General features: G+C 39.6%; 6 protein-coding genes across 6 annotated transcripts; all 6 read right to left on the bottom strand.

Moving 5' to 3' along the window:
- Positions 1-20,864: 20,864 nt before the first annotated feature.
- On the bottom strand, positions 20,865-27,895 carry LOC128366977 (dual specificity testis-specific protein kinase 1-like). The gene is made up of 6 exons (XM_053327737.1): positions 27,878-27,895; positions 24,657-24,778; positions 23,484-23,600; positions 22,830-22,920; positions 22,176-22,259; positions 20,865-20,993 (listed from the first exon to the last, which is right to left on the bottom strand). Exons 1-6 carry the CDS (start codon positions 27,893-27,895, stop codon positions 20,865-20,867), a joined length of 561 nt encoding a protein of 186 aa, XP_053183712.1.
- Positions 27,896-30,152: 2,257 nt separating this feature from the next.
- Positions 30,153-36,268, bottom strand: LOC128366976 (dual specificity testis-specific protein kinase 1-like). The gene is made up of 7 exons (XM_053327736.1): positions 36,251-36,268; positions 34,159-34,280; positions 32,970-33,086; positions 32,326-32,416; positions 31,671-31,754; positions 30,402-30,488; positions 30,153-30,263 (listed from the first exon to the last, which is right to left on the bottom strand). The coding sequence occupies exons 1-7, from the start codon at positions 36,266-36,268 to the stop codon at positions 30,153-30,155; spliced, it is 630 nt and encodes a 209-aa protein (XP_053183711.1).
- Positions 36,269-38,805: 2,537 nt separating this feature from the next.
- Positions 38,806-44,941, bottom strand: LOC128366974 (GTPase IMAP family member 4-like). Its single transcript, XM_053327735.1, has 7 exons — positions 44,778-44,941; positions 42,556-42,672; positions 42,203-42,293; positions 41,543-41,626; positions 40,197-40,207; positions 39,961-39,977; positions 38,806-39,800 (listed from the first exon to the last, which is right to left on the bottom strand). The coding sequence occupies exons 1-7, from the start codon at positions 44,939-44,941 to the stop codon at positions 38,806-38,808; spliced, it is 1,479 nt and encodes a 492-aa protein (XP_053183710.1).
- Positions 44,942-49,273: 4,332 nt separating this feature from the next.
- On the bottom strand, positions 49,274-52,863 carry LOC128366973 (GTPase IMAP family member 9-like). Its single transcript, XM_053327734.1, has 2 exons — positions 52,842-52,863; positions 49,274-50,268 (listed from the first exon to the last, which is right to left on the bottom strand). The coding sequence occupies exons 1-2, from the start codon at positions 52,861-52,863 to the stop codon at positions 49,274-49,276; spliced, it is 1,017 nt and encodes a 338-aa protein (XP_053183709.1).
- Positions 52,864-52,996: 133 nt separating this feature from the next.
- LOC128366972 (GTPase IMAP family member 4-like) lies at positions 52,997-57,279 on the bottom strand. Its single transcript, XM_053327733.1, has 7 exons — positions 57,226-57,279; positions 57,028-57,110; positions 56,374-56,464; positions 55,714-55,797; positions 54,384-54,394; positions 54,150-54,166; positions 52,997-53,988 (listed from the first exon to the last, which is right to left on the bottom strand). The coding sequence occupies exons 1-7, from the start codon at positions 57,277-57,279 to the stop codon at positions 52,997-52,999; spliced, it is 1,332 nt and encodes a 443-aa protein (XP_053183708.1).
- Positions 57,280-60,349: 3,070 nt separating this feature from the next.
- LOC128366971 (GTPase IMAP family member 9-like) lies at positions 60,350-62,225 on the bottom strand. The gene is made up of 2 exons (XM_053327732.1): positions 62,201-62,225; positions 60,350-61,341 (listed from the first exon to the last, which is right to left on the bottom strand). The coding sequence occupies exons 1-2, from the start codon at positions 62,223-62,225 to the stop codon at positions 60,350-60,352; spliced, it is 1,017 nt and encodes a 338-aa protein (XP_053183707.1).
- Between the last annotated feature and the right edge of the window lie 9,864 nt (positions 62,226-72,089).

Genomic DNA, 72,089 nt, shown 5'->3' with positions numbered 1-72,089 from the left:
CAAGCGTTTTTGTCCCTTCTACTCCCCCGTAGACGGCTCCTCTAGCTGTAGCGCTATGCTTTGAAGTGGCCTCCTGCAGTAAACCTACCGCGCTGATGTAAAGTAAGAGTTTTGAAGGGCTTGTTTAACTTTAAAACACTTCCAGACGCTTCAGTTGACAAGTCAAAAGTAAAATGCAACCTGTGTCAAACGGAGTTTAACTACCACTGGAGTACGTGGAGTTTGAGTTAGCACCTCCACGCTAAACACCCAGGTGCAGCCAAGCCAGCCTCAGCTCCACCAAAGGACCATTTTGGAGTGTGGGAGTCGCAGCAGAGCCGTGATTGATTCCCAGTTAAGACACTCTGGTAAGAAATGCTTTACATTATGGGCTTAAAACTGCCTTCAAATAGAAAATAACAGGATTTTAAACATGCAATTCAAAACGCCATTAATCGTGATTAAAAAAATTAATCGTTTGGCAGCCCTAAAAATAATCAATGTAAATTTAGCCAAAGTATGAAGACAAATATATAACTTGTGTTTACCTTCAACAGTGATGTTAAGATGGAGAGTGTCTGTATGTTCAGGATATAGACAATCACAGTCGTAGTTCCCACTGTCCTCTGGTGTTAAACTGGTCAGGTTAAGAAATATAGTCTGTTTCTCTTTCATGAGTCTGAACCTGGAGTCACATCTATGATTAAAGCCGTGTTCAATGTGATATATCAGGTAACACCCTGGTCCTCTGATCCTCTCTGTGTTGATTGTACATGCTACAAGTATGATGATATTCATTGTTTCATTGGTGCATATTGGAGTGACATATGGTTCTCTCCCAGTGGTTTTCACATCAGTCACTGCAAACAAACAATCATAAAAGTCATTATGAAATATAGAAAATATCTTTAAACCAAAGATGATTAGAAAACAACGTCAGTCTTCAATGATAAATAATAAAAACTAGTTCCTGTACAGTACCTTGGCTGTTGTTATATGCAGGAAGCAGCAGAAGCAGAACGAACCACAGTTCACAAACACTCATGATGGTCAAGAGGTCTGATCAGAAAAAAAAAGAAAGCAACTTGTTGTCGTGTTGCACGTATGAGCAACAATCACACAGGAAGCAGGACGACAGTAACACAACAGGAGATAAGATAAGGTGGCTTTTATTGTCATGTAGAGTCACCTTTACAACCAAACTGGGAGCGCCACAACTGAAGGTGCATTAGTATAAAACACAGAGACAAGAATAAAAGCAAGGTAGCTTTATTTATACAGAGTATTTAATACATAAAACGAATATTTAATGGTAAGAATGGTGTGGTGTAGTAGCAGTAGAAAGAAAGAAACATCAGGCTCTGTGTAACTTCCACATTTTCCTTTCTTTACTTCGCGCACTTTTTTTAACAACAACATTACGACACCACAGGGCTTTATAGCTCTTACTCTCTAACCAGAATAACTATGCCACCTGGTGGCCTGGAGTAGCAATAGCTCTGAGAACACAACATTTCCCCCTTTCTTAAAATGTTTTTTCCATATCAAAGCAAATACTGTAACCCAAAAAAAGTTTTCAAAAACATCTTGTAACTGTAGTGATAATCCTTATATCACTTCACTTAGTAATCATTAGCATTTTTTTTTCTTAAGAACATTACTGCATTACTGCAACAGCATATATTGGTCACGTATTTTATACTTTGAACACTTTTGTTAGAACAGAATATAAGTCCTTCTTGCTATCTCAAGTAACATAGTCTTTTTCGCTGGCTCCTGCTTGGTACAGTGTCACTTGGAGCTGGCTTCTCCAACCTTTGTTCTGTGGCTGGAAGAGTGAAACTCTCAGGCAACACTGACAGGCGTGAAGCATCCCAAACTTTCCCATCAGTGAGGGTGTAGCTGTGAGGCCCTTTCTGCTGGATCACTTTGTGAGGCTCACTAAACTTGGATCTCCCCTTCTTGACATGTACAGGGTGTCTCACACGCACCAGGCTTCCTGGGTGTAGCCTGGGAGCCTTAGCATGTCTCTTGGCATCTGTGTATGTTTTCATGTGTAGTTGTTTCTGTTTGACTCTGTCTCTCAGTTCGTTGTCTCGAACAGCTGTGACGTCAGGTTGAACAGAGAGTTTAATTCTCATCTTTCTGCCATACATGAGGTGGAAGGGTGATATCCCTGTGGTTGCGTGTGGTGTAGCTCTGTAAACTTGAAGGAACTCAGTGATGTGAGCTTTCCATGGAGCTTTCTCTCTCTCTGCAGTAAGGATACTTTCCTTTAGCACCCTATTCAGTCTTTCTACTGCCCCTGCTCCTTGCGGGTGGTAGATTGTGGTTCTTATAGATATGGAGCAAAACAGACTTCTGGCCACTTTGAGTAATAGTCCACCATGGTAATAGCGAACTTACAGTCTGCAGGACCTGTCTCAAACGGGCCAACAATATCCAGTGCTAGCTTTTGCTAGACAGCGAGCACCTGAAACATGGACACTACGTCTGACAGCTTTATCCGCTAGCTCGGCGGCTAGCTCAGCTGCTAACTCGGCGGCTAGCTCGGGGGCTAGCTCGGCGGCTAACTTGGCAGCTAACTCAGTGGCTAACTCAGCTAACTGGCTAACTGTAGACTGGTTTATGCTAATCACTACTAAATCCTGAACACAGAAATGTTGAAACACAGTTTGTGAAGCCTAGCTCCACAATTCAAATCTAAATGGTTGAAATGCTTTTTACACCTTTTTTAGAAATACATTTATGACCTATTTAATGTGTTTAGAAGAAAATGTCTGAATTCACTTTACATGGTCTTTAAGACTTTGGGATATTGTTGATCACAATTATACAGTCCTGACTATTATGGTCATATTCCAATAAATTATGATCAGTATTGTACAAGTTGTGACCCTAAGATCAAAAGTCTTCTCTCTGTATAGTTTCTACTACAGTATTTAGCACAAACTAAGAGAATCAGGAAATGACCTCAGATTTTGTGATGTTTTCCAGAAAGGATCTGAGATTCATGACTCATAACAAAGAAGGAGTTATGTGTTACATACTTTATTGTATTTGTTGATTTTGTGGTTCATTACAACAGTTTGACACAGAGCATTTCTAAACAAACTGGTCAAACTCAGTCATGAGTAGCAAGAAAGAAGAAGTGGAGAAGTGGAGGTTATATGTTGTTAGCCTTTAGAAAATATCAATCATATGTGACTTTGAGCTATGAGCCAAATATAACAGCATGTAAGCACAAATCACAATGCCAGTAACTGCACTAAGACCCTGAGCTGTATTAGACTCAGACCACCACCCATTAAACACGCATGTCATCCTCCTGGGTCAAATTGACCCTGTCTTATTCTTCTTTCCTCCCTTCCTTCCTTCCATCTGTACATCCTACATCCCCCTTTCTTCCCTCCTTCTTTCCTTCCCTCCTTACTCCCTCCTTCCTTCTTTCTTTTCCTCCCTCTTCCTTCCTTCCTCCCTCCTTTCCTCCCTTCCTTCCACCCTCCTTTCCTTCCTTCTTTCCTTTCCTTTCCTCCCTCCCTCCCTCCCTTCCTTCCTTGACTCGAGGACAACAGGAGGGTTAAACACGCATGTCTTATTACCAAGAAGTGAATCTACACAGGAAGTCGTTTGGTTTCTAGCAGTGTGATGATGATAAAGATAGAGAGGCGAGAGCTTTTCTTTCTCTTTTAAGCCAGAAATAAAAAAGTTATCAAAGTATCAAAAAAAACCCCTCTGATCCTGCAATCTCAATATTCAGACAGACGATATCAGTTACATGTTTATGTTCTCTTGAATTTACTTTTGAGTGTTTTCATAGATTTCTGCGTCATGTTGATGGTGTACTGAGGAGACAGTTTGGTAGACATCATTTGTTGGCTGCTGAAGGCTTGTGTAGAGCTCATCTGGGTCATTGTGCTCCTATAAAAACAGATTATGTTGAACTCTGGTTGAAACACGGAGTCATTAGTGAAACATCTGCTTTTCAAGGTTCAAACACACTAAAACACTCTGATCAGAAAGTACATGACTCACCAACGGCCTGGGAGTTTCACACGCAGGTAATCCAGATGTGTCTGTTCTTGAACTGTTTCTTTAAATAAGATCAAATATCAGAGTTAGTGACACACACACACACACACACACACACACACACACACCAGGCCTTCTGTGCTTTCCAACAAAACCATTTTAAAAGGTTTAAAGCTCTTAAGTCAGATTTTTTTTCACCTCCAATTAAATTTTTCTGAAGATAAATCCAAAAACAATTCCAGTAACAAAGATCAATAAATGCAGTAACACAACAACTTATTCCTGCTGCCAAATAGGTAGAAACCAGGCGGGGAGTTCCTTTCCTCCTCCTTTCCTTTCCTCAACCAGGAAGTAACTTAGAGCTGCATTCTATCAAAAGGCCACCAGGGGGCGACCGTCTCTATACAAGTCAATGGAGAATTCACCAACTTCTCACTTGATTTCTAACCTCAGTAAACGTTTCCAAAATGTGTTTATGGTTTCAATCGCTAGTTTAAAGCCTTCTTCAATGCAGTATGATGTTCATTTGGGACATTTTGGCCTCCCTGATTTTATATGTGACGATAAAGCAGGGTATGCATTAGGGCGTGGCTACGTCCTGATTGACAGGTTGATTCCCCAGTTTTCTCCACATCCAGCCCTCGTAACCATAGCAACCTACCCGCTCCGCCCATGGCCCCGCCTCATGCCTATATAAAAATATAAAATATGACTATTAAAGTCTCTCACCTGTTATTTTTTCTTCTGTGGATACATTTCAGGATAACTCCAGTTATGATGATGAATACAACTCCAATTATGATGATTAATACAATCACACCAATAACAGGACTGATAATTGATGTTTTTGTGGACTCGTGAGCCTCTTCATCCTCTAAAAAACAAAAACTACTTGTCAGATAAATGTCACTGGAATTTTCTCTAATTGCAAAACAAAAAAAGATAAGATGCTTCTGTAATATTTGATTGTTGAAATCTGCAAGTCATTACTAATAAATGACCACGAAATAGACCAAAACCAATGCAGGGTGTTACTGTGAGCACTAATGCTGTTCAAGCACAACGTTTCTGTTATAATTACTGCATGTTGTATAAGCATCATACTGTCATGTTAACAATATAACACAATGCAAAATAATCAATGTAAATTTAACCAAAGTATGAAGACAAATATATAACTTGTGTTTACCTTCCACAGTGATGTTAAGATGGCGAGTCACTGTATATCCAGGATATTTACACTTACAGATGTAGTTCCCACTGTCCTCTGGTGTTAAACTGGTCAGGTTAAGAAATATAGTCCGACTCTCTTTCATGAGTCTGAACCTGGAGTCACATCTATGATTAAAGCCGTGTTCAAAGTGATACGTCAAGTTACACTCTGGTCCTCTGATCCTCTCTGTGTTGATCTTACATATTATAAGTGTGAGAGTCTTGGTTTCATTGGTGCATATTGGAGTGACATATGGTTCTCTCCCAGTGGTTTTCACATCAGTCACTGCAAACAAACAATCATAAAAGTCATTATGAAATATAGAAAATATCTTTAAACCAAAGATGATTAGAAAACAACGTCAGTCTTCAATGATAAATAATAAAAAGTAGTTCCTGTACAGTACCTTGGCTGTTGTTATATGCAGGAAGCAGCAGAAGCAGAACGAACCACAGTTCACAAACACTCATGATGGTCAAGAGGTCTGATCAACAGTCTGAGTGCTGCTGTCAGTGAAGAGTTTAATATACTGAAGAGAGAAACTGATCTTTAAATACCTAAACCTCAAACTCTGTCAGACGTACGAGATGACGTCTCTTCTCTTTTGCTAAAGGAAGTGCAAGACATGGCTGCTTTTATAAATAGGCACTCTAAAAAGGTGAAACAGAGTACATGACCATCACCCATTAAATACGTGTCTTATGACCAAGAATTGAATCTACACAGGAAGTTGTTTGGTTTCTAGCAGTGTGGTGGTGATAAAGATAGAGAGGCGAGAGCTTTTCTTTTTTTAGTAAAAAAGTTTTCAGTGTCAGCATTATTTTATCTTGTACAGCTTCTACTAATCAAGACTTTCCTCCTAAAACCTGAAACAAGAAAACTAAGACTACAAGTACAGAAACACTAAAACTACTTCATCACTTGTTAAACTAAAACTAGTCAGTGCCTTCACAATAAAACTAAACTAAAACTACTTCATCATTTGTTAAACTCAGTGAAACTAAACTGAAAAACTAAATCAAAATAAAATCTAATTGATAGAAAAATTAATTACAAGACTGAGGCTGAAACCAAATTCAAAAGTCAAAGTTACTTTTATTCTTGCAAGAAGGAGCAAATCAACAACACACAGCTGCCAACCATGCACAGAGCAAGCTCAAAGAGGCAGTCTCTTGAGTTGAGTTTTATACCTAACAAGTAACAAATCATCTTCTATCAACAATAGTTATCAGGGTGCCAGGTGGTGGGTTGTTTTCCCTCTGGAGCCATCCCGTGCTGTCTCCGTTGTCGAGTCTCCTCTCTCTCCCACCACTTGCGACCTTCAGCATTAGTCAAAATAGCTCATAACATAGGATGGAAATTTACTGCAACAAAGAGCAAGTGTTAAACCCTTGGCCCTCTAGCACTGTGGCCTCTTACAATCAAAAGCACAATAAATCTACTTCAAACAAGTGTGGAATGCAAAGTCTAATGCATACACTTTTAATCATCACTACAGTCATATAAAAGTCACGCTAACCATTCTAACACATACTAACATCATGTATAAGAATACAATCAACAGTAAACTGAATATAATGTTGCAAACTGATTATGCAGATGTCAAAATGATTATAAGACATTGGTGTTACTGGTTATAGGAACACAAAAGGAATATAAGAGATTTGTATTTTCCCATCACTAATGAACATTTCTGAACTATAATAACCGTTATTATATCTCCTTCAGGTTCCACCTCAGACTGAAGAAGTTTACGTTTTGATGTCATTTTTGCTTTCATGTGAAGAGAATCGAGTCTCGTAATCGACTGTTTCATTTCCCATTTCGACGGATGAGAAACAGGTGATTGGTCAACATGAGGTTAGTTTGGATCAACTGAGCAGAATAAAAAACAGGAAGAGAAAGAAACAGCTGCAATGAAATAAAAACAATAGTGAAAACAGCCAAAGTCTTCCTGTTCTCTCAGGTTTGCGTCTGTGAAGACTATGGTTGCTATAGATACAGGTTGTGCTATGGTTGCTATAGATACAGGTCGTGCAATAGTTTCTATAGATACAGGTTGTGCTATGGTTGCTATAGATACAGCTTGTGTTATGGTTGCTATAGATACAGGTTGTGCTATGGTTTCTATAGATACAGGTTGTGCTATGGTTGCTATAGATACAGGTTGTTCTATGCTTGCTATAGATGCAGGTTGTGCTATGGTTGCTATAGATACAGGTTTTTCTATGGTTGCTATAGATACAGGTTGTGCTATGGTTGCTATAGATACAGGTTGTTCTATGCTTGCTATAGATGCAGATTGTGCTATGGTTGCTATAGATACAGGTTGTGCTATGGTTGCTATAGATACAGGTTGTGCTATGGTTGCCATAGATACAGGTTGTGCCAGAAGAAGTGAATCTACACAGGAAGTCGTTTGGTTTCTAGCAGTGTGATGATGATAAAGATAGAGAGGCGAGAGCTTTTCTTTCTCTTTTAAGTCAGAAATAAAAAAGTTATCACAGTATCAAAAAACCCCTCTGATCCTGCAATCTCAATATTCAGGTAGACGATATCAGTTACATGTTTATGTTCTCTTGAATTTACTTTTGAGTGTTTTCATAGATTTCTGCGTCATGTTGATGGTGTACTGAGGAGACAGTTTGGTAGACATTTGTTGGCTGCTGAAGGCTTGTGTAGAGCTCATCTGGGTCATTGTGCTCCTATAAAAACAGATTATGTTGAACTCTGGTTGAAACACGGAGTCATTAGTGAAACATCTGCTTTTCAAGGTTCAAACACACTAAAACACTCTGATCAGAAAGTACATGACTCACCAACGGCCTGGGAGTTTCACACGCAGGTAATCCAGATGTGTCTGTTCTTGACCTGTTTCTTTAAATAAGATCAAATATCAGAGTTAGAGACACACCAAATACACACACACACACACACACACACACACACACACACACACACCAGGCCTTCTGTGCTTTCCAACAACACCATTTAAAAGGTTTAAAGCTCTTAAGTCAGATTTTTTTTCACCTGCAATGAATTTTTCTGAAGATAAATCCAAAAAAAATTCCAGTAACAAAGATCAATAAATGCAGTAACACAACAACTTATTCCTGCTGCCAAACAGGTAGAAACCAGGTGGGGAGTTCTGGTCCTCTGAAATGAGGCCAACCAGGAAGTAACTTAGAGCTGCATTCTATCAAAAGGCCACCAGGGGGCGACCGTCTCTATACAAGTCAATGGAGAAGTAACTTAGAGCTGCATTCTATCAAAAGGCCACCAGGGGGCGACCGTCTCTATACAAGTCAATGGAGAAGTAACTTAGAGCTGCATTCTAGCAAAAGGCCACCAGGGGGCGACCGTCTCTATACAAGTCAATGGAGAATTCACCAACTTCTCACTTGATTTCTAACCTCAGTAAACGTTTTCAAAATGTGTTTATGGTCTCAATCGCTAGTTTAAAGTCTTCTTCAATGCAGTATGATGTTCATTTGGGACATTTTGGCCTCCCTGATTTTATATGTGACGATAAAGCAGGGTATGCATTAGGGCGTGGCTACGTCCTGATTGACAGGTTGATTGACCAATGTCCTCGAGATCCAGCCTTCGTAACCATAGCAACCTCCCCGCTCCGCCCATGGCCCCGCCTCATGCCCATATAAAAATATAAAATATGACTATTAAAGTCTCTCACCTGTTATTTTTTCTTCTGTGGATACATTTCAGGATAACTCCAGTTATGATGATGAATACAGTCACACCAATAACAGAACTGATAATTGATGTTTTTCTGGACTCATGAGCCTCTTCATCCTCTAAAAAACAAAAACCACTTGTCAGATAAATGTCACTGGAATTTTCTCTAATTGCAAAACAAAAAAAGATAAGATGCTTCTGTAATATTTGATTGTTGAAATCTGCAAGTCATTACTAATAAATGACCACGACATAGACCAAAACCAATGCAGGGTGTTACTGTGAGCACTAATGCTGTTCAAGCACAACGTTTCTGTTATAATTACTGCATGTTGTATAAGCATCATACTGTCATGTTAACAATATAACACAATGCAAAATAATCAATGTTAATTTAGCCAAAGTATGAAGACAAATATATAACTTGTGTTTACCTTCCACAATGATGTTAAGATGGAGAGTTTCTGTATGTCCAGAATATACACACTCACAGTTGTAGTCCCCACTGTCCTCTGGTGTTAAACTGGTCAGGTTAAGAAATATAGTCTGTTTCTCTTTCATGAGTCTGAACCTGGAGTCACATCCATGATTAATGCCGTGTTCAACGTGATACGTCAGGTTACACTCTGGTCCTCTGATTCTCTCTCTGTTGATCTTACATGTTATAAGTGTGAGAGTATTGGTTTCATTGGTGCATATTATAGGGACATATGGTTCTCTCCCAGTGGTTTTCACATCAGTCACTGCAAACAAACAATCATAAAAGTCATTATGAAATATAGAAAATATCTTTAAACCAAAGATGATTAGAAAACAACGTCAGTCTACAATGATAAATACTAAAAAGTAGTTCCTGTACAGTACCTTGGCTGTTGTTATATGCAGGAAGCAGCAGAAGCAGAACGAACCACAGTTCACAAACACTCATGATGGTCAAGAGGTCTGATCAACAGTCTGAGTGCTGCTGTCAGTGAAGAGTTTAATATACTGAAGAGAGAAACTGATCTCTAAATACCTAAACCTCAAACTCTGTCAGACGTACGAGATGACGTCTCTTCTCTTTTGCTAAAGGAAGTGCAAGACATGGCTGCTTTTATGAATAGGCACTCTAAAAAGGTGAAACAGAGTACATGACCACCACCCATTAAATACGTGTGTCTTATGACCAAGAATTGAATCTACACAGGAAGTCGTTTGGTTTCTAGCAGTGTGGTGATGATAAAGATAGAGAGGCGAGAGCTTTTCTTTTTTTAGTAAAAAAGTGTTCAGTGTCAGCATTATTTCATCTTGTACAGCTTCTACTAATCAAGACTTTCCTCCTAAAACCTGAAACAAGAAAACTAAGACTACAAGTATAGGAACACTAAAACTACTTCATCACTTGTTAAACTAAAACTAGTCAATGCTTCAAAATAAAACTAAACTAAAACTACTTCATCATTTGTTAAACTCAGTAAAACTAAACTGAAAAACTAGATAAAAATAAAACCTAGTGAACATTTCTGAACTATAATAACTGTGATTATCTCTCCTTCAGGTTCCACCTCAGACTGAAGAAGTTTACGTCTTGATGTTGATCATTATTTTTGCTTTCATGTGAAGAGAATCGAGTCTCGTGATCCACTGTTTAATTTCCCATTTCGACGGCTGAGAAACAGGTGATTGGTCAACATGCGGTTAGTTTGGATCAACTGAGCAGAATAAAAAACAGGAAGAGAAAGAAACAGCTGCAATAAAATAGAAACAATCGTAAAAACAGCCAAAATCTTCCTGTTTTCTCAGGTTTCAGTCTATGAAGGAGCTCGACTCTGCGATAGATACAGGTTGTGTTATGGTTGCTATAGATACAGGTTGTTCTATGGTTGCTATAGATACAGGTTGTGTTATGGTTGCTATAGATACAGGTTGTATTATGGTTGCTATAGATACAGGTTGTGTCATGGTTGCTATAGATACAGGTTGTGCTATGGTTGCTACAGATACAGGTTGTGTTATGGTTGCTATAGATACAGGTTGTGTTATGGTTGCTATAGATACAGGTTGTGTTATGGTTGCTATAGATACAGGTTGTGCTACGGTTGCTAGAGATACAGGTTGTGTTATGGTTGCTATAGATACAGGTTGTGTCATGGTTGCTATAGATACAGGTTGTGCTATGGTTGCTATAGATACAGGTTGTGTTATGGTTGCTATAGATACAGGTTGTGTTATGGTTGCTATAGATACAGGTTGTGTTATGGTTGCTATAGATAGAGGTTGTGCTATGGTTGCTATAGATACAGGTTGTGTTATGGCTGCTATAGATACAGGTTGTTCTATGGTTGCTATAGATACAGGTTGTGTTCTGGTTGCTATAGATACAGGTAGTGTTATGGTTGCTATAGATACAAGTTGTGTTATGGTTGCTATAGATACAGGTTGTGTTATGGTTGCTATATTACAGGTTGTGTTATGGTTGCTATAGATACAGGTTGTGCTATGGTTGCTATAGATACAAGTTGTGCTATGGTTGCTATAGATACAAGTTGTGTTATGGTTGCTATAGATACAGGTTGTGCTATGATTGCTATAGATAGAGGTTGTGTTATGGTTGCTATAGAAACAAGTTGTATTATGGTTGCTATAGATACAGGTTGTGTTATGGTTTCTATAGATACAGGTTGTGCTATGGTTGCTATAGATACAGGTTGTGTTATGGTTGCTATAGATACAGGTTCCATGGTTGCTATAGATACAGGCTGTTCTATGGTTGCTATAGATACAGGTTGTGTTATGGTTGCTATAGATACAGGTTGTTCTATGGTTGCTATAGATACAGGTTTTGCTATGGTTGCTATAGATACAGGTTGTGCTATGGTTGCTATAGCTACAGGTTGTGCTATGGTTGCTATAGATACAGGTTGTGTTATGGTTGCTATAGATACAGGTTGTTCTATGGTTGCTATAGATACAGGTTGTGTTATGGTTGCTATAGATACAGGTTGTGTCATGGTTGCTATAGATACATGTTGTGCTACAGTTGCTATAGATACAGGTTGTGTTATGGTTGCTATAGAGACAGGTTGTGTTATGGTTGCTATAGATACAGGTTGTGCTATGTTTGCTACGGATACAGGTTGTGCTATGGTTGCTATAGATACAGGTTTTGTTATGGTTGCTATAGATACAGGTTGTGCTATGGTTGCTATAGATACAGGTTTTGTTATGGTTGCTATAGATACAGGTTGTTCTATGGTTGCTATAGATACAGGTTGTACTATGGTTGCTATAGATACAGATTTTGCTATGGTTGCTATTGATACAGGTTCTGCTATGGTTGCTATAGATACAGGTTGTTCTATGGTTACTATAGATACAGGTTGTGTTATGGTTGCTATAGATACAGGTTGTTCTATGGTTACTATAGATACAGGTTGTGTTATGGTTGCTATAGATACAGGTTTTGTTATGGTTGCTATAGATACAGGTTGTTCTATGGTTGCTATAGATACATGTTGTGCTACAGTTGCTATAGATACAGGTTGTGTTATGGTTGCTATAGAGACAGGTTGTGTTATGGTTGCTATAGATACAGGTTGTGCTATGGTTGCTATAGATACAGGTTTTGTTATGGTTGCTATAGATACAGGTTGTTCTATGGTTGCTATAGATACAGGTTGTACTATGGTTGCTATAGATACAGATTTTGCTATGGTTGCTATTGATACAGGTTGTGCTATGGTTGCTATAGATACAGTTTGTTCTATGGTTGCTATAGATACATGTTGTGCTACAGTTGCTATAGATACAGGTTGTGTTATGGTTGCTATAGATACAGGTTTTGCTATGGTTGTTTTTGATACAGGTTGTGCTATGGTTGCTATAGATACAAGTTGTGTCATGGTTGCTATAGATACAGGTTGTGCTATGGTTGCTATAGATACAGTGAGGTGATGTGTGTATTAATCCATCTTTAGTCTCATTAATGATATTTATCTTAATGTCTCTGTTTATGTTTTATATTTACTATAATGTGCCTTCATCTCTGTGTTCACCATCTCCTCCTTTAACCCTGACACACTGTCTGACCCTAAATTGACCCTTTTATTACATTTAAGAACTGTAGAAACACCCACTACTCATTTCCTCTATGTGATCCTGAATATTCAAACATTGGGGATAAAACACATCATTTTTTAAACTTTTACACTTTTCATGTATTAAAATTTCCAAATTTTACTTGTTTTTGATACAAATTTCAAAAATCAGCTTTCACACACGTTGCTGTATTCTTTATATTCTATAAAATAGTGAGTTTAAATGTCTCTTTTCCCCATAAATAAATAGAATATACTCTTTATTAATGACTGATGGGGTATTTATGAATGTGAATTGGTGCAGACTGATTATGAGTCAGTATATGAACAGTATGTAAAGGGTTAAACTGCTTTATTTAACACTTTTAAGTCATGTTTAAATTTCTTTTTTTATTTTGTGATGTGTAGCTTTTTATATCTTGTTTTGATGAATTTTATGTTTTATATAAAGATTCAAAATAATATCAAGAATAATAAGAATGATGGAGTTAATTTTAATGGATGAAATCGACATAAAACTGGACATTTTTCCCTTTAATATGAATCTCATGTGAAGTTTTGCAGCAGTAAACAAACTTTTTTTTTTATAACATTTTATTGACAATAATAATTCAGTACAAAAGCAGTTATAAATGTACATTACAAAGCAATGAACAGCAGCCAGGGGGGTTATTCAAATAAATCCAGTAAATAAAGACATACATTATATGTTTTGACAGCTTTCTTAAGGATGTATTGTTCAGTTTCCCTTTGAAATTCCAAAAAACAGCTTTGAGTGACTAAATTTAGCTTTGTGTATATGATATTTTCCTAGTATTATTATTAGATTCATGACATACACTTCTTTCTGTTTTTTACTTTTGACATCATGGACACCAAAATGTACTTTTTGATGTCCATTGAATAAATCTTCAATGTGACATGACATACTACTTCTCTCCAGAAGGTGGCAGTGGAGTGACAGTAACAGAACAGGTGCATCACAGTTTCAGGCTCAGACTCACACAGAGAACAGTTCACACATAAATCTTTGCAGGGTAGTATCTATCAATCAGTTTATAAGACACTTCTCTCACTTTGTCTGTAATTAAGTATCTGTATGTTAGGTTCCATACATGGATCCAGTTCAAACCATCAACCATATTAGACCAGTACTGAACAACAGATGGGGTAGTGGTGATATCTGATGAGATGAAGCATATATGACCCACTGGTGTTAATGTGGGGTCTAAAGAGAGACAAACTAGCGTTCCAGCACCTCTTAATAGAGTTAGGATACCAGAGGGAACGGCATCCTAATTGCAAATTCATTTGGGGTAACAGGAACACCGTATGTTTGAAGGAATTATAAGATAGTAATTTAGCAGATTTCCCACTCTCACTTCAGTCTACTTCCCGCCATTGAAGAGGAAACGTGTCACAGGAAGAGATGAGTGATGTCACAGTTCAGAGCGGGGTTATTATAGTTCACTCAAGCTAAACCCCACTAATCATTTTTTGTCAAATTTGTCAATATACCTTGGCAGGTAACAGGTACTATCCCTGATGGAGACGCAGAGAACACACTGAGTAGAGTCGAGTCAAGTCGAGCTTGAACTGTGTCGTGGAAAAGCGCCAAATGTGTGACGATGAATGAACCAGAGTCTGAGCTTCTGAGTTTGAGATGAATGGCCAGAGGTGGAAGAAGGAAGTCTGGATTTAATATGATGATCAAAGGACAGAGTGGAGTCAAACAGGATGCTAATGCGAGGGTGAGGGAAAGGTTGCCGATGTGCAGAGTGGATAGTTTAGGAAGGGAGGATTTGGAACCAATGAACACTACTTCAGTTTTAGAGGAGTTAAGTTATTGTGCATCCACGTTTACACAATAAGTCCTGTTGCCTGATTTTGTGGTCCATTACAACAGTTTGACACAGAGCATTTCTAAACAAACTGGTCAAACTCAGTCATGAGTAGCAAGAAAGAAGAAGTGGAGAAGTGGAGGTTAGATGTTGTTAGCTTTTAGAAAATATCAATCATATGTGACTTTGAGCTATGAGCCAAATATAACAGCATGTAAGCACAAATCACAATGCCAGTAACTGCACTAAGACCCTGAGCTGTATTAGACTCAGACCACCACCCATTAAACACACGTGTCTTATGACCAAGAAGTGAGTCTACACAGGAAGTAGTTTGGTTTCTAGCAGTGTGATGATGATAAAGATAGAGAGGCGAGAGCTTTTCTTTCTCTTTTAAGTCAGAAATAAAAAAGTTATCACAGTATCAAAAAACCCTCTGATCCTGCAATCTCAATATTCAGGTAGACGATATCAGTTACATGTTTATGTTCTCTTGAATTTACTTTTGAGTGTTTTCATAGATTTCTGCGTCATGTTGATGGTGTACTGAGGAGACAGTTTGGTAGACATCATTTGTTGGCTGCTGAAGGCTTGTGTAGAGCTCATCTGGGTCATTGTGCTCCTATAAAAACAGATTATGTTGAACTCTGGTTGAAACACGGAGTCATTAGTGAAACATCTGCTTTTCAAGGTTCAAACACACTAAAACACTCTGATCAGAAAGTACATGACTCACCAACGGCCTGGGAGTTTCACACGCAGGTAATCCAGATGTATCTGTTCTTGAACTGTTTCTTTAAATAAGATCAAATATCAGAGTTAGTGACACACACCAAATACACACACATACACACACACACATACACACACACACACACAGGTAGAAACCAGGCGGGGAGCTCTGGTCCTCTGAAATGAGGCCAACCAGGAAGTAACTTAGAGCTGCATTCTATCAAAAGGCCACCAGGGGGCGACCGTCTCTATACAAGTCAATGGAGAAGTAACTTAGAACTGCATTCTATCAAAAGGCCACCAGGAGGCGACCGTCTCTATACAAGTCAATGGAGAAGTAACTTAGAGCTGCATTCTATCAAAAGGCCACCAGGGGGCGACCGTCTCTATACAAGTCAATGGAGAATTCACCAACTTCTCACTTGATTTCTAACCTCAGTAAACGTTTTCAAAATGTGTTTATGGTCTCAATCACTAGTTTAAAGCCTTCTTCAATGCAGTCTGATGTTCATTTGGGACATTTTGGCCTCTCTGATTTTATATGTGACGATAAAGCAGGGTATGCATTAGGGCGTGGCTACGTCCAAAACAGTCACAAACGTTTTCATTTCAAAAAATTGCAACTTTCATTGTTACATTTCCACCCTTCCATTATTTTCATTTCCAACTTGAAAAATCTCTTGAAATGATTTCCTCATTTCAGGTTGATTTATTTGTGTAGATGCTCCATGCAGCAATCAGTCTGCTGATGATCAAACATGAGCTTATGCATCCTCCGCTCCTTCATATCTAGGATGCTCCACATTTACTCCTGACTGCAACCACTGCTCACCCCTCCCTCCACCATTTACAAGAAAAGGCAGCATTTCTTTCCAACTGCATGATGAACTACACTACACATGTGTTCCCCCTATGGACAGAAAATAGAACTGCATTTGTTCTGTTACTAAAATGTTCTCTGTCACTATAAACAGAATTGTGTCCAGACTGAGAGCTTATGAGTGTGACCCGTCTGATGTTGTGTGATGATGAGGTTTCATAAATGAGCTCTTAACCAGAGTGGGGTTCACTTTCACTGCAGTCAGATCCATTTTAAAGGGAGACAGTCTATGGCTCTGTAAATCTACTTCCCAACAGGTTTTATGTCAAACACTAATCAGACTGGCCACACCTCATTTGGGTGCAAGTGCATTTGTTACATAAACAATGTGGGGGGCGGATGTATATCATAGACTATACCGTCAACTTCTGGCAAAACTACTTTCTGTGACCTAGTTTATTTACTCCAAACCAGTTGTTTGGAGTAAATTGTCTGAGTGTATGTTGGGCAGTGACACACACTACTGTCTGTATCAGTAATTAGTAATTATTGCTTCCTTGTCATTGGCAGATGTTACATAAACAATGTGCCAGCAGCTGTGCCATGTCAAATGTCATGATTCATACAGGAATAGATTGTTGATAAAGTATACACATATATAACTGGCATGAGATCCTTTACAGAAAAACACTAATCAGCCTGGCTACACCTCATTTGGGTGCAACTGCATTTGCTATTTAAACAAAGTGTATCATAGACTACACTGCCTTCTGATCATTTCTGGTAAAAATACTAGACTAGACTAAATTGATGGACATTCTTTTCATTTCAAAAGTTTGATTTAAATGTACTTGGCATTAGATGGAGACACAGCCAGTGTGTTAGAACTACTTGAAAGCAGACCAAACTTTGTCATTTTCTGGTCATGACACTCTGCACCAGCTACATTTTAAATCATAAAATATGTGTAACCTTGATATGTGTGTCACAAGTTTTTTTTGACAACATTAAACACAAATACATGGAAAAGCATACTCTGGGAGGCAGTGTGACTATGATATGAGTGACTCAACCTTGCTGAGCTGTACTGCTTTAGGTTAGTAAAACTAATCTAATAGGAGAGCATGTGCAGAAAGTACTTATAATACAGTATGAGCAAGATTAAGTATTAAACAGACTTTCCCTTTGTTCAATAGTATCAGTCATAATATACTAAATATGCCCAGTCTGGTCTTATTGAATGGTTGACGTGTTAATGTTAATATTAAGGAAAATACATGTGAACTCAACTCATTAGACATACATGCATACAGTAGAAAACACAAACTGTAATTAAACTTAATCACATGACTCTTTCAGACTACAATAAGTGAAGAACTAAAAGATTTCTGAAATATCTCTACACAGTGCATTCAGGGAAATACATTTATATAGTAACTGACTGATCATGTTTTAGAATAAAGTGAATGTAATGAGCTTAATGAACACACAGTAGCAGATTTATTAGTCAATATGTCATTATTAGACAGTGGACAAGAAGGTTTTGAATATGCCAACAATATATTATGAAACTAATAATAAATTAGATATTATGATTGAAGTTTAAATTGATCTACTGATGTAATGAACAATGGAAAATGATTTCACTGAACTGATTATTGGATTATAAAAGAAAATGGATCATATGTTTCAGCATGAGGTCTAGATGACTTTTCATAGCTTCCCTTCAACCTTTGTCTTTCCTCTACAACTTCTCTGTCAAGCTTCTCTGTTAGTGAATCAAAGAAAAGTTATAATACAAACAAGTAAAGCAGAGTGACCATACAGAAGTAATCAATACATACTGATGGAAATATTAATGTACCCAATTTACTCACTAGGTGGCACCACATCAAAGTTAATCACCCATTAGAAGTGAGTGAGTTTAAAGCATTATTACCATGAATGACTCTTAACATTTTCAAAAATACATGTTAAGAGGAAAAGAAGACATGAGAACTGTGATATGATGATTTAGTTTTACTAATTTACAGTAGAGTTCTACCTCAACAAATACAATGAGCTAAATCATTCATTTAGATCAATGAGTGTGTAGGGACTTCTGGAGAGTTCCTCTCTAGATGAACTACCTCAATATAGAAACACTGATTGTTCTTCTTACTTCTTAAACAATCCTAAAGCCCCCTTGCCAATGTTTCCTATTCCTTCACCTACCCCCTTGCCAATGTTTACTATTCCTTCACCTACCCCCTTGCCAATGTTTACTAATCCTTCACCTAGCTGTTTAAAACCTTTTAGGAAAGGATTGATGTCCTCAGCATTCTTTCTGGCCTCCTCTTCATATCTTTGCTGCAACATTTCTCTTTCCTCTTTCAGCTCTCTGTCACGCTGTTCCTTCATGTTTGCTATCTCCCTTTCTCTCTCCTCTCTCTCTCTCTTTCTCTCTGTCTCTCTCTCCTCCCTCTCCCTCTTCTTCTCCTCATTCATCTCCTCCTTATCCCTCTTCCTTTCCTCCTCTCTCTCCTTCCTCTCCCTCTCTCTCTCAGCCTGGAGTCGGGCATGCATTCTCTCCATCTGTTTCTCATATTTTTCCTGTATTTTCCTCTCCAGTTCTTCTTGTTTTCTGCGTATTTCTTCTTCTTTTTCTTTGAGGGTGCGTTGTTTCTCCTCTTCGATTTTCCTCTCAGCGTCTTGGAACATCTGGTTGGTGTAGTGGCTTCCTCCGTTCTTCTGGACTATGTTTCTGATCTTCTGGAGCAGCTCAGTGACCTGAGCTCCATCTTTCAGCTCATTATTGAAGACATGATACTGGCCGTTACATCTGGCTACAAGTTCCTGTATGTCTGAACTTTCACCCAAGAACTCTTCAATAGGGGTACCTTTAAGAAGATCACCACCAGTAAAGAGCACCATGCTGTATCTGTCTGCAGCCTGACCAAAGATTTCTTGAATCTTCTGCACCGTCTTCATTTCTTCTTCAGTGTATCTTCCCAGTCTGATGACCACCAGGAAGACATGGGGTCCAGGAGCAGCATAAGTGATGCACTGGGTCACATCTTTAGTTGTTCTATCCATGCCAAACCTGGTGTCAAACAAGCCTGGGGTGTCAATAACAGCAACCTGTTGTCCAAACACCTCACCTCTGTCCTTAGAACAGTCTACAGTCATAGACTTAGCACTGAACTTTGATTCAAAGCACTTTCTTCCCAGAATGGTGTTTCCAGAGGCACTCTTTCCAATTCCAGTCTTCCCCACCATCACAATCCTCAGCTCCTTATTATTGGTTCTGTCAGATCCTGTGTAGAAGAATGTGTAAAGATGTAAAAATCAGGTTGTATCTATTCTCAGAAGTAATTTGTACTTAATGCAACTTAAACATGAATGTAAGAAAAGAAAAATCTTTTCATCTGCATTGAAAGACAAATAAGGAGCTGGGGGATTGTGAATCAATTAATGTCTTCTACAAACCAACGGTTTTTACAGTGTGGGAAATTGACAACCTTTCTTTTGCAGAACTTTTCCAAGATCCCATAAACCTGTCTGGCTGGCATGATCTAGTCATGACCATTTACAGGAAGAGGCAACAGTTCATTAAACCTGTCGTTTTTGTTGGCCTGAATTTTAGAACTATACTGTCATTTTTTCTAATGAGGACGAGTTTGTTTCTGTAACATCATGTAGCAGCCAATAATGTAATAATATGATAACGTCATAACATACCAATAACATAATAACATTTCTTGACCAATAACGTAACAACTTTTTGCCATTAATGTGATAAGTTATTATGTTATTGGCTAATAACCTTTACTAATGTAATAACTGGAGCTGATAACGTAATAATATACTAATATCAACTTTAAGTTTTATTTATTGGATATGAAGTTTCACACATCCATTGAACATAGTCTTACTATTGTCTGAGACCTGACCAATACATACAAAACGCCCTACACGCTCTCTGTCTCTATGTCTCTCTCTCTCTCGGTCTCTCTCAGTTCAGGCTGTTCTACCAACTATATGTCAATAGTAGTGTTAGTCTGTCTACATACAACTACTGTATATCACATGTTCTGATTCAGCAGTGATCACTGTTATACCAACATATTATACCAACATGTAATAATTGTACTGTGACTTACCAAAGTTGCTAGTCATGTTTGGGTTCAAGAATGCAGAGTTGATGCTGCAGCTGAAGTAGATGAAGTAGTTGAAGACAAAGAGTTCAGAGTGTGTCTACTGCAGCTCCTTAAAAGCTTCTTTATGCACTAAACCACTCCCACAAGCTACTCTAGTGTCACAATGAAAGTGAAATTAAATACAGTACCACCTCTCTCCATTTCTAGAAAGTCCCTCCATTTACTGTAAACCTCAAACCTTGCACTCCATCTCTCTTTCACTTACAAGAAATGGCAAACTGCAGACAATGGGCTTCATTCAGTGCGTACACACAAAAATCTGTACTTAAACCATTCCTACGAATGTTTGACATAATAACAGTCATGAGTTACACTTACATTACAGCAGGTGACAGCGAGGCTTAAGAACGCTGGTGGACAATCACCAACCATGTTCTCAAATGTCTCCACATCCAGACCAAAGTCCTACACACACACACACACACACACACACACACACACACACACACACACACACACACACACACACACACACCAGTAACATCAAGTATAAATAAACATATAGGCTTTAAACAAGTGTTGCACTTTATACAGTTATTCAGTTCATTCTTATGTTACAATAGGACTTCTTTCAAAGCTTTGTTTGATGTTTTAAATTGACACAACAAGGGGGGGCTAGCGAGCAGGCGATGGAGTAGGCAGCACAAGCAACATGCTCTGCTGAATTTCGGCTAAAAGTTCTTTTTTTAGGCACCTTACACCAACAGAAAACTAAGACACATCGTTCTGAGCTAAGTCTTTTTCAGTATATCATTTTTGTTGTGAAGCCGCAGCACGAATGGCCTACAATTTGCGAAAATACGAGTTCACCGGGGGAGCCAATGCGGCTGGGCCCAAAGCCTCATGCCCGAGTGAGTCACCACCCAGGTGCAACACACCTGAGCCTGATGACCAAATGGATGTCGCGGACCTGAAAGCAGAAATCCTCACGGATTTGAAAATGGACATAGCTATGCTGCTCAGGTCGGAACTCAAGACTGCTCTGGCCGAAGACTTTGAAAACATTAAACACGAGCTGCAGGCAGTAAAGCCGGAGCTAGCAAACAACACCGCAGCGATTCGCTCCGACGTGGAGACGATGAAAACAACAGTGGCACACATGGAGCAGGGGCTTTCATCATGCTCAGATGACGTGACTACATTGCAAACAAAAGTGGGTAAACTCGAGACAGAGGTCGGCAATCTACGGGAGAAATGTCTTGATATCGAGAAGCCAAGATGGTAAACCCCGTGTCATCGTAGCGAAAGTCCACTACTACCAAGACTGCGCTGACATCCTCCGCCGCGCCAGGGAGTCCGGACTGCTCCGGTTCAAAGGGACCGACATCTCCATCTTCCCGGACTAGCCCCGAGCGTCGTGCAGGCCAGATCCGCCTTCAGCGAGGTGAGACGACAACTTCGTGGACGCGATGGTGTTAAATACGGTCTTCTCTATCCAGCACGGCTTCGGATCAATACATAAATGATGTAGAATACATCATCTAATTTGAAGATGACGTATGAGTGGCAGATCGTGAGATGGGATTACTGGTTGACAGTTACCCCCCTCCCACACACACACACACACACACACACACACACACCTACCTCTGTCCTGGGTAAGAAATCAGGATCAGCTTCAATCCGGGCAATGATCTCACACAGGATGATGCCGTATGCAAATACATCCACCTGAGCAGAGGACAGGAAGTGATGTCAGTTCTATCCTGGTTGTGTGTGTGTGTGTGTGTGTGTGTGTGTGTGTTACCTCTGACTGAGCACACACAGGTTGGAGCTCCAACATGATTTATTTATGTTACAAGTATAGAACTAAATGTAACACAGCACAGTTTATGTTCTGTGTGGAGAGAATTTAAACACAATTATAAGCTTGGGGGTAAAATACTGTTCAAATACTGTACTGTTGGTCCTCTGCAGTCTGCTGCTTTAATATCTACATTCTTCATCTGACTGGGAGTGAGTGGAATGGAACACACCTTGGAAACTATGAACATCCTGGTGATATTCAAGTGTGTTTACTTTAGTGGTAGAGCAGTTTAAATGTTTATATAATTACAGTATAAGAACAATATGTACTCAGTCAGTTAGACAGCAGTATACATCTTAAGTCTGCATGTACTACTGGTCACACAGGACTGTACTGAAATGGTTAAGGGTGTGTTTAGAGGTGTTATTTCTTCTTTCACAATATTAAAGTGTTGTTTTAATATTGCAGAAGACAATAAAAAGAAACAGTTTTACCTTCTCATCGTACAGCTCTCCTCTCAGAACTTCAGGAGCCATCCAATAGGGAGAGCCCACGATGGCCAGAGGCTGCTTCTCTGCACCATCACTGTGAAGAATGACACCAGTGAGAATTAGCTTTGATATTAATTATAATGTTAGACACACTCCATTATTGACTTATCATACAATCATGTAATTATCAACATCATCATATCTACATATGGACTTCTTGTACGATACTGTATGATATTGTATGATACCGTTTATTGCCATTATTTTTGAGACAATATATCAGCTGATTAAAGCAGTTATAGAGACAGGCCTGCTTCATTAGGTAGAAATAGGACACAATGTACAATCCAATTCATTAGGATCCCCATTAGCTTTGTTAACAACAAACAATACATGAAATCACAGTATCAGTAAAGTAAAAAGGGTAAAACAAGCCGAATAGAAAGATCAGAAAAATGAATGTATAATTATACTGCATGATATTATATATTATATATTTAGGTAGGGGAGGGTAGGGTAAACTTTATTGAGCCTATGGTGACATTCAAAATGGACACAACAGTATTCTTGAATAAGTGATAACAAATAAAATCAAATAAAACAATACTAACTAAAACAATAGTGATGTAGAGTAGAGTGTGGATTCTCCCCACTGACCTGTAATCTGGGATCTTCTCTGCCAGGCCGAAGTCTCCCACCACAGCAGTGAACGCACCGTTGTCACAGTGAACCAGACAGTTCTGCACAGTAAAACAGTCAGTAAGTAGGTTACATCTACAAACACCTTAAAACACATCAAATACAAATAAACACATTTATTTGGTGAGACGTGAGCTGGTTCAATCATTCTGTAACATGAGCAGGAACATTGTCTGAAACAGTGGTGTCAAACATACGGCCCGCAGCCATATCTGGCCCACTGGATAGTAGGAAAAGTCATTTCAGTTTATCAATATAACACACTGCTATTCTCTCTGATTGTTGCTTGCTGTTCATAGTCAAGGCTTCTGATCTTCTCACTGACGTCCAACTCAAGATAATTGGCTTGTTAGTGGCCATGGCTGCAAAGCTTCAGTGTTGTATGTATATCATTTATAGGTTATTATGTAATGGTGATGGTGCAGATCAAGACCACCTCTTGAGGTCTCGATCCAGTCCATTTGGTGCAGACCTGAGTGTGATTGTTGCATTCTGACCGACCCAAACGAACTGAAACAAGGAGTAAAACTAACTACGGTTCAATTAAAGTGCACTAAATGCTGTTGGTGGCATTTAGGCATATTAGGGCATTTTACAACAACAAAGGCTCTTACATTTAACACCATGATATTTTCAGCTTGTTTCCTGTTATTCATTTGCTTCGAGCCTCCTGTTTCCTGATTCGGTTGATAGGAGGCCAGATGTATCTAAGCAACAGTAAAACATACAGACCTTCGTAACTGTAGTACGTAAGAGGGAGCACATAACGCCCATCCTGGCATCCCTCCACTGGCTACCTGAGCACTTTAGAGTCCATTTTAAGATTCTTTTATTTGTTTTTAAATCTTTAAATGGACTGGCCCCGCTCTACCTCTCTGAGCTCCTTCACCCCCACGCTCCTGCTCGGTGCCTCAGGTCAGCTGATCTGCTGCTCCTGGAGGTACCGAGGTCATTAATGTGTTTAGAAGAAAATGTTTGAATTCACTTTACACAGTCTTTAAGAAAAGTGAGAATATCATGCCATAATAGTGAAAATTACTGATCTAATCTCATTCAGTACTATAACAGCTTCAGGCAGCCTTATATGTTTAAAGTGTTTTTTAGATGCACAGTGTATACAAAGTGTCCTACCTGAGAATGTTGGGGTGGCAAAGTCTGTTCATGAGCTGCTCTTCTCGTAGCATGTTAGCTTTGTTGCTGGCCAGCGTGTTCATTTTCAGTGCCATCACCTGACCTGTGATGCGATGCTGCACCTGGAAAACAACCAGGAAGGAGGTGAAAGATGAGAGTTGCATCTACTGATAACTATTAACACAGTCCAGATAAAATGAAGCATGGCAAGTACCAAAGTATCTGATTTATATACATATTATGCACCAACTCTGATTCCATATGAGCAGGCCCACATGGAATATACGCCAGCAGAATTCCGATGACACCTCCACAGATTTTCCGTAGATTTTGTAAACGATTTTTAATCCTGTGTACCTGTGTTAATTGCTTTTTTAAAATCTCTTATTGTATTCCAAATATAAGTAATACAATCAGTATCAGTATTTTTACATAATTATGTCTTTTCCTGTAAAATGTGTACAATATTCAAATGTTTGCTCATAATGTATTCATAGGCATTTAGAAAAATTCAGCCAATCAAACGTGACCACACTGGACATTAAACTGCACGTCACTATTTGTGGGTGGTGGTAGCTAACAGAGCAATATAGAGAGATAGATAGGAAGAGATGTGTGTTTGGATATCAGAACAATGTGACTGAGTTTTAACTCATTGAACAGTTTTGTTATATGATTTTATATGCCAAAAAAAAAAAAAAACATTCTGCAAAATTCAGCAGATTTTCATTCTGGAAAATAAATAAATAATTAAAAAAGATGAACAACAAGATTCCTTCCTGGGAACACCATGCTGTTTTTATTTACTGGTTGCAGTGGGTTAGTAAGCTAGAGCAGCTCTGAGTGCAGCATTAGTGTCACACTACATGAACATGCTTGTGTGTGTCTGGACCGTTCATTGACTGGTCTTTTTTTTTTTGCCTGCAAAGTTCAGCCAGTGTCTGGACCCGTAGGTGATCTGTGTGTTTGTTGGCGTGTGTGTATATACAGTATGTGTGTGTATGTGTGTATATGTGTGTATAATGATAGCATGGTACTAATTGGCTTTCTGGATTTCCCATCACCCCTCCTGATCTGCGCAAATCCATTTGGCCATTACTGAGCAGCAGACAGGAGGCACACACACACACACACACAGACACACACACATACACACGCTCACGCACACGCACACACACACATACACACATACAGAGCACAGAGCATAGCGTTAACAGGCAAACAGACAGCTGAGTTTATCTTTAATAATGAACATAATAATCATTGATTAGTGCCAATTCAGTCAGTGGATCCAACACTGCTCTGTCTCAACACACTAGTTACGATGGTTTGGATGCAACTACATCCAAAGTAGGAGGGAGTTAGAAGCTCCGCCTCTAATTGATACGATACCTGACCTGTCAAGAGTTCATGAGTATCTTTATACATTTAAAAATCAATCCTATATAGGCATCATAGACATAGGCAGCCAATGTGATGATTCTTGTTGTTGAATTCTGTACAAGCTGCAGCCTATCAGTGGTTTTTCTGTAGTCTGAATAAAGTGTTTTATAATAATACAGGCAAGAATATTCAGAAGCATGAGTAGGACTGAGTATCATTTAAAAAATGACAATACCAGCACCAGTACCCACAGTACCCTTAAAGTGATACTGATACCAACTGAGTACTTCATTCAGTATGGAGTTTATTCCCTATCTTAATTCAAGAGCATATTAAATGGATTTGAGAGCAGTATTTATTGATTTCATGCTCAGATTTTGTGATATTTTCTCTCAAAACTCTGCTCTTGCACTCAAATTTGCTCCCTTGCACTCGCTTACAACGCTGCTCGCACAGATTTTCTGCGCTCACACTCGAGTTCTTCCTCTCGCACTCAAGTAGTTTGTGCTCACGGATCTCTGCTCTGCTCTCGGATTTTTTGTGGATCAAAGCTGTCAACCAATAGAAGGCCAGCTAGTATTGACCAATCAGACTGTCCCTGTTTGTTTATGGGTGCGTTCACCGTTCTTGGACCTTTCTAACCTGTTCAAACACAAAACAATCATCTGTGTCATATAACACACTTGTTTATTTTCACATCAGCAGTAAATGATCAACATTATCATTCATTTGGAGTCATGACACCGGTGACTGTACGTCCAATATTCACTCTCTTTTCTCTTTGTTTTTGCTCTCTAACAACTCCTGAGGGAAATATTCAGTTCTGTAGCTGCTAAATTCTCCTCAAACATAATTAACAGCTCAATATTTTGGGGTTTTGTAGAGTGGATTTTTAGAGCTTTCTCTCTTAAAACAGCGGAGCACTGACAGTGAACCAAAAGCATAAACCAAAACACTGACCAACAGTGGTCCAAAACATGAAAGAAACCACATTTATTACAGCACCGGAGGTCAGGAGTGTATAAACCCGGTTGAAAGAGTGCCCACCCGTATGCAACGCTCCTCGAAGAACAGCGAACGCACCCGTAAACAAACAGGGACAGTCTGATTGGTCAATACTAGCCGGCCTTCTATTGGTTGACAGCTTTGATCCACAAAAAATCCGAGAGCAGAGCAGAGATCCGTGAGCACAAACTACTTGAGTGCGAGAGGAAGAACTCGAGTGTGAGCGCAGGAAATCTGTGCGAGCAGCGTTGTAACCGAGTGCAAGGGAGCAAATTTGAGTGCGAGAGCAGAGTTTTGAGAGAAAATATCACAAAATCTGAGCATGAAATCAATAAATACTGCTCTCAAATCCATTTAATATGCTCTTGAATTAAGATAGGGAATAAACTCCATAATTCAGTACCCATTACATATTTTGTGCACTTGTAACAGGCGAGTAGTATAGTCACACTTTTTTGAGTTTAGATGACATCTTGTCACATATCGCATTAAATTGAAGAATGCTTGCGTTGATTAGCTACAAGCAAGTCCACATTCAACCATTTTCTGAGTGTAAAAAGGATCGTTTGGTGGTATCGTTTTGACGTTTTGATACTATTAGAGTCCTGTTCCCATTAAGGAAGTTCCAGGTAAAAAATGCAGGAGGCGGGAACTTTACAGGAACATCCTCTCACTCAGTCCTCTCAGCTGTTGTGTCTCCATTGCAGAGTAGGACCTTGATAGGACCCACTGGACTCTGGTGATGACCTAATCATTCTGCAACAGTTTGAGTACACCCAATCAGCACCTCAAGCCCCACCTAGGAATTTTTCGGGGCCACAATGAGTACATACCCCGAGGCAGAGACTCATTTTGCCCCTTCAAAAGTTCCAGGAGATTGACCTTCAGGGGTGGTTCCTGCTATGGAGACGTGCCAACGGTCACGTCCCCGTAAAATTACCCTGAAGTTCCTGCAGTGGAAACAGCCCTTTGGTATTGGTTGATTTTGGTCGATACCTTATAGGTATCAAGTACTGATAACCAACCCTAAGCATGAGTCATCTTTTTGGCATCGTTCAGTAAGGTAGTGTCTAACTTGAGCAATTTCATTTCTAGAAAGTCCCTCCATTTACTGTAAACCTCAAACCTTGCACTCCATCTCTCTTTCACTTACAAGAAATGGCAGAAGAACTGCAGACAATGGGCTTCATTCAGTGCGTACACACAAAAATCTGTACTTAAACCATGCCTACGAATGTTTGACGCACAAATCTGCGATTCATCAATATGTTCTTACTTAAATTTGTCTATACTCAGCAAACAAATGTCCTCAGACCATAATACGCACAAATGATGGCAGGGCTGTAGTGCTCTATATGCCTTAATGATGGTAAGTTAAAACACCTTATTACAAAATGTACACTGAATACATTTGTGAGATATTTCATTTTCCTAAAATCTTCATTTTTCTGACGCAAATGACACACACACACACACACACACACACACACACACACACACACACACACACACACACACACACACATTAAATCATTAACTTATTTATTTGTGAGGTCATTTGATAACTGTTCGTGTTTCATTAATGTTTTCTATTGCATCATCTGGGCTTACAAATTATATTCTTAGCCTAATTAATTCACTTTTGCAAGCAGCAATGCTATTTTCATTTAAATAAAAGTTTGTTTTGGTTGAATTGCACTCGTTAATTACAAAAGATACAAGAAATTACAGTTGTTGGTGGATATCATCACATTCTCCCTCATTCCTTGAACAATTCCTCTTTATGATAACTGTCCAATAATTGCTGCCAGTCTCTCATCCTGAGCTGTCAGATCTGGTGCTCCTTGTCTTCCTCCTGTTTGCCTATTTTTGTCTGGTTTATGGTTTTACTTGTGCCACTGTCCGACCCTCAGGGGACACAGTATTCACTGCTTCAGTTATTGCAGCATTAACATCGTCATTCTGGAGGACACTCTACAGTAAAGTGTGCCTTTTCTGGCTTCCACCTCTGACTCAATTATTTCAATTTCTGCTGTTGTGAAATTCTTCTGATTGTAACCTTTTGGGTCATCTCTAATAACTCAACTTCTTTCAACTTCTCTGTTCAGCACAGTGCTCTCTTCATGATGCACCAAACCGATGTCCTTACAGTATATAGAGAAATAGAGGCGTGGCAGTATGCTGATTGTAGATAGCAGACACGCGCCTGTCAACGAATGATTCTAATTCACTAACATACGCACGATGCTAAGAACAAAATTGGCCAGTATGCACGTGTCATGAATCCAGCAGTGATTTTTCACAAGCCCTTATTTTGTGCGTGGAGTAAGAACATTTCTGCGTACGTATTTGTGAATGAGGCCGATGGCCTGCTACAATTGCCACTAAATTAATTGGTGCTTGTTATTTATGAGTTTTTTTTCATTATGACACTTTAAATGATAGAAATGTGATCACCTGTCACCTTTGAGGAAGTGTCTCCTGCCTTTCAGCAGTTTTGCCAACTGTCAGCCAATAAGTTCCTATTAGCAGAGTAGTCGAATCATTCTTGGATTCTTACCTGTATTTGTGCTTGATTTTCACTCTTCTTGTATAATTTTGATGTTTCACACAATGTAACTCTGCTGGTGTGGGGGCAGTATTAGATGTAACAAGGATATATGACAATAATTAGGATTTATTTTGCTATTTGTAGATTTTGTGAAAAATTAAATTAGATTCTTGTCAGAATTTTCATCAGAGGGACACTTTTTTCCCCCCGCAGGGACAAATACTTCTGGCCCAGATCATATTTCATGTCCTCTGCTTTATCATCTGTTCGTGAGGCCCTTTTTTAAAAAGGGGCTCTGGGTTATATTTAGTTTCAGGACCTTCACTGTTTCAGTTTTGTTCTCAGTGATGCACACTCCTCAGCTCATGTGTGTGAAATATGAAAAGAGAAAAGTCTGGACAGTGGTTATCAGTGGTTACATCACATCTGTACAGTTACTGTAAAATGACATGCACCCTCTGGATCATCAGAATCAAAGGTATAAAAAGTATCAAATCTACAAGTGACTATACTCAGAAATATGTGCTTTTAATTTAATGAAGTCAATAGAAAATCTTTTATTTGATCTTTTTACCAAGTGCAATGGACTTCTCTTCCTCTTCTCCTCTCTCCATGCTCTCCAGTGTGAAGACAATGTCAGAGAAGGAGGGGCGCCTCTCTGCACTCATCTGAAAAGAACATCATTCTAATTATTCTAATTCAATCATGAAACCTCAGAGAGATCCAACAGTTCATGATGATGTCAAAGAAGAGTGAAACTGTGTGAAACCCTGACTAACATAATAACAGTCATGAGTTACACTTACATTACAGCAGGTGACGGCGAGGCTTAAGAACGCTGGTGGACAATCACCAACCATGTTCTCAAATGTCTCCACATCCAGACCAAAGTCCTACACACACACACACACACACACACACACACACACACACACACACACACACACACACACACACACACACCAGTAACATCAAGTATAAATAAACATATAGGCTTTAAACAAGTGTTGCACTTTATACAGTTATTCAGTTCATTCTTATGTTACAATAGGACTTCTTTCAAAGCTTTGTTTGATGTTTTAAATTGACACAACAAGGGGGGGCTAGCGAGCAGGCGATGGAGTAGGCAGCACAAGCAACATGCTCTGCTGAATTTCGGCTAAAAGTTCTTTTTTTAGGCACCTTACACCAACAGAAAACTAAGACACATCGTTCTGAGCTAAGTCTTTTTCAGTATATCATTTTTGTTGTGAAGCCGCAGCACGAATGGCCTACAATTTGCGAAAATACGAGTTCACCGGGGGAGCCAATGCGGCTGGGCCCAAAGCCTCATGCCCGAGTGAGTCACCACCCAGGTGCAACACACCTGAGCCTGATGACCAAATGGATGTCGCGGACCTGAAAGCAGAAATCCTCACGGATTTGAAAATGGACATAGCTATGCTGCTCAGGTCGGAACTCAAGACTGCTCTGGCCGAAGACTTTGAAAACATTAAACACGAGCTGCAGGCAGTAAAGCCGGAGCTAGCAAACAACACCGCAGCGATTCGCTCCGACGTGGAGACGATGAAAACAACAGTGGCACACATGGAGCAGGGGCTTTCATCATGCTCAGATGACGTGACTACATTGCAAACAAAAGTGGGTAAACTCGAGACAGAGGTCGGCAATCTACGGGAGAAATGTCTTGATATCGAGAAGCCAAGATGGTAAACCCCGTGTCATCGTAGCGAAAGTCCACTACTACCAAGACTGCGCTGACATCCTCCGCCGCGCCAGGGAGTCCGGACTGCTCCGGTTCAAAGGGACCGACATCTCCATCTTCCCGGACTAGCCCCGAGCGTCGTGCAGGCCAGATCCGCCTTCAGCGAGGTGAGACGACAACTTCGTGGACGCGATGGTGTTAAATACGGTCTTCTCTATCCAGCACGGCTTCGGATCAATACATAAATGATGTAGAATACATCATCTAATTTGAAGATGACGTATGAGTGGCAGATCGTGAGATGGGATTACTGGTTGACAGTTACCCCCCTCCCACACACACACACACACACACACACACACACACCTACCTCTGTCCTGGGTAAGAAATCAGGATCAGCTTCAATCCGGGCAATGATCTCACACAGGATGATGCCGTATGCAAATACATCCACCTGAGCAGAGGACAGGAAGTGATGTCAGTTCTATCCTGGTTGTGTGTGTGTGTGTGTGTGTGTGTGTGTGTGTTACCTCTGACTGAGCACACACAGGTTGGAGCTCCAACATGATTTATTTATGTTACAAGTATAGAACTAAATGTAACACAGCACAGTTTATGTTCTGTGTGGAGAGAATTTAAACACAATTATAAGCTTGGGGGTAAAATACTGTTCAAATACTGTACTGTTGGTCCTCTGCAGTCTGCTGCTTTAATATCTACATTCTTCATCTGACTGGGAGTGAGTGGAATGGAACACACCTTGGAAACTATGAACATCCTGGTGATATTCAAGTGTGTTTACTTTAGTGGTAGAGCAGTTTAAATGTTTATATAATTACAGTATAAGAACAATATGTACTCAGTCAGTTAGACAGCAGTATACATCTTAAGTCTGCATGTACTACTGGTCACACAGGACTGTACTGAAATGGTTAAGGGTGTGTTTAGAGGTGTTATTTCTTCTTTCACAATATTAAAGTGTTGTTTTAATATTGCAGAAGACAATAAAAAGAAAACAGTTTTACCTTCTCATCGTACAGCTCTCCTCTCAGAACTTCAGGAGCCATCCAATAGGGAGAGCCCACGATGGCCAGAGGCTGCTTCTCTGCACCATCACTGTGAAGAATGACACCAGTGAGAATTAGCTTTGATATTAATTATAATGTTAGACACACTCCATTATTGACTTATCATACAATCATGTAATTATCAACATCATCATATCTACATATGGACTTCTTGTACGATACTGTATGATACCGTTTATTGCCATTATTTTTGAGACAATATATCAGCTGATTAAAGCAGTTATAGAGACAGGCCTGCTTCATTAGGTAGAAATAGGACACAATGTACAATCCAATTCATTAGGATCCCCATTAGCTTTGTTAACAACAAACAATACATGAAATCACAGTATCAGTAAAGTAAAAAGGGTAAAACAAGCCGAATAGAAAGATCAGAAAAATAAATGTATAATTATACTGCATGATATTATATATTATATATTTAGGTAGGGGAGGGTAGGGTAAACTTTATTAAGCCTACGGTGACATTCAAAATGGACACAACAGTATTCTTGAATAAGTGATAACAAATAAAATCAAATAAAACAATACTAACTAAAACAATAGTGATGTAGAGTAGAGTGTGGATTCTCCCCACTGACCTGTAATCTGGGATCTTCTCTGCCAGGCCGAAGTCTCCCACCACAGCAGTGAACGCACCGTTGTCACAGCGAACCAGACAGTTCTGCACAGTAAAACAGTCAGTAAGTAGGTTACATCTACAAACACCTTAAAACACATCAAATACAAATAAACACATTTATTTGGTGAGACGTGAGCTGGTTCAATCATTCTGTAACATGAGCAGGAACACTGTCTGACACACTGGTGTCAAACATACGGTCCACGGCCATATCTGGCCCACTGGATAGTAGGAAAAGTCATTTCAGTTTATCAATATAACACACTGCTATTCTCTCTGATTGTTGCTTGCTGTTCATAGTCAAGGCTTCTGATCTTCTCACTGACGTCCAACTCAAGATAATTGGCTTGTTAGTGGCCATGGCTGCAAAGCTTCAGTGTTGTATGTATATCATTTATAGGTTATTATGTAATGGTGATGGTGCAGATCAAGACCACCTCTTGAGGTCTCGATCCAGTCCATTTGGTGCAGACCTGAGTGTGATTGTTGCATTCTGACCGACCCAAACGAACTGAAACAAGGAGTAAAACTAACTACGGTTCAATTAAAGTGCACTAAATGCTGTTGGTGGCATTTAGGCATATTAGGGCATTTTCACAACAACAAAGGCTCTTACATTTAACTCTTAACTTTCTAACACCATGATATTTTCAGCTTGTTTCCTGTTATTCATTTGCTTCGAGCCTCCTGTTTCCTGATTCGGTTGCTAGGAGGCCAGATGTATCTAAGCAACAGTAAAACATACAGACCTTCGTAACTGGAGTACGTAAGAGGGAGCACATAACGCCCATCCTGGCCTCCCTCCACTGGCTACCTGAGCACTTTAGAGTCCATTTTAAGATTCTTTTATTTGTTTTTAAATCTTTCAATGGTCTGGCCCCGCTCTACCTCTCTGAGCTCCTTCACCCCCACGCTCCTGCTCGGTGCCTCAGGTCAGCTGATCTGCTGCTCCTGGAGGTACCGAGGTCATTAATGTGTTTAGAAGAAAATGTTTGAATTCACTTTACACAGTCTTTAAGAAAAGTGAGAATATCATGCCATAATAGTGAAAATTACTGATCTAATCTCATTCAGTACTATAACAGCTTCAGGCAGCCTTATATGTTTAAAGTGTTTTTTAGATGCACAATGTATACAAAGTGTCCTACCTGAGAATGTTGGGGTGGCAAAGTCTGTTCATGAGCTGCTCTTCTCGTAGCATGTTAGCTTTGTTGCTGGCCAGCGTGTTCATTTTCAGTGCCATCACCTGACCTGTGATGCGATGCTGCACCTGGAAAACAACCAGGAAGGAGGTGAAAGATGAGAGTTGCATCTACTGATAACTATTAACACAGTCCAGATAAAATGAAGCATGGCAAGTACCAAAGTATCTGATTTATATACATATTATGCACCAACTCTGATTCCATATGAGCAGGCCCACATGGAATATACGCCAGCAGAATTCCGATGACACCTCCACAGATTTTCCGTAGATTTTGTAAACGATTTTTAATCCTGTGTACCTGTGTTAATTGCTTTTTTTTAATCTCTTATTGTATTCCAAATATAAGTAATACAATCAGTATCAGTATTTTTACATAATTATGTCTTTTCCTGTAAAATGTGTACAATATTCAAATGTTTGCTCATAATGTATTCATAGGCATTTAGAAAAATTCAGCCAATCAAACGTGACCACACTGGACATTAAACTGCACGTCACTATTTGTGGGTGGTGGTAGCTAACAGAGCAATATAGAGAGATAGATAGGAAGAGATGTGTGTTTGGATATCAGAACAATGTGACTGAGTTTTAACTCATTGAACAGTTTTGTTATATGATTTTATATGCCAAAAAAAAAAAAAAACATTCTGCAAAATTCAGCAGATTTTCATTCTGGAAAATAAATAAATAATTAAAAAAGATGAACAACAAGATTCCTTCCTGGGAACACCATGCTGTTTTTATTTACTGCTTGCAGTGGGTTAGTAAGCTAGAGCAGCTCTGAGTGCAGCATTAGTGTCACACTACATGAACATGCTTGTGTGTGTCTGGACCGTTCATTGACTGGTCTTTTTTTTTTTGCCTGCAAAGTTCAGCCAGTGTCTGGACCCGTAGGTGATCTGTGTGTTTGTTGGCGTGTGTGTATATACAGTATGTGTGTGTATGTGTGTATATGTGTGTATAATGATAGCATGGTACTAATTGGCTTTCTGGATTTCCCATCACCCCTCCTGATCTGCGCAAATCCATTTGGCCATTACTGAGCAGCAGACAGGAGGCACACACACACACACACACACACACACGCTCACGCACACGCACACGCACACACACAGGGCACAGAGCATAGCGTTAACAGGCAAACAGACAGCTGAGTTTATCTTTAATAATGAACATAATAATCATTGATTAGTGCCAATTCAGTCAGTGGATCCAACACTGCTCTGTCTCAACACACTAGTTACGATGGTTTGGATGCAACTACATCCAAAGTAGGAGGGAGTTAGAAGCTCCGCCTCTAATTGATACGATACCTGACCTGTCAAGAGATCATGAGTATCTTTATACATTTAAAAATCAATCCTATATAGGCATCATAGACATAGGCAGCCAATGTGATGATTCTTGTTGTTGAATTCTGTACAAGCTGCAGCCTATCAGTGGTTTTTCTGTAGTCTGAATAAAGTGTGTTATAATAATACAGGCAAGAATATTCAGAAGCATGAGTAGGACTGAGTATCATTTAAAAAATGACAATACCAGCACCAGTACCCACAGTACCCTTAAAGTGATACTGATACCAACTGAGTACTTCATTCAGTACCCATTACATATTTTGTGCACTTGTAACAGGCGAGTAGTATAGTCACACTTTTTTGAGTTTAGATGACATCTTGTCACATATCGCATTAAATTGAAGAATGCTTGTGTTGATTAGCTACAAGTAAGTCCACATTCAACCATTTTCTGAGTGTAAAAAGGATCGTTTGGTGGTATCGTTTTGACGTTTTGATACTACTAGAGTCCTGTTCCCATTAAGGAAGTTCCAGGTAAAAAATGCAGGAGGCGGGAACTTTACAGGAACGTCCTCTCACTCAGTCCTCTCAGCTGTTGTGTCTCCATTGCAGAGTAGGACCTTGATAGGACCCACTGGACTCTGGTGATGACCTAATCATTCTGCAACAGTTTGAGTACACCCAATCAGCACCTCAAGCCCCACCTAGGAATTTTTCGGGGCCACAATGAGTACATACCCGGAGGCAGAGACTCATTTTGCCCCTCCAAAAGTTCCAGGAGATTGTCCTTCAGGGGTGGTTCCTGCTATGGAGACGTGCCAACGGTCACGTCCCCGTAAAATTACCCTGAAGTTCCTGCAGTGGAAACAGCCCTTTGGTATTGGTTGATTTTGGTCGATACCTTATAGGTATCAAGTACTGATAACCAACCCTAAGCATGAGTCATCTTTTTGGCATCGTTCAGTAAGATAGTGTCTAACTTGAGCAATTTCATTTCTAGAAAGTCCCTCCATTTACTGTAAACCTCAAACCTTGCACTCCATCTCTCTTTCACTTACAAGAAATGGCAGAAGAACTGCAGACAATGGGCTTCATTCAGTGCGTACACACAAAAATCTGTACTTAAACCATGCCTACGAATGTTTGACGCACAAATCTGAGATTCATCAATATGTTCTTACTTAAATTTGTCTATACTCAGCAAACAAATGTCCTCAGACCATAATACTCACAAATGATGGCAGGGCTGTAGTGCTCTATATGCCTTAATGATGGTAAGTTAAAACACCTTATTACAAAATGTACACTGAATACATTTGTGAGATATTTCATTTTTCCTAAAATCTTCATTTTTCTGACGCAAATGACACACACACACACACACACACACACACACACACACACACACACACACATTAAATCATTAACTTATTTTTTTGTGAGGTCATTTGATAACTGTTCGTGTTTCATTAATGTTTTCTATTGCATCATCTGGGCTTACAAATTATATTCTTAGCCTAATTAATTCACTTTTGCAAGCAGCAATGCTATTTTCATTTAAATAAAAGTTTGTTTTGGTTGAATTGCACTCGTTAATTACAAAAGATACAAGAAATTACAGTTGTTGGTGGATATCATCACATTCTCCCTCATTCCTTGAACAATTCCTCTTAAGGATAACTGTCCAATAATTGCTGCCAGTCTCTCATCCTGAGCTGTCAGATCTGGTGCTCCTTGTCTTCCTCCTGTTTGCCTATTTTTGTCTGGTTTATGGTTTTACTTGTGCCACTGTCCGACCCTCAGGGGACACAGTATTCACTGCTTCAGTTATTGCAGCATTAACGTCGTCATTCTGGAGGACACTCTACAGTAAAGTGTGCCTTTTCTGGCTTCCACCTCTGACTCAATTATTTCAATTTCTGCTGTTGTGAAATTCTTCTGATTGTAACCTTTTGGGTCATCTCTAATAACTCAACTTCTTTCAACTTCTCTGTTCAGCACAGTGCTCTCTTCATGATGCACCAAACCGATGTCCTTACAGTATATAGAGAAATAGAGGCGTGGCAGTATGCTGATTGTAGATAGCAGACACGCGCCTGTCAACGAATGATTCTAATTCACTAACATACGCACGATGCTAAGAACAAAATTGGCCAGTATGCACGTGTCATGAATCCAGCAGTGATTTTTCACAAGCCCTTATTTTGTGCGTGGAGTAAGAACATTTCTGCGTACGTATTTGTGAATGAGGCCGATGGCCTGCTGCAATTGCCACTAAATTAATTGGTGCTTGTTATTTATGAGTTTTTATTTCACTATGACACTTTAAATGATAGAAATGTGATCACCTGTCACCTTTGAGGAAGTGTCTCCTGCCTTTCAGCAGTTTTGCCAACTGTCAGCCAATAAGTTCCTATTAGCAGAGTAGTCGAATCATTCTTGGATTCTTACCTGTATTTGTGCTTGATTTTCACTCTTCTTGTATAATTTTGATGTTTCACACAATGTAACTGAGCTCAGACCAACACATTTTGCACTACAAGCCTAAGAGAGCCAGAAATGAGACCACATTAGACTAAGTCCACATGACCAGTTTTCACAAACAGAACATCTATACATGTTTTAATGAGTGTGTGGAGTCCTCTTGTTAATCTGGTGGATATTATTACTTACTTACTTTGTAATCAGCAGCACAGAAGCATGAAAGTGAAGTTATATTTCATAAATATTGTTAATTTAAATATTTTTGTATCAAAGAGCACGTTAAAATATGTTATGTGTCACAGTCTGGCTGTATTATCATATGCAGTGAATGTGTCCTAGATATGACATTAATGAGTTATCTACTGTATAAATACATTCATTTGCAGTGCTTGTTATTTAACTGTATACTTGTTGTGACTGTATAACTAATATAAGACTAACTGTCCATCAGCTATAGAGCAGAGCACCTCCTCAGTGTACCATTAGTGTTTTATTCACATGTATTTATGCATGTAGCTCGTTGCTCAAAAAAGAACGTGTGCCCCTTCTCCAAATTCATACTTTTTACATCTTTTTGAAATATTTCTCTTTTTCTAGTTCATTTTATTCTACTCTTTTTATTCACATGATTATTTCATTCAGACTTTTGCTAACCTGAGAGGCCAACAGTGTTCATGTGGTAAAAGATGAGAGATGCATGTTGGTGCTAAAATGTATGAATAATGATAGGAAGAAATTTGAATTTAAAGATTGTTTATTTCACATCAGTTGAGTAGCACATAAATACAAAGTATAACAGAATAACCAAATCAGAGAATTGTACAATCATTGTTGTCCTGCAGCTGTCTTTGCCTTCTCAGTCTTTCTCTTTCCTCTTCCAGTTCTCTTTCACGTTCTTCCTCTAAATGTCTCTGCATATTTGCAATTTCTCTCTCTCTCTCCTCTCTCTCTCTCTCCCTTGCGGCTTCTCTTTCCTGCCTCTCTCTCTCCCTCTCCCTTTCCCTCTCCTCCCTTTCCCTCCTTCTTTCCTCCTCTCTCTCTCTCATCTCCCTCTCTCTCTCAGCCTGGAGTCGGGCATGCATTCTCTCCATCTGTTTCTCATATTTTTCCTGTATTTTCCTCTCCAGTTCTTCTTGTTTTCTGCGTATTTCTTCTTCTTTTTCGTAGAGGATGCGTTGTTTCTCCTCTTCGACTGCCCTCTCAGCGTCTTGGAACATCTGGTTGGTGTAGTGGTTTCCTCCGTTCTTCTGGACTATGTTTCTGATCTTCTGGAGCAGCTCAGTGACCTGAGCTCCATCTTTCAGCTGATTATTGAAGACATGATACTGGCCGTTACATCTGGCTATAAGTTCCTGTATGTCTGAACTTTCACCCAAGAACTCTTCAATAGGGGTACCTTTAAGAAGATCACCACCAGTAAAGAGCACCATGCTGTATCTGTCTGCAGCCTGACCAAAGATTTCTTGAATCTTCTGCACCGTCTTCATTTCTTCTTCAGTGTATCTTCCCAGTCTGATGACCACCAGGAAGACATGGGGTCCAGGAGCAGCATAAGTGATGCACTGGGTCACATCTTTAGTTGTTCTATCCATGCCAAACCTGGTGTCAAACAAGCCTGGGGTGTCAATAACAGCAACCTGTTGTCCAAACACCTCACCTCTGTCCTTAGAACAGTCTACAGTCATAGACTTAGCACTCAACTTTGATGCAAAGCACTTTCTTCCCAGGATGGTGTTTCCAGAGGCACTCTTTCCAACTCCAGTCTTCCCCACCATCACTATCCTCAGCTCCTCGTGATTTTGTCCTGAATGGAAGAATAAATAACATTTTATTACATGAGATTCTTGTTATCATTTTTATTAATTTCTGTGCATAACAAAGTGATCTCTTGCATATCGAGTCCAACATATTCCTTCATCTGTTTTTAATTTCAAAAGTAAGGGGCAGTTGGGGGGGGGGCTCACCGGTAAGCGCCTTGTCGCTGGGGTAAGAAAACTTGTGTTGTTTTCAATGGGCTAGTTGTTGCACTATAATATGAACAGGGCATTATACATTTTGGAAGAATGCAAGTAGATCGAAGCACAAACTTTTATTTTGAAGCGGGTTAGCGTTTCCGTTATCATGTTTCCTACAGTATGTCACTTGCGTGTTGTTTATATATCCTGGACATTTATATATCCTGGATATATAAACAACATACCAGTTGGAGTTCTACACAAAAAGAATAAAAACAGCAGAGGGAATGATGCACAACCATAATTGTTTATTACCAGATTATTGCACGCAGGTTTCTAGTTGTAGAAGAACAGAAGATGGAAATGAAGGAGAACCATGGTTTAACATCAGAAATGATGGGATAAAAATGATCCTGCAAGAATCCATCACTCTACCTTTTTCCCAAAAAGCACAAACACACACAGTGTGTGGAATGATCTGTACAATAAATATTCATACCTTCTTCACATGCCACTTTTTAAGTTACAACAGTGTAATCAAAATGCACATGTACACACCCACACACCCACACACCCATACACACACACACACACACACACACACACACACACACACACACTGGTCAACTGCTATAAAAATATAAGAAGTAATATATAATATAATATCAAAAATTAGACTTTCAGTCTCACGTCTCTTTTTTGAATGAAGAAAACATCGACCTTGATTTGGCTCCATACCCTCCCCACTGTTATCAAAAACTACTGCACAGATTAAAGGATTATTCCAGTTTGGTCTCATTTTCATAGTTTTAGCTATCATTTCTATCAGTAATGATAACACTGTATGTTGCTGAGATCTGGGAATGCAATGACATCACTACAATACAAAAAAAAAAACAGGCAGAAATAATGAACTGTGATTGATGTTATTAACACTAAGGCTTGGGTCATAATTGAACTCTTTGCTTTTGTTTTCTCTGAATAATAAATGTTTGCAACCTGCTCATGTTTCTGGACCTCAACTCTTATTTTGGTGAATACAACCCAACCAGCATTTCCATGTGCATGGGTTTGAACTAGGAACATTTTGCAGGTCCCACATGGTTTCAGTAACCATGGATTGGAACCAAGGGATTTAAGTGGACTAAGTGGGCATGGGCATAAACAGGGCAAATTGTATGGGCCCCATATTGTTTCAGAAACATGGGCCTCACATATGAAGCACATGTGGGCTGGCTAAATGGGCCCCATTTAATGTCCATTCTGATCCCACTTGAAGCCCATTTGGGCAAACACAGGTGGGGCCACCATGGAAACTGCAGACAAACCCACTTGGGACTCATATTTGCAGCCCAAATGTAACCCTTATGGGGCCCACATGGACATGCTGGCTGGGATCTGATACAAATCAGAGCAAAACTACAAAAATAAGACCTGATTAATAAACTGGAAGTATCCTTTGACTCAATCCGTCCTTCAAAGTGTTAAATCAGCCACACACACTCTTTCCACAGTTACCCCCCTCCCACACACACACACACACACACACACACACATACACACACACACACACACACACACACACACCTACCTCTGTCCTGGGTAAGAAATCAGGATAAGCTTCAATCCGGGCAATGATCTCACACAGGATGATGCCGTATGCAAATACATCCACCTGAGCAGAGGACAGGAAGTGATGTCAGTTCTATCCTGGTTGTGTGTGTGTGTGTGTGTGTGTGTGTGTGTGTGTGTGTTACCTCTGACTGAGCACACACAGGTTGGAGCTCCAACATGATTTATTTATGTTACAAGTATAGAACTAAATGTAACACAGCACAGTTTATGTTCTGTGTGGAGAGAATTTAAACACAATTATAAGCTTGGGGGTAAAATACTGTTCAAATACTGTACTGTTGGTCCTCTGCAGTCTGCTGCTTTAATATCTACATTCTTCATCTGACTGGGAGTGAGTGGAATGGAACACACCTTGGAAACTATGAACATCCTGGTGATATTCAAGTGTGTTTACTTTAGTGGTAGAGCAGTTTAAATGTTTATATAATTACAGTATAAGAACAATATGTACTCAGTCAGTTAGACAGCAGTATACATCTTAAGTCTGCATGTACTACTGGTCACACAGGACTGTACTGAAATGGTTAAGGGTGTGTTTAGAGGTGTTATTTCTTCTTTCACAATATTAAAGTGTTGTTTTAATATTGCAGAAGACAATAAAAAGAAACAGTTTTACCTTCTCATCGTACAGCTCTCCTCTCAGAACTTCAGGAGCCATCCAATAGGGAGAGCCCACGATGGCCAGAGGCTGCTTCTCTGCACCATCACTGTGAAGAATGACACCAGTGAGAATTAGCTGTGATATTAATTATAATGTTAGACACACTCCATTATTGACTTGCACCTGCATGATATTATATATTATATATTTAGGTAGGGGAGGGTAGGGTAAACTTTATTGAGCCTACGGTGACATTCAAAATGGACACAACAGTATTCTTGAATAAGTGATAACAAATAAAATCAAATAAAACAATACTAACTAAAACAATAGTGATGTAGAGTAGAGTGTGGATTCTCCCCACTGACCTGTAATCTGGGATCTTCTCTGCCAGGCCGAAGTCTCCCACCACAGCAGTGAACGCACCGTTGTCACAGCGAACCAGACAGTTCTGCACAGTAAAACAGTCAGTAAGTAGGTTACATCTACAAACACCTTAAAACACATCAAATACAAATAAACACATTTATTTGGTGAGACGTGAGCTGGTTCAATCATTCTGTAACATGAGCAGGAACATTGTCTGAAACAGTGGTGTCAAACATACGGTCCACGGCCATATCTGGCCCACTGGATAGTAGGAAAAGTCAGTTTATCAATATAACACACTGCTATTCTCTCTGATTTTTGCTCGCTGTTCATAGTCAAGGCTTCTGATCTTCTCACTGACGTCCAACTCAAGATAATTGGCTTGTTAGTGGCCATGGCTGCAAAGCTTCAGTGTTGTATATATATCATTTATAGGTTATTATGTAATGGTGATGGTGCAGATCAAGACCACCTCTTGAGGTCTCGATCCAGTCCATTTGGTGCAGACCTGAGTGTGATTGTTGCATTCTGACCGACCCAAACGAACTGAAACACGGAGTAAAACTAACTACGGTTCAATTAAAGTGCACTAAATGCTGTTGGTGGCATTTAGGCATATTAGGGCATTTTCACAACAACAAAGGCTCTTACATTTAACACCATGATATTTTCAGCTTGTTTCCTGTTATTCATTTGCTTCGAGCCTCCTGTTTCCTGATTCGGTTGCTAGGAGGCCAGATGTATCTAAGCAACAGTAAAACATACAGACCTTCGTAACTGGAGTACATAAGAGGGAGCACATAACGCCCATCCTGGCATCCCTCCACTGGCTACCTGAGCACTTTAGAGTCCATTTTAAGATTCTTTTATTTGTTTTTAAATCTTTAAATGGTCTGGCCCCGCTCTACCTCTCTGAGCTCCTTCACCCCCACGCTCCTGCTCGGTGCCTCAGGTCAGCTGGTCTGCTGCTCCTGGAGGTACCGAGGTCATTAATGTGTTTAGAAGAAAATGTTTGAATTCACTTTACACAGTCATAAAACCTTGCACTCCATCTCTCTTTCACTTACAAGAAATGGCAGAAGAACTGCAGACAATGGGCTTCATTCAGTGCGTACACACAAAAATCTGTACTTAAACCATGTTTGACGCACAAATCTGAGATTCATCAATATGTTCTTACTTAAATTTGTCTATACTCAGCAAACAAATGTCCTCAGACCATAATACTCACAAATGATGGCAGGGCTGTAGTGCTCTATATGCCTTAATGATGGTAAGTTAAAACACCTTATTACAAAATGTACACTGAATACATTTGTGAGATATTTCATTTTCCTAAAATCTTCATTTTTCTGAAGCAAATTACACACACACACACACACACACACACACACACACACACACACACACACACACACACACACACACATTAAATCATTAACTTATTTTTTTGTGAGGTCATTTGATAACTGTTCGTGTTTCATTAATGTTTTCTATTGCATCATCTGGGCTTACAAATTATATTCTTAGCCTAATTAATTCACTTTTGCAAGCAGCAATGCTATTTTCATTTAAATAAAAGTTTGTTTTGGTTGAATTGCACTCGTTAATTACAAAAGATACAAGAAATTACAGTTGTTGGTGGATATCATCACATTCTCCCTCATTCCTTGAACAATTCCTCTTTATGATAACTGTCCAATAATTGCTGCCAGTCTCTCATCCTGCTTGTTTCCTGTTATTCATTTGCTTCGAGCCTCCTGTTTCCTGATTCGGTTGCTAGGAGGCCAGATGTATCTAAGCAACAGTAAAACATACAGACCTTCGTAACTGGAGTACGTAAGAGGGAGCACATAACGCCCATCCTGGCATCCCTCCACTGGCTACCTGTGCACTTTAGAGTCCATTTTAAATTTCTTTTATTTGTTTTTAAATCTTTCAATGGTCTGGCCCCGCTCTACCTCTCTGAGCTCCTTCACCCCCACGCTCCTGCTTGGTGCCTCAGGTCAGCTGGTCTGCTGCTCCTGGAGGTACCGAGGTCATTAATGTGTTTAGAAGAAAATGTTTGAATTCACTTTACACAGTCTTTAAGAAAAGTGAGAATATCATGCCATAATAGTGAAAATTACTGATCTAATCTCATTCAGTACTATAACAGCTTCAGGCAGCCTTATATGTTTAAAGTGTTTTTTAGATGCACAATGTATACAAAGTGTCCTACCTGAGAATGTTGGGGTGGCAAAGTCTGTTCATGAGCTGCACTTCTCGTAGCATGTTAGCTTTGTTGCTGGCCAGCGTGTTCATTTTCAGTGCCATCACCTGACCTGTGATGCGATGCTGCACCTGGAAAACAACCAGGAAGGAGGTGAAAGATGAGAGTTGCATCTACTGATAACTATTAACACAGTCCAGATAAAATGAAGCATGGCAAGTACCAAAGTATCTGATTTATATACATATTATGCACCAACTCTGATTCCATATGAGCAGGACCACATGGAATATACGCCAGCAGAATTCCGATGACACCTCCACAGATTTTCCGTAGATTTTGTAAACGATTTTTAATCCTGTGTACCTGTGTTAATTGCTTTTTTAAAATCTCTTATTGTATTCCAAATATAAGTAATAAAATCAGTATCAGTATTTTTACATAATTATGTCTTTTCCTGTAAAATGTGTACAATATTCAAATGTTTGCTCATAATGTATTCATAGGCATTTAGAAAAATTCAGCCAATCAAACGTGACCACACTGGACATTAAACTGCACGTCACTATTTGTGGGTGGTGGTAGCTAACAGAGCAATATAGAGAGATAGATAGGAAGAGATGTGTGTTTGGATATCAGAACAATGTGACTGAGTTTTAACTCATTGAACAGTTTTGTTATATGATTTTATATGCCAAAAAAAAAAAAAAACATTCTGCAAAATTCAGCAGATTTTCATTCTGGAAAATAAATAAATAATTAAAAAAGATGAACAACAAGATTCCTTCCTGGGAACACCATGCTGTTTTTATTTACTGGTTGCAGTGGGTTAGTAAGCTAGAGCAGCTCTGAGTGCAGCATTAGTGTCACACTACATGAACATGCTTGTGTGTGTCTGGACCGTTCATTGACTGGTCTTTTTTTTTTTTTGCCTGCAAAGTTCAGCCAGTGTCTGGACCCGTAGGTGATCTGTGTGGATTTCCCATCACCCCTCCTGATCTGCGCAAATCCATTTGGCCATTACTGAGCAGCAGACAGGAGGCACACACACACACACACACAGACACACACACGCTCACGCACACGCACACACACACACACACAGAGCACAGAGCATAGCGTTAACAGGCAAACAGACAGCTGAGTTTATCTTTAATAATGAACATAATAATCATTGATTAGTGCCAATTCAGTCAGTGGATCCAACACTGCTCTGTCTCAACACACTAGTTACGATGGTTTGGATGCAACTACATCCAAAGTAGGAGGGAGTTAGAAGCTCCGCCTCTAATTGATACGATACCTGACCTGTCAAGAGTTCATGAGTATCTTTATACATTTAAAAATCAATCCTATATAGGCATCATAGACATAGGCAGCCAATGTGATGATTCTTGTTGTTGAATTCTGTACAAGCTGCAGCCTATCAGTGGTTTTTCTGTAGTCTGAATAAAGTGTTTTATAATAATACAGGCAAGAATATTCAGAAGCATGAGTAGGACTGAGTATCATTTAAAAAATGACAATACCAGCACCAGTACCCACAGTACCCTTAAAGTGATACTGATACCAACTGAGTACTTCATTCAATACCCATTACATATTTTGTGCACTTGTAACAGGCGAGTAGTATAGTCACACTTTTTTGAGTTTAGATGACATCTTGTCACATATCGCATTAAATTGAAGAATGCTTGTGTTGATTAGCTACAAGTAAGTCCACATTCAACCATTTTCTGAGTGTAAAAAGGATCGTTTGGTGGTATCGTTTTGACGTTTTGATACTACTAGAGTCCTGTTCCCATTAAGGAAGTTCCAGGTAAAAAATGCAGGAGGCGGGAACTTTACAGGAACGTCCTCTCACTCAGTCCTCTCAGCTGTTGTGTCTCCATTGCAGAGTAGGACCTTGATAGGACCCACTGGACTCTGGTGATGACCTAATCATTCTGCAACAGTTTGAGTACACCCAATCAGCACCTCAAGCCCCACCTAGGAATTTTTCGGGGCCACAATGAGTACATACCCGAGGCAGAGACTCATTTTGCCCCTCCAAAAGTTCCAGGAGATTGTCCTTCAGGGGTGGTTCCTGCTATGGAGACGTGCCAACGGTCACGTCCCCGTAAAATTACCCTGAAGTTCCTGCAGTGGAAACAGCCCTTTGGTATTGGTTGATTTTGGTCGATACCTTATAGGTATCAAGTACTGATAACCAACCCTAAGCATGAGTCATCTTTTTGGCATCGTTCAGTAAGGTAGTGTCTAACTTGAGCAATTTCATTTCTAGAAAGTCCCTCCATTTACTGTGTGTTCGTACACACAAAAATCTGTCCTTAAACCATACCTACGAATGTTTGACGCACAAATCTGAGATTCATCAATATGTTCTTACTTAAATTTGTCTATACTCAGCAAACAAATGTCCTTAGACCATAATACTCACAAATGATGGCAGGGCTGTAGTGCTCTATATGCCTTAATGATGGTAAGTTAAAACACCTTATTACAAAATGTACACTGAATACATTTGTGAGATATTTCATTTTTCCTAAAATCTTCATTTTTCTGAAGCAAATTACACACACACACACACACACACACACACACACACACACACACACACACACACATTAAATCATTAACTTATTTATTTGTGAGGTCATTTGATAACTGTTCGTGTTTCATTAATGTTTTCTATTGCATCATCTGGGCTTACAAATTATATTCTTAGCCTAATTAATTCACTTTTGCAAGCAGCAATGCTATTTTCATTTAAATAAAAGTTTGTTTTGGTTGAATTGCACTCGTTAATTACAAAAGATACAAGAAATTACAGTTGTTGGTGGATATCATCACATTCTCCCTCATTCCTTGAACAATTCCTCTTAAGGATAACTGTCCAATAATTGCTGCCAGTCTCTCATCCTGAGCTGTCAGATCTGGTGCTCCTTGTCTTCCTCCTGTTTGCCTATTTTTGTCTGGTTTATGGTTTTACTTGTGCCACTGTCCGACCCTCAGGGGACACAGTATTCACTGCTTCAGTTATTGCAGCATTAACATCGTCATTCTGGAGGACACTCTACAGTAAAGTGTGCCTTTTCTGGCTTCCACCTCTGACTCAATTATTTCAATTTCTGCTGTTGTGAAATTCTTCTGATTGTAACCTTTTGGGTCATCTCTAATAACTCAACTTCTTTCAACTTCTCTGTTCAGCACAGTGCTCTCTTCATGATGCACCAAACCGATGTCCTTACAGTATATAGAGAAATAGAGGCGTGGCAGTATGCTGATTGTAGATAGCAGACACGCGCCTGTCAATGAATGATTCTAATTCACTAACATACGCACGATGCTAAGAACAAAATTGGCCAGTATGCACGTGTCATGAATCCAGCAGTGATTTTTCACAAGTCCTTATTTCGTGCGTGGAGTAAGAACATTTCTGCGTACGTATTTGTGAATGAGGCCGATGGCCTGCTACAATTGCCACTAAATTAATTGGTGCTTGTTATTTATGAGTTTTTATTTCATTATGACACTTTAAATGATAGAAATGTGATCACCTGTCACCTTTGAGGAAGTGTCTCCTGCCTTTCAGCAGTTTTGCCAACTGTCAGCCAATAAGTTCCTATTAGCAGAGTAGTCGAATCATTCTTGGATTCTTACCTGTATTTGTGCTTGATTTTCACTCTTCTTGTATAATTTTGATGTTTCACACAATGTAACTGAGCTCAGACCAACACATTTTGCACTACAAGCCTAAGAGAGCCAGAAATGAGACCACATTAGACTAAGTCCACATGACCAGTTTTCACAAACAGAACATCTATACATGTTTTAATGAGTGTGTGGAGTCCTCTTGTTAATCTGGTGGATATTATTACTTACTTACTTTGTAATCAGCAGCACAGAAGCATGAAAGTGAAGTTATATTTCATAAATATTGTTAATTTAAATATTTTTGTATCAAAGAGCACGTTAAAATATGTTATGTGTCACAGTCTGGCTGTATTATCATATGCAGTGAATGTGTCCTAGATATGACATTAATGAGTTATCTACTGTATAAATACATTCATTTGCAGTGCTTGTTATTTAACTGTATACTTGTTGTGACTGTATAACTAATATAAGACTAACTGTCCATCAGCTATAGAGCAGAGCACCTCCTCAGTGTACCATTAGTGTTTTATTCACATGTATTTATGCATGTAGCTCGTTGCTCAAAAAAGAACGTGTGCCCCTTCTCCAAATTCATACTTTTTACATCTTTTTGAAATATTTCTCTTTTTCTAGTTCATTTTATTCTACTCTTTTTATTCACATGATTATTTCATTCAGACTTTTGCTAACCTGAGAGGCCAACAGTGTTCATGTGGTAAAAGATGAGAGATGCATGTTGGTGCTAAAATGTATGAATAATGATAGGAAGAAATTTGAATTTAAAGATTGTTTATTTCACATCAGTTGAGTAGCACATAAATACAAAGTATAACAGAATAACCAAATCAGAGAATTGTACAATCATTGTTGTCCTGCAGCTGTCTTTGCCTTCTCAGTCTTTCTCTTTCCTCTTCCAGTTCTCTTTCACGTTCTTCCTCTAAATGTCTCTGCATATTTGCAATTTCTCTCTCTCTCTCCTCTCTCTCTCTCTCCCTTGCGGCTTCTCTTTCCTGCCTCTCTCTCTCCCTCTCCCTTTCCCTCTCCTCCCTTTCCCTCCTTCTTTCCTCCTCTCTCTCTCTCATCTCCCTCTCTCTCTCAGCCTGGAGTCGGGCATGCATTCTCTCCATCTGTTTCTCATATTTTTCCTGTATTTTCCTCTCCAGTTCTTCTTGTTTTCTGCGTATTTCTTCTTCTTTTTCGTAGAGGATGCGTTGTTTCTCCTCTTCGACTGCCCTCTCAGCGTCTTGGAACATCTGGTTGGTGTAGTGGCTTCCTCCGTTCTTCTGGACTATGTTTCTGATCTTCTGGAGCAGCTCAGTGACCTGAGCTCCATCTTTCAGCTGATTATTGAAGACATGATACTGGCCGTTACATCTGGCTATAAGTTCCTGTATGTCTGAACTTTCACCCAAGAACTCTTCAATAGGGGTACCTTTAAGAAGATCACCACCAGTAAAGAGCACCATGCTGTATCTGTCTGCAGCCTGACCAAAGATTTCTTGAATCTTCTGCACCGTCTTCATTTCTTCTTCAGTGTATCTTCCCAGTCTGATGACTACCAGGAAGACATGGGGTCCAGGAGCAGCATAAGTGATGCACTGGGTCACATCTTTAGTTGTTCTATCCATGCCAAACCTGGTGTCAAACAAGCCTGGGGTGTCAATAACAGCAACCTGTTGTCCAAACACCTCACATCTGTCCTTAGAACAGTCTACAGTCATAGACTTAGCACTCAACTTTGATGCAAAGCACTTTCTTCCCAGGATGGTGTTTCCAGAGGCACTCTTTCCAACTCCAGTCTTCCCCACCATCACTATCCTCAGCTCCTCGTGATTTTGTCCTGAATGGAAGAATAAATAACATTTTATTACATGAGATTCTTGTTATCATTTTTATTAATTTCTGTGCATAACAAAGTGATCTCTTGCATATCGAGTCCAACATATTCCTTCATCTGTTTTTAATTTCAAAAGTAAGGGGCAGTTGGGGGGGGGGGCTCACCGGTAAGCGCCTTGTCGCTGGGGTAAGAAAACGTTTGTTTTCAATGGGCTAGTTGTTGCACTATAATATGAACAGGGCATTATACATTTTTGGAAGAATGCAAGTAGATCGAAGCACAAACTTTTATTTTGAAGCGGGTTAGCGTTTCCGTTATCATGTTTCCTACAGTATGTCACTTGCATGTTGTTTATATATCCTGGACATTTATATATCCTGGAAAAGAACTAAATTAATTAATTATATATAAATAATTGAATAAATTAATTAAATACTTCATTCAATTATTTATATGTAATTAATTAATTCAGTTCTTTTCATTTCCAACTTGAATACAGTTCTTGAACATCACAGTCAGGTTGATTTATTCGTGTAGATTCTTCATGCTGAAGATCAGCCTTGATTTTATCTATCCTCCCTGTCTGCATATCTAGGATGCTCCACATTTACTCCTGACTGCAACCACTGCTCACCCCTCCCTCCACCATTTACAAGAAAAGGCAGCATTTCTTTCCAACTGCATGATGAACTACACTACACATGTGTTCCCCCTATGGACAGAAAATAGAACTGCATTTGTTCTGTTACTAAAATGTTCTCTGTCACTATAAACAGAATTGTGTCCAGACTGAGAGCTTATGAGTGTGACCCGTCTGATGTGTGATGATGAGGTTTCATAAATGAGCTCTTAACCAGCAGTTTAACTGCTGGCTTTGATGTAAAACAGATAGGAGCTGCAGGGAACTTGCTGCAGAGCTGGTGACAGTTATGAACAAGGGTAGGAAAGTTCAGTGACAGGACATATCTGAAACAGCGGCCTCTACACTGTCTACCTTTGTGAAGTTAAAGGTTACTGCAGCTGCAGAGCTGATGATTTCTATAAATGAGGGCAGGTCACATCTGTATGCACACTGCACAGTGATTAGCAGGATGGAACACAGGATGGGCAAGACTGAGGTCTAGTTCCACAAGTATTTTCCTCATTCTCTCGTCCTCCTGATTTTAGTGGGAGCCTCCTTATTTTAAATCCTATCTTTCACTCTGCTTCCAATCGGTAATTTCTTCCATTAATCACCTGATTTCATTGTAATACAAATCAAATGGGTGTTTGTCAGTGTCTGTTTCAGGTATGTGTTGTTGTACCACAGGCCTAAGCAGTGGATGGGACACTGTGGGCAAAGCAGCTTAAAATATTCTACAATATATATATATATATATATGTATATATATAATGCTTGCTTGAAGTAATTATTCACATGTGATGGTTTTGTTGTACTTGCAGTCATGAGCATTGCTGACTTGAGTTAAATGTTGTCTTCTACTTCATGTATGGAATCAGAGTGGTAATGAAGAGTTTTAAACAAAACACACTGAAAACTGATTTGCTATTTACTATTTTATAAAATCTGTTCTCAGCCCCACAATTTTTAACTTCTGCTGGTCATTAGTGACGCACATGACCAAGTTTTAAGATCAGTGATTAACTTCTTCTTGCTGACTTGCTCATGTCTGTTAGTGTGGCAAAACGTGATGGTGTTTGTTTATGATTTACTGTGTGTGTGGGAAGATGATTGTGAATTACACTTGAAGATCTGACCTTGTGGTCTGAGCTGTTCTCATAAACCATTTCCTTGTTTAAGTCAATGGTTAAAAACAAATACTGAAACTGGGTTGTGCACTGTGTAGCTGCCATTATACGAGGGTGGGAAATGATTAATTTGGACTCCCCCACTTTTACAATGTATTTTCACTCTTCTTGTATAATTTTGATGTTTCACACAATGTAACTGAGCTCAGACCAACACATTTTGCACTACAAGCCTAAGAGAGCCAGAAATGAGACCACATTAGACTAAGTCCACATGACCAGTTTTCACAAACAGAACATCTATACATGTTTTAATGAGTGTGTGGAGTCCTCTTGTTAATCTGGTGGATATTATTACTTACTTACTTTGTAATCAGCAGCACAGAAGCATGAAAGTGAAGTTATATTTCATAAATATTGTTAATTTAAATATTTTTGTATCAAAGAGCACGTTAAAATATGTTATGTGTCACAGTCTGGCTGTATTATCATATACAGTGAATGTGTCCTAGATATGACATTAATGAGTTATCTACTGTATAAATACATTCATTTGCAGTGCTTGTTATTTAACTGTATACTTGTTGTGACTGTATAACTAATATAAGACTAACTGTCCATCAGCTATAGAGCAGAGCACCTCCTCAGTGTACCATTAGTGTTTTATTCACATGTATTTATGCATGTAGCTCGTTGCTCAAAAAAGAACGTGTGCCCCTTCTCCAAATTCATACTTTTTACATCTTTTTGAAATATTTCTCTTTTTCTAGTTCATTTTATTCTACTCTTTTTATTCACATGATTATTTCATTCAGACTTTTGCTAACCTGAGAGGCCAACAGTGTTCATGTGGTAAAAGATGAGAGATGCATGTTGGTGCTAAAATGTATGAATAATGATAGGAAGAAATTTGAATTTAAAGATTGTTTATTTCACATCAGTTGAGTAGCACATAAATACAAAGTATAACAGAATAACCAAATCAGAGAATTGTACAATCATTGTTGTCCTGCAGCTGTCTTTGCCTTCTCAGTCTTTCTCTTTCCTCTTCCAGTTCTCTTTCACGTTCTTCCTCTAAATGTCTCTGCATATTTGCAATTTCTCTCTCTCTCTCCTCTCTCTCTCTCTCCCTTGCGGCTTCTCTTTCCTGCCTCTCTCTCTCCCTCTCCCTTTCCCTCTCCTCCCTTTCCCTCCTTCTTTCCTCCTCTCTCTCTCTCATCTCCCTCTCTCTCTCAGCCTGGAGTCGGGCATGCATTCTCTCCATCTGTTTCTCATATTTTTCCTGTATTTTCCTCTCCAGTTCTTGTTTTCTGCGTATTTCTTCTTCTTTTTCGTAGAGGATGCGTCGTTTCTCCTCTTCGACTGCCCTCTCAGCGTCTTGGAACATCTGGTTGGTGTAGTGGCTTCCTCCGTTCTTCTGGACTATGTTTCTGATCTTCTGGAGCAGCTCAGTGACCTGAGCTCCATCTTTCAGCTCATTATTGAAGACATGATACTGGCCGTTACATCTGGCTATAAGTTCCTGTATGTCTGATCTTTCACCCAAGAACTCTTCAATAGGGGTACCTTTAAGAAGATCACCACCAGTAAAGAGCACCATGCTGTATCTGTCTGCAGCCTGACCAAAGATTTCTTGAATCTTCTGCACCGTCTTCATTTCTTCTTCAGTGTATCTTCCCAGTCTGATGACTACCAGGAAGACATGGGGTCCAGGAGCAGCATAAGTGATGCACTGGGTCACATCTTTAGTTGTTCTATCCATGCCAAACCTGGTGTCAAACAAGCCTGGGGTGTCAATAACAGCAACCTGTTGTCCAAACACCTCACATCTGTCCTTAGAACAGTCTACAGTCATAGACTTAGCACTCAACTTTGATGCAAAGCACTTTCTTCCCAGGATGGTGTTTCCAGAGGCACTCTTTCCAACTCCAGTCTTCCCCACCATCACTATCCTCAGCTCCTCGTGATTTTGTCCTGAATGGAAGAATAAATAACATTTTATTACATGAGATTCTTGTTATCATTTTTATTAATTTCTGTGCATAACAAAGTGATCTCTTGCATATCGAGTCCAACATATTCCTTCATCTGTTTTTAATTTCAAAAGTAAGGGGCAGTTGGGGGGGGGGGCTCACCGGTAAGCGCCTTGTCGCTGGGGTAAGAAAACGTTTGTTTTCAATGGGCTAGTTGTTGCACTATAATATGAACAGGGCATTATACATTTTTGGAAGAATGCAAGTAGATCGAAGCACAAACTTTTATTTTGAAGCGGGTTAGCGTTTCCGTTATCATGTTTCCTACAGTATGTCACTTGCGTGTTGTTTATATATCCTGGACATTTATATATCCTGGATATATAAACAACATACCAGTTGGAGTTCTACACAAAAAGAATAAAAACAGCAGAGGGAATGATGCACAACCATAATTGTTTATTACCAGATTATTGCACGCAGGTTTCTAGTTGTAGAAGAACAGAAGATGGAAATGAAGGAGAACCATGGTTTAACATCAGAAATGATGGGATAAAAATGATCCTGCAAGAATCCATCACTCTACCTTTTTCCCAAAAAGCACAAACACACACAGTGTGTGGAATGATCTGTACAATAAATATTCATACCTTCTTCACATGCCACTTTTTAAGTTACAACAGTGTAATCAAAATGCACATGTACACACCCACACACCCACACACCCATACACACACACACACACACACACACACACACACACACTGGTCAACTGCTATAAAAATGTAAGAAGTAATATATAATATAATATCAAAAATTAGACTTTCAGTCTCACGTCTCTTTTTTGAATGAAGAAAACATCGACCTTGATTTGGCTCCATACCCTCCCCACTGTTATCAAAAACTACTGCACAGATTAAAGGATTATTCCAGTTTGGTCTCATTTTCATAGTTTTAGCTATCATTTCTATCAGTAATGATAACACTGTATGTTGCTGAGATCTGGGAATGCAATGACATCACTACAATACAAAAAAAAAAACAGGCAGAAATAATGAACTGTGATTGATGTTAATAACACTAAGGCTTGGGTCATAATTGAACTCTTTGCTTTTGTTTTCTCTGAATAATAAATGTTTGCAACCTGCTCATGTTTCTGGACCTCAACTCTTATTTTGGTGAATACAACCCAACCAGCATTTCCATGTGCATGGGTTTGAACTAGGAACATTTTGCAGGTCCCACATGGTTTCAGTAACCATGGATTGGAACCAAGGGATTTAAGTGGACTAAGTGGGCATGGGCATAAACAGGGCAAATTGTATGGGCCCCATATTGTTTCAGAAACATGGGCCTCACATATGAAGCACATGTGGGCTGGCTAAATGGGCCCCATTTAATGTCCATTCTGATCCCACTTGAAGCCCATTTGGGCAAACACAGGTGGGGCCACCATGGAAACTGCAGACAAACCCACTTGGGACTCATATTTGCAGCCCAAATGTAACCCTTATGGGGCCCACATGGACATGCTGGCTGGGATCTGATACAAATCAGAGCAAAACTACAAAAATAAGACCTGATTAATAAACTGGAAGTATCCTTTGACTCAATCCGTCCTTCAAAGTGTTAAATCAGTCACACACACTCTTTCCACAGTTACCCCCCTCCCACACACACACACACACACACACACACACACAAACACACACACACACACACCTACCTTTGTCCTGGGTAAGAAATCAGGATCAGCTTCAATCCGGGCAATGATCTCACACAGGATGATGCCGTATGCAAATACATCCACCTGAGCAGAGGACAGGAAGTGATGTCAGTTCTATCCTGGTTGTGTGTGTGTGTGTGTGTGTGTGTGTGTGTGTGTGTGTTACCTCTGACTGAGCACACACAGGTTGGAGCTCCAACATGATTTATTTATGTTACAAGTATAGAACTAAATGTAACACAGCACAGTTTATGTTCTGTGTGGAGAGAATTTAAACACAATTATAAGCTTGGGGGTAAAATACTGTTCAAATACTGTACTGTTGGTCCTCTGCAGTCTGCTGCTTTAATATCTACATTCTTCATCTGACTGGGAGTGAGTGGAATGGAACACACCTTGGAAACTATGAACATCCTGGTGATATTCAAGTGTGTTTACTTTAGTGGTAGAGCAGTTTAAATGTTTATATAATTACAGTATAAGAACAATATGTACTCAGTCAGTTAGACAGCAGTATACATCTTAAGTCTGCATGTACTACTGGTCACACAGGACTGTACTGAAATGGTTAAGGGTGTGTTTAGAGGTGTTATTTCTTCTTTCACAATATTAAAGTGTTGTTTTAATATTGCAGAAGACAATAAAAAGAAACAGTTTTACCTTCTCATCGTACAGCTCTCCTCTCAGAACTTCAGGAGCCATCCAATAGGGAGAGCCCACGATGGCCAGAGGCTGCTTCTCTGCACCATCACTGTGAAGAATGACACCAGTGAGAATTAGCTGTGATATTAATTATAATGTTAGACACACTCCATTATTGACTTATCATACAATCATGTAATTATCAACATCATCATATCTACATATGGACTTCTTTTACGATACTGTATGATATTGTATGATACCGTTTATTGCGATTATTTTTGAGACAATATATCAGCTGATTAAAGCAGTTATAGAGACAGGCCTGCTTCATTAGGTAGAAATAGGACACAATGTACAATCCAATTCATTAGGATCCCCATTAGCTTTGTTAACAACAAACAATACATGAAATCACAGTATCAGTAAAGTAAAAAGGGTAAAACAAGCCGAATAGAAAGATCAGAAAAATAAATGTATAATTATACTGCATGATATTATATATTATATATTTAGGTAGGGGAGGGTAGGGTAAACTTTATTGAGCCTATGGTGACATTCAAAATGGACACAACAGTATTCTTGAATAAGTGATAACAAATAAAATCAAATAAAACAATACTAACTAAAACAATAGTGATGTAGAGTAGAGTGTGGATTCTCCCCACTGACCTGTAATCTGGGATCTTCTCTGCCAGGCCGAAGTCTCCCACCACAGCAGTGAACGCACCGTTGTCACAGTGAACCAGACAGTTCTGCACAGTAAAACAGTCAGTAAGTAGGTTACATCTACAAACACCTTAAAACACATCAAATACAAATAAACACATTTATTTGGTGAGACGTGAGCTGGTTCAATCATTCTGTAACATGAGCAGGAACACTGTCTGACACACTGGTGTCAAACATACGGTCCACGGCCATATCTGGCCCACTGGATAGTAGGAAAAGTCAGTTTATCAATATAACACACTGCTATTCTCACTGATTTTTGCTCGCTGTTCATAGTCAAGGCTTCTGATCTTCTCACTGACGTCCAACTCAAGATAATTGGCTTGTTAGTGGCCATGGCTGCAAAGCTTCAGTGTTGTATATATATCATTTATAGGTTATTATGTAATGGTGATGGTGCAGATCAAGACCACCTCTTGAGGTCTCGATCCAGTCCATTTGGTGCAGACCTGAGTGTGATTGTTGCATTCTGACCGACCCAAATGAACTGAAACACGGAGTAAAACTAACTACGGTTCAATTAAAGTGCACTAAATGCTGTTGGTGGCATTTAGGCATATTAGGGCATTTTCACAACAACAAAGGTTCTTACATTTAACTCTTAACTTTCTAACACCATGATATTTTCAGCTTGTTTCCTGTTATTCATTTGCTTCGAGCCTCCTGTTTCCTGATTCGGTTGCTAGGAGGCCAGATGTATCTAAGCAACAGTAAAACATACAGACCTTCGTAACTGGAGTACGTAAGAGGGAGCACATAACGCCCATCCTGGCATCCCTCCACTGGCTACCTGAGCACTTTAGAGTCCATTTTAAGATTCTTTTATTTGTTTTTAAATCTTTAAATGGTCTGGCCCCGCTCTACCTCTCTGAGCTCCTTCACCCCCACGCTCCTGCTCGGTACCTCAGGTCAGCTGGTCTGCTGCTCCTTGAGGTACCGAGGTCATTAATGTGTTTAGAAGAAAATGTTTGAATTCACTTTACACAGTCATAAAACCTTGCACTCCATCTCTCTTTCACTTACAAGAAATGGCAGAAGAACTGCAGACAATGGGCTTCATTCAGTGCGTACACACAAAAATCTGTACTTAAACCATGCCTACGAATGTTTGACGCACAAATCTGAGATTCATCAATATGTTCTTACTTAAATTTGTCTATACTCAGCAAACAAATGTCCTCAGACCATAATACGCACAAATGATGGCAGGGCTGTAGTGCTCTATATGCCTTAATGATGGTAAGTTAAAACACCTTATTACAAAATGTGCACTGAATACATTTGTGAGATATTTCATTTTTCCTAAAATCTTCATTTTTCTGAAGCAAATGACACACACACACACACACACACACACACACACACACACACACACACACACACATTAAATCATTAACTTATTTATTTGTGAGGTCATTTGATAACTGTTCGTGTTTCATTAATGTTTTCTATTGCATCATCTGGGCTTACAAATTATATTCTTAGCCTAATTAATTCACTTTTGCAAGCAGCAATGCTATTTTCATTTAAATAAAAGTTTGTTTTGATTGAATTGCACTCGTTAATTACAAAAGATACAAGAAATTACAGTTGTTGGTGGATATCATCACATTCTCCCTCATTCCTTGAACAATTCCTCTTTATGATAACTGTCCAATAATTGCTGCCAGTCTCTCATCCTGAGCTGTCAGATCTGGTGCTCCTTGTCTTCCTCCTGTTTGCCTATTTTTGTCTGGTTTATGGTTTTACTTGTGCCACTGTCCGACCCTCAGGGGACACAGTATTCACTGCTTCAGTTATTGCAGCATTAACATCGTCATTCTGGAGGACACTCTACAGTAAAGTGTGCCTTTTCTGGCTTCCACCTCTGACTCAATTATTTCAATTTCTGCTGTTGTGAAATTCTTCTGATTGTAACCTTTTGGGTCATCTCTAATAACTCAACTTCTTTCAACTTCTCTGTTCAGCACAGTGCTCTCTTCATGATGCACCAAACCGATGTCCTTACAGTATATAGAGAAATAGAGGCGTGGCAGTATGCTGATTGTAGATAGCAGACACGCGCCTGTCAATGAATGATTCTAATTCACTAACATACGCACGATGCTAAGAACAAAATTGGCCAGTATGCACGTGTCATGAATCCAGCAGTGATTTTTCACAAGCCCTTATTTTGTGCGTGGAGTAAGAACATTTCTGCGTACGTATTTGTGAATGAGGCCGATGGCCTGCTACAATTGCCACTAAATTAATTGGTGCTTGTTATTTATGAGTTTTTATTTCATTATGACACTTTAAATGATAGAAATGTGATCACCTGTCACCTTTGAGGAAGTGTCTCCTGCCTTTCAGCAGTTTTGCCAACTGTCAGCCAATAAGTTCCTATTAGCAGAGTAGTCGAATCATTCTTGGATTCTTACCTGTATTTGTGCTTGATTTTCACTCTTCTTGTATAATTTTGATGTTTCACACAATGTAACTGAGCTCAGACCAACACATTTTGCACTACAAGCCTAAGAGAGCCAGAAATGAGACCACATTAGACTAAGTCCACATGACCAGTTTTCACAAACAGAACATCTATACATGTTTTAATGAGTGTGTGGAGTCCTCTTGTTAATCTGGTGGATATTATTACTTACTTACTTTGTAATCAGCAGCACAGAAGCATGAAAGTGAAGTTATATTTCATAAATATTGTTAATTTAAATATTTTTGTATCAAAGAGCACGTTAAAATATGTTATGTGTCACAGTCTGGCTGTATTATCATATACAGTGAATGTGTCCTAGATATGACATTAATGAGTTATCTACTGTATAAATACATTCATTTGCAGTGCTTGTTATTTAACTGTATACTTGTTGTGACTGTATAACTAATATAAGACTAACTGTCCATCAGCTATAGAGCAGAGCACCTCCTCAGTGTACCATTAGTGTTTTATTCACATGTATTTATGCATGTAGCTCGTTGCTCAAAAAAGAACGTGTGCCCCTTCTCCAAATTCATACTTTTTACATCTTTTTGAAATATTTCTCTTTTTCTAGTTCATTTTATTCTACTCTTTTTATTCACATGATTATTTCATTCAGACTTTTGCTAACCTGAGAGGCCAACAGTGTTCATATGGTAAAAGATGAGAGATGCATGTTGGTGCTAAAATGTATGAATAATGATAGGAAGAAATTTGAATTTAAAGATTGTTTATTTCACATCAGTTGAGTAGCACATAAATACAAAGTATAACAGAATAACCAAATCAGAGAATTGTACAATCATTGTTGTCCTGCAGCTGTCTTTGCCTTCTCAGTCTTTCTCTTTCCTCTTCCAGTTCTCTTTCACGTTCTTCCTCTAAATGTCTCTGCATATTTGCAATTTCTCTCTCTCTCTCCTCTCTCTCTCTCTCCCTTGCGGCTTCTCTTTCCTGCCTCTCTCTCTCCCTCTCCCTTTCCCTCTCCTCCCTTTCCCTCCTTCTTTCCTCCTCTCTCTCTCTCATCTCCCTCTCTCTCTCAGCCTGGAGTCGGGCATGCATTCTCTCCATCTGTTTCTCATATTTTTCCTGTATTTTCCTCTCCAGTTCTTGTTTTCTGCCTATTTCTTCTTCTTTTTCTTTGAGGATGCGTTGTTTCTCCTCTTCGACTGCCCTCTCAGCGTCTTGGAACATCTGGTTGGTGTAGTGGTTTCCGCCGTTCTTCTGGACTATGTTTCTGATCTTCTGGAGCAGCTCAGTGACCTGAGCTCCATCTTTCAGCTGATTATTGAAGACATGATACTGGCCGTTACATCTGGCTATAAGTTCCTGTATGTCTGAACTTTCACCCAAGAACTCTTCAATAGGGGTACCTTTAAGAAGATCACCACCAGTAAAGAGCACCATGCTGTATCTGTCTGCAGCCTGACCAAAGATTTCTTGAATCTTCTGCACCGTCTTCATTTCTTCTTCAGTGTATCTTCCCAGTCTGATGACCACCAGGAAGACATGGGGTCCAGGAGCAGCATAAGTGATGCACTGGGTCACATCTTTAGTTGTTCTATCCATGCCAAACCTGGTGTCAAACAAGCCTGGGGTGTCAATAACAGCAACCTGTTGTCCAAACACCTCACATCTGTCCTTAGAACAGTCTACAGTCATAGACTTAGCACTGAACTTTGATTCAAAGCATCGTCTTCCCAGGATGGTGTTTCCAGAGGCACTCTTTCCAACTCCAGTCTTCCCCACCATCACAATCCTCAGCTCCTCGTGATTTTGTCCTGAATGGAAGAATAAATAACATTTTATTACATGAGATTCTTGTTATTCAAAAGCTTTCATTTTTATTAATTTCTGTGCATAACAAAGTGATCTCTTGCATATCGAGTCCAACATATTCCTTCATCTGTTTTTAATTTCAAAAGTAAGGGGCAGTTGGGGGGGAGCTCACCGGTAAGCGCCTTGTCGCTGGGGTAAGAAAACTTTTGTTTTCAATGGGCTAGTTCCCCTAATCTCCTGGACATTTATATATCCTGGATATATAAACAACACGCAAGTGACATACTGTAGGAAACATGATAACGGAAACGCTAACCCTTTTCAAAATAAAAGTTTGTGCTTCGATCTACTTGCATTCTTCCAAAAATGTATAATGCCCTGTTAATATTATAGCGCAACAACTAGCCCATTGAAAACAACACAAGTTTTCTTACCTTAGTCAAGCAGCTAAAAGATGTTGAAGAAGATGGGCATTCACTCTCTTCAAATGTCTTGTGGCTACAATGATAGCCTGCTGCATTCAACAAAGCGCACATTGACAGGAAATGCTTTTGAATTAAAAATGGCCCGATTAAATTAATTTGAATTAACTCAATATTCTCCCTCTTTTGAATTAAATAAACAGAATTCTTATGCTTCATTTAACTATAATGAGTGGATTTTATTCTAAACATTTGTATTTGAAATTTAATTAAATAACTGCCACAAAATCAAAGACACAATTATATTGAATATATTCGACCTAATACATTAATTAAAATCTACATGACGATGAAGTTAATAGTACTCAAATAGTGCTATTGTCAAGATACATCTTGGAGTGTATCTTGACAACAGCACAGTAATATCACAATGACTTACCATAGGAGTAGTAATGGCTGGCCATGTTACAGAGTGCAGATGCCAGAACTGGTGAATGAAGTTCAGTCTCTCTGCTGCTGCTCTGTTCTTTATGTCTCCTAGCAGCAAACCACACCTACTGTTACTGTACTGTGAACATCACAGTGAAACTAAAACTGAATCCTGGCCTGTTCAGTCAAAACTGTTCAGTTTTCACAATTTGAATGTCTAAATGTACGGTCATCATGCATACACTTCTCTTTCTACTTTGACTTCACTTCCATTTGTGTATTTCTATACTCATTACCAGAGTATATGTAACCATGCAACTAAAGACTAAAATAATGTGCCGGCATCTTACTGAGATTTTGATTCCAATTCATTAATAACAATGTAATCTTTACATTGTAAGCAAAACACCATCAATAAAATGTAAGAGATGACCCTAAAGATAAAATTAATCACATGCAACTATTTTTAGTCGCAGTATGAACATTTTTCTCATAATCAGCTTCATTTAATACTTTTTCAAATCAGTTCCTAATCTCATGGAGGGTAGGCTACCACTGTCTTGATAACCTTATAGTTGGTATCAAATGATATAGTCCTTTCTAGAACATCTACTGAAAATTAATAGAAAAGTATTCAAAAATTGTTAACCAAATAAAGTGTTACCCAAACATTAATTAATTAATTAATTAAATAATTTATTCAATTATTTATATATAATTAATTAATTCAGTTCTTTTCATTTCCAACTTGAATACAGTTCTTGAACATCACAGTCAGGTTGATTTATTTGTGTAGATTCTCCATGCTGAAGATCAGCCTTGATTTTATCTATCCTCCCTGTCTGCATATCTAGGATGCTCCACATTTACTCCTGACTGCAACCACTGCTCACCCCTCCCTCCACCATTTACAAGAAAAGGCAGCATTTCTTTCCAACTGCATGATGAACTACACTACACATGTGTTCCCCCTATGGACAGAAAATAGAACTGCATTTGTTCTGTTACTAAAATGTTCTCTGTCACTATAAACAGAATTGTGTCCAGACTGAGAGCTTATGAGTGTGACCCGTCTGATGTTGTGTGATGATGAGGTTTCATAAATGAGCTCTTAACCAGCAGTTTAACTGCTGGCTTTGATGTAAAACAGATAGGAGCTGCAGGGAACTTGCTGCAGAGCTGGTGACAGTTATGAACAAGGGTAGGAAAGTTCAGTGACAGGACATATCTGAAACAGCGGCCTCTACACTGTCTACCTTTGTGAAGTTAAAGGTTACTGCAGCTGCAGAGCTGATGATGTCTATAAATGAGGGCAGGTCACATCTGTATGCACACTGCACAGTGATTAGCAGGATGGAACACAGGATGGGCAAGACTGAGGTCTAGTTCCACAAGTATTTTCCTCATTCTCTCGTCCTCCTGATTTTAGTGGGAGCCTCCTTATTTTAAATCCTATCTTTCACTCTGCTTCCAATCGGTAATGTCTTCCATTAATCACCTGATTTCATTGTAATACAAATCAAATGGGTGTTTGTCAGTGTCTGTTTCAGGTATGTGTTGTTGTACCACAGGCCTAAGCAGTGGATGGACACTGTGGGCAAAGCAGCTTAAAATATTCTACAATATATATATATATATATATATATATATATATATATATATATATATATATATATATATATATATATATATACATATATACATATACATATATATAATGCTTGCTTGAAGTAATTATTCACATGTGATGGTTTTGTTGTACTTGCAGTCATGAGCATTGTTGACTTGAGTTAAATGTTGTCTTCTACTTCATGTATGGAATCAGAGTGGTAATGAAGAGTTTTAAAACACATTGAAAACTGATTTGCTATTTTATAAAATCTGTTCTCAGCCCCACAATTTTTAACTTCTGCTGGTCATTAGTGACGCACTCACCAAGTTTTAAGATCAGTGATTAACTTCTTCTTGCTGAACTGTTGTAGTTACATTCCAGGGCCTTTGACTTTTTAAAGAGCTTTTTCAATCAAAGAAGAGAGTTTCATGCTAGATGGTGTTCAAACTGTGAGTCAAGTAATGCCGTCTATGAGAATCGAAGCTTGATAAGCGCAGTTTCAGGAGCGGGAACACACACACCAATTACACCCCTTCCGGCTCCTATATAAACAGACCTAACAGCTTCCACGCCAAGTGTAAGGCTTCAGTTTGCCACACACTGGTAGTATTGTAATAAACCTTGTAAACCGGGCAGGCAAATACTGCCACCAACTGGAATTAACCAGTAAAGGTTTTTGTCAGAGGATTTAGTTACCCACACACACACACACAGGACACAGGAAGCAGTTATATAGACAATTACAAAACTTTATTTCCTTTTCAATAATAATAATAATTTAAGGCACAGGAGCACCAGCTGAGACAGGTAACAGTAGGCCAAAATAGCCAGGACATAAAATGTACAACACCCAGAGCTCAGTTCACACCACAAAAGGGCTAGATAGACAATAGACTAGCTTACACCACACACTGCTTTTAAATCACAGCACTGCACACTCTTATAAAGAAGTACACCACAGCATGCTTCAATTGATGCCTCCCTCACTGCAACTTAGTGAGCAATGTATGTTTCATTCCCCTCCCCTGACTATTATCCCCCCTGTCACCAAAACCTGCCGGCTCCCTGAGCAATTTAAAATAGGCTAACACAATTAAGACTACAGATAAAACAACAATAAACGGACATTAAATATGCAATTTTATATACTCAACTCGCCCACTGGCAAGGACCCCGCCCGGGGTCTTCGCTTGATGCGCCATCCGACTCCCCGGGGAACAACACTTCATCGGGCGGTGCGTCCAAAAGGTCTCAACCCCAAGCACCAGGTTACACACAGTCACCGCAGCACCGCTGATGAAGTGATGGGGGAACGGCTGTGGAAAACGGCGGCTAGCAGCCCTGTTAAAGCCCGACCCTGGCTACCTAAAGGAGGCAACTAGCCTCCCCTCCTCACCCAGGTTCAGCTCCCCTACCTTCCTATCTTCGCTCCGGCAGCCCTAACCAACTGCGAGCGCCTCTCCCCAGCCCAAAGGGTACCAGCCGCCAAACAAACAAGACGTCCACACAGCTCAGCTCTCCTCACAGATTGAACCCCTTTTCTACATCTCAGCTCTCTGCCTGGCGTCCCACAGGTGTGTCCAATAGTCCATAATTACTTTTTGCAGCGAAACAGCTCCACCTGCTGTCTCACTACAGTACCTTGGCTGTTGTTATATGCAGGAAGCAGCAGAAGCAGAACGAACCACAGTTCACAAACACTCATGATGGTCAAGAGGTCTGATCAACAGTCTGAGTGCTGCTGTCAGTGAAGAGTTTAATATACTGAAGGGAGAAACTGATCTTTAAATACCTAAACCTCAAATTCTGTCAGAGGTACGAGATGACGTCTCTTCTCTTTTGCTACAGGAAGTGCAAGACATGACTGCTTTTACAAATAGACACTTTTCGAGGCCTGTGCATGAGAGGAAGACAGCGAGCAGCATGTTCTTACCGCATTATACGTGATACGGAAACCACCTAACCCTAACCCATCTTCACACTTCAGTGTTTTAACACTTGAAGCGAGGCGGAGGACAAATGATCTTCATTTTGGAGACTAGTTTATACATTTGGCAGACATCATTTAAACAACAGCAAGGTAGAAAATATTTTGTTTGTGTAAAGTAAGAATAAATATGTGTTCTGAGTTTAACATACCACAGAAAAGTGTGTTGTTAACCACCCTGCAAAATTTGAATGAGTGAAAAAAATCGCCAAATATGTGAAATTAGGCTTCAAGGTTGTGTAAAACTTTTCCTCTACTACCAAAGGCTGTGGGCGTTCCCGCCGAGTCCACTGAAGCCCCGCCCCTACCTGTCAATCAAAGTCACCACCTCTACCAGAAACATGGACACTACGTCTGAGAGCTTTGTTTTGCTAGCTCAGCCGCTAGCTTATCAGCTAATTCGGCGGCTAACATTGTGGCTAGCTCGGCGGCTAACTCGGCGGCTAACTCGGCTGCTAGCTCGAGGGCTAACTCAGCTAGCTGGCTAACTGTAGGCTGTAGTAGTAGTAGTGTGTGCTGAATGTATTTATACCTCTACAGCAGCAGGGGCGGGTTTATGCTAATCACTAAATTCTGAACACAGGAATCTTGAAACACAGTTTGTGAAGCGTAGCTCCACAATTCAAATCTGAATGGTTGAAATGCTTTTTACACCTTTTTTAGAAATACATTGATGAACTAATCAATGTGTTTAGAAGAAAATGTGAAAATGAAAGAGAATCAGGAAATGACCTCAGATTTTGTGATGTTTTCCAGAAAGGATCTGAGATACATGACTCATAACAAAGAAGGAGTTATGTGTTACATTCTTTATTGTATTTGTTGATTTTGTGGTCCATTACAACAGTTTGACACAGAGCATTTCTAAACAAACTGGTCAAACTCAGTCATGAGTAGCAAGAAAGAAGAAGTGGAGAAGTGGAGGTTATATGTTGTTAGCTTTTAGAAAATATCAATCATATGTGACTTTGAGCTATGAGCCAAATATAACAGCATGTAAGCACAAATCACAATGCCAGTAACTGCACTAAGACCCTGAGCTGTATTAGACTCAGACCACCACCCATTAAACTCGTCTTATGACCAAGAAGTTAGTCTACACAGGAAGTAGTTTGGTTTCTAGCAGTGTGATGATGATAAGATAGAGAGGCGAGAGCTTTTCTTTCTCTTGGAAGTCAGAAATAAAAAAGTTATCAAAGTATCAATAAAACCCCTCTGATCCTGCAATCTCAATATTCAGGTAGACGATATCAGTTACATGTTTATGTTCTCTTGAATTTACTTTTGAGTGTTTTCATAGATTTCTGCGTCATGTTGATGGTGTACTGAGGTGACAGTTTGGTAGACATCATTTGTTGGCTGCTGAAGGCTTGTGTAGAGCTCATCTGGGTCATTGTGCTCCTATAAAAACAGATTATGTTGAACTCTGGTTGAAACACGGAGTCATTAGTGAAACATCTGCTTTTCAAGGTTCAAACACACTAAAACACTCTGATCAGAAAGTACATGACTCACCAACGGCCTGGGAGTTTCACACGCAGGTAATCCAGATGTGTCTGTTCTTGACCTGTTTCTTTAAATAAGATCAAATATCAGAGTTAGTGACACACCAAATACACACACACACACACACACACACACACATACACACACACATACACACACACACACACACACACACACACACACACACACACACACACACACACACACACACACCAGGCCTTCTGTGCTTTCCAACAAAACCATTTTAAAAGGTTTAAAGCTCTTCAGTCAGATTTTTTTTCACCTCCAATTAAATTTTTCTGAAGATAAATCCAAAAACAATTCCAGTAACAAAGATCAATAAATGCAGTAACACAACAACTTATTCCTGCTGCCAAACAGGTAGAAACCAGGCGGGGAGTTCTGGTCCTCTGAAATGAGGCCAACCAGGAAGTAACTTAGAACTGCATTCTATCAAAAGGCCACCAGGGGGCGACCGTCTCTATACAAGTCAATGGAGAATTCACCAACTTCTCACTTGATTTCTAACCTCAGTAAACGTTTTCAAAATGTGTTTATGGTCTCAATCGCTAGTTTAAAGCCTTCTTCAATGCAGTATGATGTTCATTTGGGACATTTTGGCCTCCCTGATTTTATATGTGACGATAAAGCAGGGTATACATTAGGGCGTGGCTACGTCCTGATTGACAGGTTGATTGACCAATGTCATCGAGATCCAGCCCTCGCAACCATAGCAACCTCCCCGCTCCAGCCATGGCCCCGCCTCATGCCCATATAAAAATATAAAATATGACTATTAAAGTCTCTCACCTGTTATTTCTTCTTCTGTGGATACATTTCAGGATAACTCCAGTTATGATGATGAATACAATCACACCAATAACAGAACTGATAATTGATGTTTTTGTGGACTCGTGAGCCTCTTCATCCTCTAAAAAACAAAAACTACTTGTCAGATAAATGCCACTGGAATTTTCTCTAATTGCAAAACAAAAAAAGATAAGATGCTTCTGTAATATTTGATTGTTGAAATCTGCAAGTCATTACTAATAAATGACCACGACATAGACCAAAACCAATGCAGGGTGTTACTGTGAACACTAATGCTGTTCAAGCACAACGTTTCTGTTATAATTACTGCATGTTGTATAAGCATCATACTGTCATGTTAACAATATAACACAATGCAAAATAATCAATGTAAATTTAACCAAAGTATGAAGACAAATATATAACTTATGTTTACCTTCCACAGTGATGTTAAGATGGAGAGTTTCTGTATGTCCAGGATATATACAATCACAGCTGTAGCTCCCACTGTCCTCTGGTGTTAAACTGGTCAGGTTAAGAAATATAGTCTGATTCTCTGTCATGAGTCTGAACCTGGAGTCACATCTATGATTAAAGCCGTGTTCAATGTGATATATCAGGTAACACTCTGGTCCTCTGATGCTCTCTGTGTTGATCTTACATATCATAAGTGTGAGAATATTGGTTTCATTGGTGCATATTGGAGCGACATATGGTTCTCTCCCAGTGGTTTTCACATCAGTCACTGCAAACAAACAATCATAAAAGTCATTATGAAATATAGAAAATATCTTTAAACCAAAGATGATTAGAAAACGACGTCAGTCTTCAATGATAAATAATAATAAAAAGTAGTTCCTGTACAGTACCTTGGCTGTTGTTATATGCAGGAAGCAGCAGAAGCAGAACGAACCACAGTTCACAAACACTCATGATGGTCAAGAGGTCTGATCAGAATAAAAAAGAAAGCAACTTGTTGTCGTGTTGCACGTATGAGCAACAATCACACAGGAAGCAGGACGTCAGTAACACAACAGAAGATAAGATAAGGTGGCTTTTATTGTCATGTAGAGTCACCTTTACAACCAAACTGGGAGCGCCACAACTGAAGGTGCATTACTATAAAACACAGAGACAAGAATAAAAGCAAGGTAGCTTTATTTATACAGAGCATTTCATACATAAAACAAATATTTATCGGTAAGAATTGAAATGAAACCCAACAATAAGAAAACATAAAAACAAATTCCAGAGAAAAATAAAATAAAATGCTAGAATAGAGCATTAAATGTAAGATTGAAGCATAAAATAATAATTAGCTTTAAAATCATTAAAAGTACATAGAGTGCAAATGAAAGATTTAAAAGAGCTCAATCATAATAAGCAGAGGAGAAGAGAAGTAAGTAAAAACACAGCTGAGACACGACTGTCATGAATAAAGAAAATAAATATAAAATAACTAAAAAACAGTGAAGGTGAGGATAAGAAGAAAAACGAGACATTTTAACAGCAAACACAAAGACAGACGAGCTGGAACAAGACGATGGGTTTATCCAGGGAAGATGATTAGAAAACGTCAGTCTTCAATGATAAATAATAAAAAGTAGTTCCTGTACAGTACCTTGGCTGTTGTTATATGCAGGAAGCAGCAGAAGCAGAACTGTAAAGTGTGCTTTTTATTCTCTCCTCGTACAGTAGTACAGACAACAACTGTCTTGGAACCCCAACGTAAACTCCCGCCTCCAGTTCACGTCTCACGTAACTACTCTGCGTAATACGTCTGACGTAGTCCACCTATGACATCTTCCCCTTTTGGATATTACAACAATCCCTAAATTATAACACTTATTATTTAGTGCAAATAACAACAACATCTGCTTAAAGCCAAATAACAGCAGTGCCCACTAGTGGCTAAAGTGTGAACATGCACTCAAAACTTAAGTGTATTAGCGTTTACCAATAATGTATAACAAATATGTATAACATTGTCATTTACCATTAAACACTTTGTATAACATTCCTCAACTTCTCATTTCCTTTTTTTTTTTTTTTTAGGTCAATGAACAGTTCAAACAATATTTCTCTCACTCTCACAGGTCAAGTCTACAGACAGGTTTGACAGGTCTACCGGACCTGGTTTGGGGAAGTCCATCAGTGTTCACTGTTGGACCCGGGGGTCTTGTTGTTGGGCTTGCCTGAGTGTCTGGTGGGCCCTTTTCAGGGCTCGTGTTGGCTGTCGCCATGGCCCCCTCAACCGGCACAGCTTGAAGGTGGCGACGGTTTCGCCTGTACAGAGCTCCTTGCTCTGTCTCGATGATGTAAGATCTCTGTGTGGTGCAACCACAGCAGGTGTGGTCCAGGTCTTTTGGTTGTCCAGTCTGGTGAGAACATAGTCTCCTTGCCGCAGTGGTGTGAGCTGCCTCACACCATGGCGCTTGTTGAAATAGAACGCCTGTTTGCTTTTCTCCACAGCATCACGAGCTCTGACGTGCTCTCTGTTCGGCCACTTTGGATGTAAGTTCTTTTCCAGGGTGGGCAGCGTCGTCCTGATCTTCCTACCCATCAGGAGCTCAGAAGGGCTGACACCAGTGCTGCTGTGTGGAGAGGATCTGTAAACCATGAGAGCAAGCAGGGGATCAGGTTGTTTCAGAATCCTCTTGGCCGTTTGGACTGCACGTTCTGCATGGCCATTCCCCTGTGGGTTATGGGGGCTAGAGGTTGTGTGTATAAAGTCCATCTTACGAGCAAAGTCTCTGAAGCTGTCACTACTGAACTGTGGCCCATTGTCACTGACTACCTCTTCAGCTATCCCGTGTCTAGCAAATGTGGCCTTCAGTTTCAAAACTATCTGTGTAGTTGTTGTGGTTGGCATGTGGAGTATCTCTAAGTATCTAGAGTAGTAGTCTGCTATAACCAGATAGTTCTCTCTCTCATGTTCACATAGATCTATGCCAATTTTCTTCCACGGCCTATCTGGTAGAGGCGTTGACAGGAGAGGTTCTCTGTTTTGTGCTCTCCTCTGCTCACGACAGTACATACAGTTCTCTACCTTAGCTGTAATCTGAGACGCCATGCCAGGCCACCATACTGAGGCGTTGGCTCTGTCTCTGCATTTGTTAACTCCTAGATGGCCCTCATGTATACGATCTAGCATCTCTGACCTCATTGTTCCAGGTATCACTATCCTGCACCCCCTGGTTACTAGCCCATCGCTAACAGACAGTTCATCCCTAACAGGAAAGTACTCCCTAACGCTGGTGTGTGTTTGCACTATGTGTTCAGGCCACCCCCCCTGTATGTACCTGATCACGTCTTGCAGTTGCTCATCTGCCGCTGTCTCTGTCCGAATGCAGTCCATTTTCTTGGGTGATGCAGGAACGCTGCTCAGCACCGCTGCAACGTAGCACTCCACGTCTGTGTGACTGGCTGGGCTCTGTGTCCCTCTGCGGGCTCCTGGACAGCAGGTCTGCCACGACCAGGGTTTTCCCTGGAGCATACTCAGCCTCTGGGTTGAACCTCATCAACCGCATCAGAAGCGTCTGACAGCGGAGAGGCACATTGTCAAGGTCCTTGAAGTTCATTAGAGGGATGAGTGGTTTGTGATCGGTGATTAGTTTGAAGGATGGCAGGCCATAGAGATACATTTGAAACCTCTCACATGTCCACACGCTTGCTAGGCACTCCTTTTCTATTTGAGCGTACCTCATTTCAGCCTCAGTCAGTCGTCTCGAACAGTACGCCACCGGTCTCCAGTCATCACCGTGGAGCTGCAACAGGACCCCCCCTATCCCGTAGCTGCTTGCGTCCGCCGAGACTGCTGTCCTCTTGTTTACATCATAGTACACCAAGGTAGGTGATGTTGTGAGGAGTTCTTTGATCCTCTCAAAGGCTGTCTGCTGTGCGGGGCCCCACATCCACAATGACTGTGATTTTAGCAGTTCATATAGGGGCTGGGCCACTGTGGATAGGTCTGGGATATATTTA

This window comes from Scomber japonicus, chromosome 10 (assembly GCF_027409825.1).
Source record: "Scomber japonicus isolate fScoJap1 chromosome 10, fScoJap1.pri, whole genome shotgun sequence".
Classification (NCBI taxonomy): domain Eukaryota; kingdom Metazoa; phylum Chordata; class Actinopteri; order Scombriformes; family Scombridae; genus Scomber; species Scomber japonicus.
This window is presented reverse-complemented; position numbering and strand designations above follow the sequence as displayed.

Excerpts from the sequence above, each read along its gene's own strand:
- LOC128366971 (XM_053327732.1), bottom strand. The coding sequence starts at position 62,225 with ATGGCCAGCCATTACTACTCCTATG. Across the intron at positions 61,342-62,200 it reads CAGCCATTACTACTCCTATG|GACAAAATCACGAGGAGCTG; the intron begins GTAAGTCATTGT and ends TCTTCCATTCAG.
- LOC128366972 (XM_053327733.1), bottom strand. The coding sequence starts at position 57,279 with ATGGCCGTGGACCGTATGTTTGACACCAGTGTGTCAGACAGTGTTCCT. Across the intron at positions 56,465-57,027 it reads GAGAAGATCCCAGATTACAG|TGATGGTGCAGAGAAGCAGC; the intron begins GTCAGTGGGGAG and ends CATTCTTCACAG. Across the intron at positions 55,798-56,373 it reads GAGAGCTGTACGATGAGAAG|GTGGATGTATTTGCATACGG; the intron begins GTAAAACTGTTT and ends TCCTCTGCTCAG.
- LOC128366977 (XM_053327737.1), bottom strand. Across the intron at positions 23,601-24,656 it reads TGCCACCCCAACATTCTCAG|ATGTAACCTACTTACTGACT; the intron begins GTAGGACACTTT and ends AGGTGTTTGTAG. Across the intron at positions 22,921-23,483 it reads GAGAAGATCCCAGATTACAG|TGATGGTGCAGAGAAGCAGC; the intron begins GTCAGTGGGGAG and ends CATTCTTCACAG.
- LOC128366974 (XM_053327735.1), bottom strand. The coding sequence starts at position 44,941 with ATGCAACTCTCATCTTTCACCTCCTTCCTGGTTGTTTTCCAGGTGCAG. Across the intron at positions 42,294-42,555 it reads GAGAAGATCCCAGATTACAG|TGATGGTGCAGAGAAGCAGC; the intron begins GTCAGTGGGGAG and ends CATTCTTCACAG. Across the intron at positions 41,627-42,202 it reads GAGAGCTGTACGATGAGAAG|GTGGATGTATTTGCATACGG; the intron begins GTAAAACTGTTT and ends TCCTCTGCTCAG.
- LOC128366976 (XM_053327736.1), bottom strand. Across the intron at positions 31,755-32,325 it reads GAGAGCTGTACGATGAGAAG|GTGGATGTATTTGCATACGG; the intron begins GTAAAACTGTTT and ends TCCTCTGCTCAG. Across the intron at positions 30,489-31,670 it reads ATTTCTTACCCAGGACAGAG|GACTTTGGTCTGGATGTGGA; the intron begins GTAGGTGTGTGT and ends GTGTGTGTGTAG.
- LOC128366973 (XM_053327734.1), bottom strand. The coding sequence starts at position 52,863 with ATGAACACTGTTGGCCTCTCAG. Across the intron at positions 50,269-52,841 it reads GAACACTGTTGGCCTCTCAG|GACAAAATCACGAGGAGCTG; the intron begins GTTAGCAAAAGT and ends TCTTCCATTCAG.